Source organism: Peromyscus eremicus, chromosome 16_21 (assembly GCF_949786415.1).
Source record: "Peromyscus eremicus chromosome 16_21, PerEre_H2_v1, whole genome shotgun sequence".
In the NCBI taxonomy this organism is placed as follows: domain Eukaryota; kingdom Metazoa; phylum Chordata; class Mammalia; order Rodentia; family Cricetidae; genus Peromyscus; species Peromyscus eremicus.
Window position 1 is genome coordinate 45,745,318 of NC_081432.1, and position 72,089 is coordinate 45,817,406.

The 72,089-nt window shown below is 36.9% G+C and overlaps 1 pseudogene; it reads left to right on the forward strand.

The window, feature by feature from the left end:
- The first annotated feature begins 14,028 nt into the window (after positions 1-14,028).
- Positions 14,029-19,193, forward strand: LOC131926132 (52 kDa repressor of the inhibitor of the protein kinase-like; annotated as a pseudogene).
- The last annotated feature ends 52,896 nt before the right edge of the window (positions 19,194-72,089 follow it).

The window sequence follows — 72,089 nt, forward strand, 5'->3', positions numbered from 1 at the left end:
GAAGCTTACAGAGGAATACCAGTTTATCTCTCTTCCTGAACTGGACACTGGAAGCCTATTGTTTGGAAATAAACCTTTATTAGCTCTGTATTTGCTTAAAACATGTTTGAAGTGAACATGGGTAAAATATGTGTGACTTGCGATTTCCCGCATTCTATTTATTAGGTATTCCACCTTCTACATTTCTTTTTTAACTTTTACTGATTCTCTGTGAATTTCACATCATTCATTCTGATACTACTTATCTCCCCAACTCCTCACATTCACCATCCTCCCTTGTGACCTCCCCCACAAACCAAAAGCAAAATTAAAGGAAAAACTAAAAATCAAACCAACCAAACAAAAAAGGAAATTAAAAAAAAAAAAAAAGAATACTGTCCCCCTACTCCCTGATTCCATTTCTCCAATGAATATCTTTCTGTTTCATTTTATTTTGTAACCAAGTTTATTCAAGCTCCACTACATGCCCACATGTGCAAAAATGTCCATTGTTACCTGCTGGACTAACATTTGGCTATGAAGTGAAAAGGGTTACAGCTGCTTATTCAGAATACACATGTAGCCTAGAATTCATCATGGAATGATACAGTTATTTGAGCTCATTCCCATCTGTACTTACATAACCTTATATAAAGGCTTAGTCTTGTATTTTTTCATTGGAGGCAATCTTAGCTGCCGTGGGATCATATTAGCAACAATATTGCCACACCCAGAAGATAGTATTTCAAATCCTTTCTCCATGTCCGGTGGCTTACATATTATTCCTTATCCCTCTTTGAATATTTCTTGAGATTTATAGGGAGTGATATAAATGTGTGCTTAGGGATGTCAAGTCAAGGACTTTTACTGAATTTTTTTCAAAGCTGTTTCCAGTTTTCTATAATATTTATCATTCTAAGCAATGAATCATTTTTCTATTTTGATGATTGAGTATCTTTAACAGTTGTATTATGTTCATCCATCAGTTTATCCATACTGGCGACTGTTTCTTCACTTTGTTTTATTTTGGAGTGGTTTTTGTTGTTGTTGTTGTTTTGTTTTGTTTTTGTTTTGTTTTCTTTGTTATTGCTGTTTTTGTTCTCGTTATTCCGGTTGTGGTTTGCAATATGTTTTATTAATTTTTTTAATTTTAATTTTGTGAGTCTCACTATGTTGTCCAAGCTGGTCTCAATTCTTGGGCTCATATGATCCATTCACTTCAGATTATGAGGAACTGGAAGTACAGACAGAGATAGGCCAGCATGCCTACCCAGATGTCTTTCTTTTGTAATGATCCCATGTTTGCTGAAATCCCTTTAATTTTATTGGTATGCAATATCATTTGCATATTATAGAATTAGAAATGTACTTTTTGTCTTCATAGCATGATTATATTTGTGCTAACTATTCAGGAATTCTAAGCAGTCATCTTAAATTTTGAGATTGTGGCCTATGTCCAGAAATTATTAAATTTTTTTTGTTGTATTGTAATTGTTTGAACAGTAGAGTGCAATCCCAGCATATGTTTATTTGAAATATATATATATCTCATGTATATGTATATATGTGTGTATATATACATATATAGTGTGTGTAAATTTTGTTTTAAGAGAATAAAACAAACCTCTTTCTCACAAACCTCTTGGTGAAAGTAGATTTGGCCCAAACACCACATTTTCAGTCACTAATTTATGATCATATATTGAATGACTCTACCTGCTTCTGGGTAATAGCATCCTAGAGGGAACAGTCAGTGTCATATGCTGTGGCTGTGACCTCAAAAGTCAAAAGCCTGTCATACGATGAGCAATAATCCCTCAAATTGAGCACAGTAATGGTGCAGTTTTGATTTCTCTACAACAATGATATATCTGGTACTAAGGAGGACTCATGCCTAAACCACTGTAATTAGCAACAGTTGACACCTAATTGAATGAAATCCTGATACACCAATGTCACATTTCTCTACTGACCTGAATCTCTTCATTATGCTCTACTAATAAAACATATCCCAGAAGTGAGGATTTTTATGATTTGTTCAGTTTCAGATTTGATTTTCCTATCAACAAAGGAACAAGATAAAGGTTTGTGCCTACTGTCTTATCAACTAACAATGGAGTCTTGTACCATGAAATGCTATCAAGGATTAAAGAAAAATAGAAGCAGTTCTTTGAACACTCCAATGACATTAACTAGGCAACAACTGAGTCTCATTTAAGCATGGATATCCGTGAAATCAGGTGTTTGTGCTGCGGGTCAACTCCCAAAGGAGCAATGACAAAGGACAAAACTAGAGCCTGCCTGGCCAAAGCATAGGTCTTTCCCTAAAATCAGAGCATCTCTGAAAGTTGTCTGTGAGCTATTGTGGGCAAAGGAACGTATGTTTTCCATTTGGTCTTGGATTTCAATGTGCTGGGCCTAGCACCAAGTTCCTATATGAACTCAAGCATAGCTCTCATGTCCTTCCTTATAGGTAGAATCCAGTTTCTCAATATTTGGAGAGTAGTGGTGTGGGCAGTCATTAGCCAGCCTAGGAACACCATTCTATCAAGGCAGTACAAGGTTACTGACCTAGGGCAAAGATTTGGGGACATACATGCATACATTTTTCTTTTCCTTTTTTTAGATTTTATTTTTATTATTGAGAATTTTATATGTTTATAATGAAACATGAAATGTATACTTCCCATTTTTCTTACTTAATTCCTTGATTGCCTTTATATTCCCACTCCAAACTTTATGCATTTTTTTTATTTTGTGGACCTATGAAGAAGAATCTTTGTGTCATATTGTTATATTGAAACCTAGAATGATGGAATTTCATCTGACTTCCTAAATCCCATGCAGGTAGGTTTGTATGTGGATAGCTGAACTTTTCTTGTATATGAGGAGACAGGAATTGAAATATCTGAATCACTGTCTTGGGTCCTCATGTTTGTAAGTGAATTAGTAAACATTTAACTTGTATATCCATGCAAAGTCTTATTTAAATATTACACACACATTTTCAGGACAGAGTTAAAGCCATCTTTCCTCCTATGATGGGAACTTTAAATAATTTACTAAATTATAGCTTCCACAACACTTTATGGAGCTCCCAAAGTACCTGAGCCTGATTGACTACCTGCTCCCAAGTGAGCTTACACACTGAGGTGCACAGGTCTCTGTTCTCTCCTCCTTTTAAACAAATTTCTATTTGATGATGTGTCTTTTTTATTGCTGTGTTTTTCTCCCTGTAGCCCTTGAAATTGAGGAACGGAAAGTTTTCTGGGTAGATCTGACAATCAAATACTTCAATTCAGTAGGCTTAACACAAAAGTAATACTTAGCAATAGATTCTAACCTATGGATAAGGAGAAATAACGTTGTTTTACATGGAGTTTTAACTAGTTATTTCTTTCTCTCTTTGTCTCTTTGTCTCTTTCTCTGTCTTTCTGTGTGTTTGTGTGTACACATGTGTGTATCATATGCATATGTGTGCTCTAATGAACTTGTCTTTGATGTATGTGTGTGGAGCCCAGATGCCAACAGGTGACATTTGATGTCTTCCTCTATCACCCTCACACTTACTTTATAGAGAGTCTTTCGGTGAACCTGGAGTCCACCATTTCAGCTAGCCTGAAGAGTGAGCATTGAGAAACTATCTACCCTTGCATGCCTGCCCTATTAGTCCCCCAGTGCTAGATCTAAAGATGAGTACCAGGATATGTGACTTTGTTACTTGGATACTGAGGATCCAAACTCAGATCCTTATGTTTGTACTGAAAACAAATTATCTGTTCAAGTATCTATTCAACTCTACTTTTGCTTTATGAAAACACTTTTTGAAATAATTGTAGCTCTTTGTTCTTAGTAACTTTTGCAGCCAGTTATTGGAGTCACAGATAAATAAGATATAAATACATGGAAGTTAGTATGTTTTTATAAGAATAGGGGAACAATTATTTTTGAAAGAAAATGTATTTCCTAAAATAAAGGTGAAGAGTATCTTTATTCTCTTTTTTTATTTTTGAGATCCTAACATGATTTACATCATTTCTTCCTTCCATTTCCTCCCTCCAAGTCCTCCCATATAACCCTCCCTGCTTTCTTTCAAACTCTTGGCCTCTTTCTATATTAATAGTTATTACATACACAAATATGTATTAAAAATGAATGTATATTCCTAAATATACCCTGCTCAGTCTGTACTATGTTATTTTATGTACATTTTCAATGCTGACCATTTGGTATTGGATAACCAACTTTTGTGTTTACTCTTCTCTGAGAAAAACTATTTCTCTCACTCTCAAAATTTCTTAGTTGCCCATAATTTTTTTTTCTGAAGGGTTGAGGCCTTGTGGTCTTACCTGCATCCACTTTACAAGTCTACTATTGGTGTCCTTGTTGACCTCATTTTGGACAGTCATGTTGATGAGACTGTATGGATGGATGTAGCTTCTGATAATGCTAAGGGACACAGTCTCACAGTGATCCTCTGGCTCTTAATATATTGGTATTGTCAATGTCTTATATCATTATTTGAATGTAACACTAGATAAACTGTGATTAAAAAAACTTAAGTAATAGGAATCAAAATCTGAAGAAGAGGATTAAATGATAATTTTAGTATATTCATATATATGCATTTATTCATATATTCACAGGTATAAATAAGAATACTTTGAAATTAAGTTATAGTTACATAAAATTCTTATAGATCAGGTGGAAAATGTGTAAATGATCTTTACTCATCTAAATGTAAGCACTAAAACTCTCTCTTGATGTGATATATTTTTTTATATTTTTTTTCCCAGTGATCAAGGCATGTCAGTTTTGGTTTTGATGGTGCTCCTCAAATCTCTGTCAAAGGTAAAACTAAAACAACAGAGTTTTACATGGAGCAAATCCTGAACATTTAGAGAAGGGTAGTTTCATCACAACTAAAAGAAAATGCAATTATTTCATTTAATAAAGAGAAAATATGTGAAATTAGTTCATTTTCATAGATTAACTTTTTAAGGTATGACATGTGTTTAAACTATTCAATTTGTTTACTTAGAATTCATTTGAAAGTGTGAAATATACTCAAATGAAACTATTGTATGTAATATATATAATATATGTAACTTATATATAAGACATACAACAACACATTGCCATTCTTTGTTGCAATCATCCTAGATGCTGAAGAGTTTTAAAGTGAGCATTTTACTGAGAATAACACTGTAAAATGAAAGACATGCTTAATGTAGTAATTTTAATAGTGTACTTTGCTATATTCAGTTATGCCTCAATATGTGCTTGTGGTTAGTTATATGCATACTTCTGAAAGGGATTATAGAGTCAGAGCTGGGGTTATAGAGAGTTTTGAGCTGCTAGATATGAACGTTGAGAATCAAAACCATCCCCCACAAGAACTGTATGTGGTTTTAACCAATGAGCCACCTTTCAGCCCATTTAGTCTTATTAAAATAGCTTAATTTTACTCTTAATCAAAATGTGGCATTATATATATATAAATGATAGGTTGGTCATGTACAATCTGGTTTCTTTGCCTATGTGTCCCAGGAGTGTTCTTACTTGACCTTGGGTCAATGAAATTACTTGGACAACAAACATCTAAACTAGTAGAATATACACTAAGGTTATTTACTATAGAATGTAAAAGTGTTTAATTACTCCCAAAATGTGCAAAAACGTCTTTAACTCCCTCATCTGTTGCAAATTCCCTAAATTTTAATCTTCTTGCAACATATTTACTTGTAATTTAGTTCACACTCATTCACTAGCATATATTGAATATTGTATTGTTTTAATTTATTTCTTTTCTCTTGGCTTGAAAGCCATTTCCCTCTATCAGCACTTTATATATAACTTATGGCCATATGATGCTCATCAAAAATAAAAATAAAAATTATTCATCAAAACATTATCCTGTGCCATGTATGGCTTGAGTAAACCCCAGCCTGTGTCCCCGTTTCACACCTTGTATATTGGACTACTTTGATTAGTCCCACCTGCCCTGATTTCAACACCCATCTAGGTTTGGTTTTTATTGGACATTCTATGTACAGGTTCAGTATATTTAGACTCCTTTACCCCAGCCTGCAGCTACAATATTTAACATGTGGGTCTATCCAAAAACCTGCAATCTGTTGCAGATATAGCCTCCCGAGTCACTGGAACTTCATCTGCCTATGTCATCTTAAACCCTCAGACCTTGCTTCAGACATACAGCCTAAACAACATCCTTGTGTGAGGTAGTTTAGAATGTTGTATCAGACTCACAACCGACAAAAGAACTTCACATGCTCAGGTCTCATTGCAGAAACATAAACAAATGAAAATGAAAGGAAAACACAGTATATTTATTTCCAAATCTACCAGTCCTATACAAATATTTTCCAAAAAATAGTACTTAGGTTCAACTCAGCACACAGAGCTTAAATGAACAATCATACATTTCATCAATAATACATGGGGTTTAAAGGAGTCACGAACAAAAATTTCAATGAACATAAAGAGTATAGCAATAAAGTGGTGGCCAAGGAAACAAGATTGAATTAAATGATCCAGATTATCCAGGATAATTCTCAACTAATATAAACTCAAATTGCTTTGTTAGTGCCTATTTTTAGAGCTACTGATAAATGAAACTCTTACTGATTATCAACGAAAATTCCATTGGAAGCTGACAGAGATCATTGCAGAAAGCCACATCTGTTCAAAATACAGACAATGGCTAACCTTAGGGTCTTCCATCCAAATGGATATATATATACAACATAATCTGTTAGCATAAGCATATAAATCAACAATATGATTCCTTAATGAGACCTCAGCAATGAGAACACCAGTTTTCATTCTATCATTGATGGGAAGAATCTCATAAGACCCAACTCCTAGATGAAGAGCTACAGGCAGTTAACGATTGCTGAGAGTGGAAGAATCAATCTTCCCCGGGTTGAACCCCTTACTTGACTATCCAAAACTAAGTCGTCAGTCCCAAAACACATGCAAAACACATTCAATAAATGAACTCGTGGGTTTTAATTATATTGTGTGTACTTAAAGAAAGAGAGGCCGTGGATTGAGAAGGAACAGTGGGGACACAGGAGGAGATACAAGGTAAATACATTACACATGTGTGAAATTGAAAACAAGGTTTAAAATTTTTATAAAATTATCCAAATATTAAGAATGAAATAAGAAAGATTACACACCAGTGAAATTTGTGTTCTGTTTCTTTTGCCTCTGTTTCTTTTAATATTATATAAATATATAAATTATATAAATTATATAAATTATATAAATTATATTATATAAATATATAAATATATAAATTATATTATATAAATTATATAAATTATATAAATTATATAAATTATATAAATATATATATTATATAAATATATAAATATATAATATATATATTATAAATATATACATATATTTATAATATATATGCATATATGTATGCATGCCTGTGTGATCATTTGCAGTCGGAAATCTAATTTCAGTGTTGACATGTCTTTGTCATATGTTAACAATGTTGTTCTTTTTACATATCTGCCTATAAAGGTAAATATATATACATTATGTGTATTGATAGAACTTTAATGATTCATATTTATGACATTGCATATCTGCATGTCTTAGGAATTTTATGTAGTCATCCATCTGGAAACAGAAATTTATACAACATTATAGTTGCAAATATACTGATTGTAATAAAAATTAATGCATTACTTGAATTACTTTTAAATCTATTTGAGACACAAGGAAGTAATGTGTATCACATTTTTTTATTTTAATATATGTGATTAACTATAACTGCAAAGATGTCTTCTCTTTCCTTCCTGCTATCCAAGTTTTCATTTGCCCAGGGTTTATGGCTCTCTGTTGATTAAGGATAGATAAACTTCAAAGTGATACACATAAAAAAAGCAAGACAGACTGGAATCTGAGAAAAATATTTTGCCAAGCAGGGATTCAGAAATTCTTTTTGACCCATAGGTAGAATGTACTCCAGAGCTAAACTAAGAAATGTACTGCAAGGACTGTCATGTCCTGTGGGAATTAAGTATCAGAAAATGTTAAGCAAAGTCAGCAGCGATTCACACTATGACAGCAAGGTTGTGACTCTGAAAGCAAATTCTGTGTTAAGGTTCCACCTGTACACTTGTGCAGATAATCTGATGCATTGTATGAATTTACATTTATTTTATAAGTAGCTCTTTGAATAGTGGAATTACACGGACAACAAACCTTTTGAACTGTACTCCAAACGAGCTATAAAATTTGTTGTTCTGAAGCTGTGCAGTGGTGGCACACGCCTTTAATTCCAGCACTTGGGAGGCAGAGCCAGGTGTATCTCTGTGAATTCGAGGCCAGCCTGGGCTACAGAGTGAGTTCCAGGAAAGGCACAAAGCTACACAGAGAAACCCTGTCTTGAAAACCTAGAAAAAAAAAATCTGTCATTCTGAAGGTTACTGTGTATATGTTTGTGTGTGTACGTGTAAATTATCAAAGGGAAATGTGTAGCATCATTTCAAATATAAGCAACAGTGCCAGAAACAAAAATTAATACAGGGTATTTACTTTTTTTGTAAATTGTATTTAACTTATTCTGTTATAGTGAACCCAGGTCTCAGTTTAATTTTATTTTTATTTCTAGACTACAATCTAAGTTTCCTGAGACATGTATATATGCAAGATCATAATAATGAATTATGAAAGTGGTGTCAATAACCTTAGTTTAGATATTTACTTTTATTGATAAACATAAATTATAAATTTATATAAAAATTATTTGAATAAATGTGATTATGTTATGCAGTACCCAAAACAATGAAGATTGTCATTAATGTCTTAGTACACATATATCTATGTAAATATATTTACATATTTATTACATACATTCCCAAGTATGCATATAACCATACTTGCATAGCATATAAGTAAACATGTATATAAATATGTATATGCATGAACATATATGTACATATATGTATATAAAACAATCTGTTTTGAATATTAGACATTGTATCTATGATATCTTTCTTGCAAAAATATACTGCTGATCAGATCATTTACATAAATAGGAATAGAATTTCCATACAACCAATATATAAATTACTGTATCTTTTCAATAATTTTAGATTACTAATAATATTTAAAATGTAAATGTTATATAAATAGTTGCGATACTGATATTTTAGATAATGATAGGAAAATTAATCTGTATTTTTTGATTATCATATGTGAGTTTTTGGCCCTAACTATATAATATTATACATGATATGGTTCAAAATTTGCCAATATAGTTCTCAGATGTTGTGGAGTATTATTTTAATTAGGCATACATGTTACATTTGTTTATACTGTGGAATGATACTTTAACTATGTGAAGGTGTGTTGTACTTGTTTATGCTGCATTTGTTTAACGATGTAAGGGTATGCTACATTTGTTCATGCTGCATTTGTTTAATTATGAAAAGATGTGTTACACTTGTTTCACTTTGCCTGCCTAAGGCACCTGATTAATCTAACAAAAAGCTGAACAGTCAACAGCTAGGCAGGAAAAAGGATAGGCAGGGCTGGTGACCAGAGAGAAAAAGAGGAGGAGAAATCCAGGCTAGAAAATAAGAGAGAACGAGAGAAGGAGAAGAGAATGAGTGAGATGCTCAGGGCCAAAAGCTAGGTAGCTGTCAATCAGCCAGTCACAAGGGGCAGTGAAATTTAGGTATACAGAAAGAATGAAAAGTAGAAAGCCCCAAGGTTAAAAGTAGATTAAACAGGATAATTTAAATTACAACAGCTAGCCAGAAATGAGTCTAAGCAAGGCTGAGCATTTAAAACTAAGAATAAGTCTCCTTGTCATGATTTGGAGCTAAGAGGGAAGAAGTGTTATGCTGTGTGTGTGGGTGTGTGTGTGTGTGTGTGTGTGTGTGTGTGAATATTAAGATTAAAAACAAGTGGATGAAACATTATTTTTCAAAATTATTAGTATTTTTATCATTGCATATGGAAAGCTTTCAGTTTATTTCATTGAAAAACCAAAACACTTCTTTTAATATTCAAATATACTTATTAATGTCAACTTTGCTGACGTGATCGTTGAAAGCATTTATTCATTTTGCTATCTGTTCTGAAATGAGAAATTTAATGAAATAGAATTATTCTTACTTCCTAAGCAGACATTGGCAAAACAATTCCCAACTCAGTATCATTAACAATTACAACTCAGTAGTTCTAAAGTTAATATTAATTTCATTGACAATTTTCTACATGTAAATAATAAATCAACACCTGTTTATTCCAGATGTGTGAACCTATGTCTGAGTACACATTCTAGAATATGAAGCAGCAAGGATACCTTATGCTAAGTACTGCTTTTACATAATCATGACACACTATATAAATGTTAAATTCTGTTCTCACTGTACTATTTTTGAAGTTCATATAAAAGTAATTGAAATATGTTAGCTTATATCAATATATCAACATAACATATATGCCAGAATACATATACTTCTATATTAACATATGTGGTTTTTAGTGCTTTATATGTACTGCTTTTTACTTTTTTGAGTGTTTTCAAATGAAAATATAATTACATCATATTTCCCTCTCCCTTTCTTCCCACGAATATTTCCTAAGTTCTTTCTTTGCTTCCTTTCACTGTCATTCCTTCTCCAATTGCTACATACATAAATACACATTCTAGAATATGAAGCAGCAAGGATACCTTATGCTAAGTACTGCTTTTACATAATCATGACACACTATATAAATGTTAAATTCCAATTGCTACATACAAAAAAAACCTGTTACCACACCTTTCTCAGTCCTTTGAGAGTTCATTCATATATATATATATATATATATATATATATATATATATATATGTCAGAACTAACCAACTGGTGTTGAAAAGCTTTTTGTTGGTTATTTACTTTTACTGTTTCCTGTTTGGCTCTTTTGGGGGTCCCGCCACCCAGTTCACAAATGAATATACAAAGAGACTTATTTCTTATAACTGCCTGATCTTGGCTTGACTTATTTCTAGCTAGCTTTCTGTAACTTAAATTATACCATTTACCTTTTGCTTCTGAGCCTTTCCTTTCCTTAACTCTGTAATCTTACATTCACTCTTACTCTGTAGCTGGGTGGTTGGCCCCTTCTTTTCTGGCTCCTTGATCTCTGTTGTTTTTCAATCCCTCTTTTTCTCCTCCTGTTGATTCTCTTTATCTGCCAGCCCCTCTCATCCTTTCTCCTGCCTTGCTATTAACCATTCAGGTCTTTATTCAACCAGTCAGGTGTTTTAGACAGGCAAAGTAACACAGCTTCGCAGAGTCATGCAAATGCAACATAAAAGAACACAGCACATCTTTGCATGATTAAAACAAATGTTCCACAGCATAAACAAATGTACTCATCTAAAAATAATTATTCCACAGCAAAAGCTGACTAAGTTTCATCCATTTGAAAGACTAATTCTTCTTTTCTCAGCCTCTCTTAGTTATCTGCAGTTCTTTATTTAGTTACGGTGTCCTGTACTTAGTTATTTTCATCTTCACATTAACATATCATTGGTTTTATACTTGTTTGGGTATTGTTTAGGAAGGCATGTTGTTAAGGCAGTTTGTGCTAAACTTCTATGTCATTTGCAGCAGATTAAATCTCACAAGAGATTTCCTGATCCTCTCTTTCTTACAATCAGTTCACTCCCTTTTCAGTGATAATTCAGTCTCATGTGAAAGAGTTTTGTGGTAGACATATCCATTTGAACTGTAAACAACATAATCAGTATCCTGAACTTTGAATTATTGCTGTGTCCTGTAAATATTTCTATAACAAATATAAGCCTCTTTGATGAAGAATCAGATTTAAACTTATTTGTGGATACAATGATAAGTATTTGGAATATAGTTAAGAATCCTATTGTCTTAGTAACCTGTGGTATGAGGTTTCCTTTAACACCCATAAGTTTACTAGCCCTGGGTATTATGGTAGGTTACCATTACTAAGGATATGTATTTACTTTTAAAAAGTGTAAACTTTATCCGATGGAAGAATGAGTTTATTAAGACTGCCTTAGTCACTGTTCTGTTGCTGTGGAGAGACAGTGTGATCAAAGCAACTATCATAAAGGAAAGAATTTACTTGTGGCTTGCCCACAGTTTCAGTGGTTTAGTTCATTATCCTCATGGCATGCAGCCAGACATGGTAGCTGATAGTTCTACACCTAGATGTGAAGGCAGTAGGAAGAGACAGCCACTGGATCTGGCTTGGGCTTTTGAAACCTCAAAGCTCATCCCCCAGTGACATAACTCCTCCATCAAGGCCATACCTACCCCAACAATGCCATAACTCTTAATCCCTCTCAAGTAGTACCACTCCCTGTATTCAAATACATGACCCTAATGGCGGCGGCGGGGGGGGGGGGCATTCTTATTCAAACCACCACAAGGACTTACTTCAAGGAGAACCTTTAGGACATTTACAATGAAAAGAACCAGGTCTATTTCAATTATATTGTAAGAAGTTTACTATTGTAGATTGTTCACACTGGTAAAGAATACAGGTTTTGTCAGTGATGGATACTGAACAAAAATGAAAACTTATTCTCTCTGTATATATGTATGTGTATATATATATATATATATATATATATATATATATATATATATTTACAATATATATGTAAAGGATTAAAAAGGAAAATATTTTCAAAGAGGCTTGTTAAGCCAACGTTGGGGAATTAGTAGGGATTTAAGACTCTATTGGAGCCTAACTAGGCTTGAAAAGGTGATGCTGTTGTTAGTGTGTTGACTGTGGGTCACAGATTTGTGAGTGGACAAATATAAAGTTTTGTTTAGCTGCAGAGATAAAAACAACTGTTGAGATAAGAGGAAGGGAATGGGTCTAGACAAAGGAATAGACACATGGATGAATTTCATATTTAATAGGTGACTGGGAAGATGGGCATTTGAAAATTGAATAGTCCATGTTAACACCAGGGACCCATATGCCATGAGAGTTCTGTCCTTGTCAGTCTACACACACATATTTGCTGATCAGATGATGTATTGGTCAATCCCATCACCATTGCAATGTTAATTGTCCACATTTCGGGGGTCTAGGTGAGTGAGTTATTCCCTCTCCTTGGTCTGATGTGTAGGATAATTTCTTAGTCCTCTTTTTTTTTTGTTTGATTTTCATATTCACAGATGCTCCTACAGTAGAAATTCACCCCATATTTAAAGGATGACACTCCTTCTACTCCCAAGAGTAAGTCATTGATCAGCCTGTGCTCTGTGGGTGGCTTTGGATGTTGTCTGGTGTCTACCTATGTGCAGATTTAACCTTATATCTTAAAGTGAATTCAAAAGCTATTTGTGAAACTGGATGCATTTGGAAAAGGCAAAGTCTGGAAAAAGATTGTTTCATATAATAAGAAATAACTTATAGTAGTTCACAAAGTATTAAGAGCACAAAACTACAGAGCGGAGCCTACCCTATAAAACTCACCACCACCTCCAGACCAAGCTCCAGTATGATTTTTATCAGATGTTGCTGCGCCTGTGCCCCCTGCCCTCCCCCTAATGATCTGATTTATACTTTCTCACTTTTACAAATAACTCTTAAATAAAGTAGACTCGAATAATTTCATGTAGATTGTTTTATTTTGAAGTTCAATTGTAACATAACTCTGAATGGATAGAGAGGTGGAAGGAAAGATCATCTTTTCTTTGATTCTTGTTTCTTCAACTGCAATTTTATCCCTCAAAATGTGCTACTGAAACTTGTAAAAGTATTTTACACGTCTCTGTACCCATTTTCAGTTCCTCACAATGAATTCATTAAGTTCTCATTGGAATTTACTTTTTTTGTGTGTGTGTGTGTGTGTGTGTGTGTGTGTGTGTGTGTGTGTGTTTATAGTATTGAGCAAACTCAATTCCATCCATGCACTGGGTTCTAGAGGATGGACTTAAGAATAAGCTTGTTAATTTCTCTGACTTGCTGTTGTTGTCTTAACCTGTCTTGGAGAGACACGAACAAATGCCTACTCATCCCAGAAAGGACACTATGAAAGGCCCAAACAACTCCTCCTCCAAAGGGCAGCATGGGGTACCAGTGAGCATATTCAGCTTGTTTACCGAGAAAAGTGAAGTGTTTACAGGATGGTGGGTGTCCCCCCAAAAGCTAAATCACCATAAAGTCCCACCCATAATAGATGATGTCCACATAGAAGCTCCATCATGAAATCTCCCTTTTAGTTAACCTTCCATTATCTATATATTCTAACTTTAAGTATTAACATTAGTAGCTGAATTAGATTACAGAAAGAGATATATATTGTGTGAGTGCTGTATGACCCTACACTGGCTCAGTCTACTATGAAATGTCAGTATCTTTATAAAAAATTCAAATAATATATGTCAACCTTTTATTATAATGAATTTTGACATAAAATATTTTTACCTAGAAAGTATTCATATTATGCTTTTCAATTACAAAAATAGTTCTAAATCTTGGTTTATCTTAAACAAATGTTGATATGTAAATTGATAGTAATATTAAGAACATTTTATCAGAATAAAGGAAATAAAAGTTTCATATAATTTACTTTACTCTAATTCTTACCAAGAACCCAAATAAGCAAGATATGGCAAAGGACCATTGTTCCACGAGTAAGCAGGATGTGCTATTTATACTTATACTAAGGCTTCAAATAGTTTCATCAGCTGGCACATACAGCACTTGGAGGAAGAGGGCTAGATGCCATGCCTATGAAAGCAAAAAAAAAAAAAAATCAGATATTGTCAAAACAGAGAAAGGCTATTTTGTCAAATCAAAGAATGATGTTAAAAGAGAAACACGAGCTTGCACCACAGGGTTAATAGTTAAAAGGAGAGAATGAGCGACTGAAAACAAAAATTAAGTAGCAAAGCTATTAAGTATACTGAAACATTTGGTTTTTCAGTGTGCTCAGAACCTTGTATTCATGAGCAACCCATTAGCAATGAAATAGCAATAAATTCTGATAACAGAAGACAGTATGAGCACCTATAGCACCTATTCTATTCACTTCCATGATTGAATGTGTTCTTGTTCCATTACATGTGTGATATTTTGTTTGTGTTTCTGAAAAATAAAGTTTGTCTAGAGATCAGACACTAGCCACTAGCCACTAGTTAACAATAGAAGCTGGGCAGTGGTGGCTCACATCTTTAATCCCAGCACTTGGGAGGCTCATGCCTTTAATCCCATATACGCTTGTAGTTATCATTCAAATTCATGGTCTCTTTTTTCATTAACTAGTCTCTCTCTCACACACACACACACACACACACACACACACACACATGCAATGCTGACCATTTAGTTTTGGTTTTCCAATCGGTGTGCTATTCCCTGGGGAAGATTATTTTGGTCTCTCAGCATTTCTTAGGTGCCTGTAGTTCTTTGTGTAACGTTAGCTCCTCCCTGGATATCTGCCATACATATTAGCATGTCATTATCTTTTTTCAGTTCATCTTGGGAAATCATGTTGGTGAGTGCATGGGTGTAGATGCTGACATTCCTGGGAGAAACAATCTTAAACAAACATTCTATTCCTCTAGCTCTTACAACACCCCTCCAAAATTCCACAATAATCCCTCAACGTTAGATGTGGGATTTTCTTTACAGTTGTGTTTCATAAGTATAAATTATAAGTGTTCCTAAGAGGGTCGTGGGAACAGAAAACTCTCGGGGAAATGCCTTAAATAGGGCCAACATTCTATTCTAGCTTTATGTCATGTACATTACAAAAATAGAGCATTTCAATGTTTTAAAGATAATTTTTCCCTTAATAAGATTATTTCAACTCCAAGATAGTTTAAGATCTGTAAAAATGGGTTGAAAATGAATAGTCTTCGATCTTCCTGTATTAAGTGTAATGGAAGCTGTTTTATATTTTTATTGAAAGTATTATTTTTCAGGTTTTGAATATTTAGTTCAGAATATTTAGTTCCCAGTGCAGAAGCAGGGAACCAGCAGGAATGGAAACGTGTTATCTTTGACCCTTGAAGAGAAGGAGAACTAAGAGTACCTCAGATCATTATTTGAGTTTCTGATTCTCATGGAAAAGCAGAGCATACCCTTGGATGGGCATGAGGCAGACGAGATTCCAGAAGGCCTCTTTGCTCCAGATAACTTTCAGGCGCTCCTGGAGTGCCAAATCAGCTCTGGAGAGGAGGTCCTGCGGAAGCGCTTTGAGACCACAGCGGTGAACACGTTATTCTGCTCCAAAGTGCAGCAGAGATGGATGCTGGAGATCTGTGAGAGCTGCATTTGGGAGGAGTCGCTCAGGGAAGTGAGAGACTCGCACTTCTTTTCCATCATCATAGAGGATGTGGGGGCCATAGCAAGAGAAGAGCACTTGCCCATGCTGGTGAGGTTTGTCGATGAAGCTCATAACCTGAGAGAAGAGTTTGTGGGCTTCCTGCCCTATAGAGCTGATGCAGAAATTTTGGCTGTGAAATTTCCCACTACAATAACTCAGAAATGGGGATTGAATATGGAGTATTGTCGTGGCCAGGATTACATTGTGTCCAGTGGATTTTCTTCCAAAATGAAAGTTGTCGCTTCGAGACTTTTAGAAAAATACCCCCAGGGTGTCTACACACTCTGCTTTTCCTGTGCCTTAAATTCGTGGTTGGCAAAGTCTGTACCTGTGATAGGGGTATCTGTGGCTTTAGGAACGATTGAGGAAGTCTGTTCTTTTTTTTCCACTGGTCACCACAGCTGCTTTTAGAATTTGACAATGTGATGTCTATTCTTTTTCAGAACAGTGAAGAGCAGGGGAAAAGAGCTGAAGGAAATTTGCCATTCCCAGTGGACAGGCAGACATGACGCCTTAGTGGATCTCCTACAAGCTCTTGTTTTATGTTTGGATGGTATAACTAGCGACACAAATATTAGGTGGAATAACTGTATAGCTGGCTGAGCATTTGTACTCTGTAGTGCAATGACAGATTTTGATTTCATTGTTACCACTGCTGTTCTTAAAAATGTGTTACCTTTTACAAGGGCCTTTGGGAAGAACCTCCAGGGACAAACTTCTGATGTCTACTTTGCAGACAGAAGCTTGACTGCAGTACTGTGTTCACTTAACGAAGTGATGGAAAATATTGAAGTTTATCACAAGTTTTGGTTTGAGGAAGCCACAAATTTTAGCAACCAAACATGACATTCAAATGAAATTCTCAGAGAAATTCAGGAGGGCCCAGCAAGGTAACCCGGACTTCAGCTAACCTCAGAGAAGTACTATAAAGACACTCTCAGTGTTTCAACAGTGGAGCACGTTACTCAGGAACTTAAAGACTGTGGCTTAGAATAAGTTTTGGTTTTACTCAAAAAAGAAAAAAAAAACTCACATACACACACACACACACACACACACACACACACACAAAAAAAAGCCAAACCAAAAAAAAGAAAGGAAGGAAGAAAGAAAGAAAGAAAGAAAGAAAGAAAGAAAGAAAGAAAGAAAGAAAGAAAGAAAGCTGCTGAGGCCAGGCATCTCTCAGGGGTGTGTTGGTTTTGCAGTGCTCTTACTCTGGGAGGAAAAGTAAAAGTCATGAAAAACAACAGAATCCACTAACAAGAGTTTTATTAAGATAAGGGAGAGGGACAGATGCGCACAGGCCTGTGGAAAGACATGTGAGTGAAGGGGGCCTGGGGATCATGGCACCAGCTTATAAAGGCTGGGCTGTGCCTGCACACGTAGGCCCATGTGGCTATTCTATACACACGCATAGATCATGTGGTTATGTTGTACCCTTTATGCAACTGCATAAAGCCACAGTCCTGGGTCACACGAGATATTTGACCCGGAAATGACTAGGCAGAAGTGACTAGGTCCCGCTGACCATACGCGACCGTGCCCAACTGTGGGGGTGTGTTGTGAATTCATATCAGGGTGTCCCTGAATAGAGGCCTAGTAGAGAGACCATTGAGTGAAGCTGTGAAGTTGAAGCCTGGATTGCCTTGGAGAACCCAAGATGTTAGAGATGCCAGAGTTGTGGGATACCTGCCTAGGAGAGCTGCAAATAGGGAGTGGAACCAGCCCAAGAGGAAGAAGTGTGTTGCAGTCACAAAGCTGAATGGAGGTAGAGATCTAAAGAGCATTTTGACATCAGACATGAAGATTCAGGGTTTGGAGTTGGCCCAGCTGTGTATATGTTAGCAATAATTAATTTTTTTAACAAGGAAGTGATGTGTGAGTTCTATAATTTACACATTTTTTTTTTGATCATTTGAGTTTTTTCTCATTAAAAGAAAAATACCAACCTGGACTGGAGAGATGATTCAGCAGTTAAAAATCACGTGCTGTTCCTGCAGTGGACCTTGGTTCAAATCCCAGTACCCACATCACAACCATCTGTAACTCCATTCCAAGAAATATGATGCCCTCTTCTGGTTTTCTTGGGCACTGCACACACATTATGCACACAAATACATGCAGATAAAGACTCATACACACAAAAAAATAAAACTAAATAAATCTTTAATTTTTAAAGAAAAATTAGCAACAGTAAAGCACACAGATCTTAACTATATACAAATCTAAACATTTGAGAATTTTTGGTATATATAAACACCATTTTTTAATATCATCTCTTAAATAAAAATATAAAACATTTTTGTGACTTAAAAAAAAAAGACACATTCTCTGAACAGCACCTCAAAGCTCTAAAATGCCTATCTCTGGTATCCTCAGTGATGGGGCAGCTCAAATTCAACACCTCAGAAGAGCTCCATGCTGAAATGTACAGAAGTGATCTACCCAATCCTGACATGCTCTCAGCCGAGCTTCACTGTTGGAGAATCAAGTGGAAACACAGAGGGAAAGATATTGACCTCCCATCCACCATTTATGAAGCCCTCCATCTTTCTGACATCAAGTTTTTTTTCCCAATGTCTATGCCTTGCTGAAGGTCCTATGTATTCTCCCTGTGATGAAAGTTGAGAATGAGCGCTATGAAAATGGATGAAAGCGTTGCAAGGCATATTGGCGGAACACTTTGACAGACCAGAGGTCAAGTACTTTGGCTTTGCTTAACATAAATTTTGATATAAAACGTGACCTGGATTTAATGGTGGACACATACATCAAACTCTATACAAATAAACCAGAGCTTCCTACAAATAATTCAGAAACCATTGAAAATATCTAAAAGATTTTAAAAATGGCTTTTGTCTTATGTTAGCTGATTGGAAGAAAAGCCCTAAGGTATAGTAGGCCAATTAAAAACTGTGTACCTTGCGGATAGGCCTCCAGTTGAATGCATCAATAGCTGTTGGTAATCCACATAGTTAGATGACCCTCCTTTGAACTCTCATGCTTTCAGTATCTGTCTGTTCTTGCAGAAGTTGGCACTGGGAGTGCCAAAATGCCTCCCCTCCTTGCTAGTGGCACTCTGGAATTGCTTTAAAGTCACTTTAGATATAACTTTATCATTGTGGACACAGTTGTCAACTGTTGAGTTATCAGGTCTTTGAAAAATGAATTTTTATGAGAGATACATTTTATAATGTGTTATGATGAAGTATATCATTGACTTTTGATTTGCAGGAGTTACAGGTGTTTAAAATTTGTGGTAGCAGCACTTGAAAGGGAGAAGCATAAGGATCACAAGCTTTAGGCCAGCCTGGGCTACATAGTGAGACTCTCTCAAAAAAACAAGGGCTGGGGTATAGCTTCATGGAGGATTTGCCCAGCTTGTGCAAGCTCATGCCTCAGCACTGCAAAAGCAACAAAGCAACAAAATCCACCTGTGATGAACAGTCACGGGAATTGCAGAAGTTTATGAGCTCAGCCAGCAGGTTTCAGTGTAGTTCTGTCAGAATGGAAGGACCTCAAAGGAGCAAGTGAATGGCAGAGCCAGGCCCTGTTTCTCCCCATTTGGGTGTTGCTGTTTACATTCCCTTGTTGGGCCTACACTTTCATAAGACTGTGACAGGTAAATTCACTTCTGCTTCACTGTGAAGACAGAGACAAAGGCCATCCATACAGGCAACTACTGGCTTGTCTGTTACCTTCTGTCTTTATACATGAGTATGTCTGTCCACTGCCTCTTCTTGATTTGTAAGCAAAACCTACAAAAATAAATGTTTTGTGGGTTATCTAAATAATACAGAAAATATTGCTGTTCTTTTTGGTGAATAAAATCAATTTTGTACAGTTTATTTCAATCTAAATAAAATGTGAATTTTGTTTAAAATGTATTATTTTTCAGCTTTTGAATATTTAGTTTAAAAAATGCAGGGAGGAATAATAGTGGCCAATATGTATGTGTAGCTTTATCTTTTTACAATTGATTTTTAAATTAAAATATAATCACATTACCATCTCCTTTCTAAACCCTCCCATAACTCATATTCCTTCTCAAAATATTAACATTTTCTTGATTATTATATATACACACACATAAATGTATAAATAAAACATTCAAAACAATGGTTTGAAGAAAATACCTGCAAAAATAAAGTATCTAAAGGCGTTGATCCAATTCATTGGATTGTGATTCAGGTAAAAAGAAGTCTAAAAACAAGAAAAAAAAAAAGAAAAGATAAAGGCTTGGGGGTATTATTTGAAACAACAGGGCAATCTATTGCAAAAAATAAGTGTCAATGTAATATACTGTCATAAGACATCTGTATCACACACCCAAACACGTACCCCTGCCAAGGTTCACGTAAAATCTGAAGAGGTAGCAGAGAGATTATTAAAACAAAACAAAAAATGAAAAATAAAAACAAAACAAAACAAAACAAAACAAAAAAAAAGAGCTTGGGGAGGACCAGAACAAAACAGTATCTTCCCGACATAACGGCTGTACTGTCTGCATGAGATACACACTAGATTAAGCCAGATAACATTCTGTCATGGAAGGGAGAGGATATCATGACTCCTCATCCCCAGTCCTCGCTCAAGAGCTGTTGAGAGTTGACGGGATAGGGATAGTTGATTTTTAAGGGTTTGATTCCTAGTAACTTGACCATGCTCCAATAGATGGCCTAACACTCCTGAGTACATGGGCAGTAAAAATTGGATTCAGTGGTTTATTAAAATAAAGCCAGGACATAGTGAGATTGTCCAGTGGTAACAAGTGTGCAATGATCTTCCAGAAGACCTGGATGTAGTTGCAAGCACCAATATCTGGTGATTGACAATTAGCTATAATTGAAATTCCAAAGGAAACAATGCCTTCTTGCCACTTCATTCACTGAAGTCACATGGTGCACCTACATACACACACACACTAAGTAAACAAATAAATCAGAGAGTACTTTGTAGAAAGAGAATAAAGAAGAAAAGGGCAGGGGAGAGGCTTCAATGGCAAAGAGCACTTGTTGCTTTTGCAAAGGACTTAAGTTTTGTTCCCAACACTGGTAGATAGCAGCCATCTATAACTCTAGTTCCAGATGATTTGATAATGTCTCTGACATCCATAGGTACCAGGTCAATATATATTGTACTTATATGCATTCAGGTAAAACACTCATAAAATAAAATGAAATATGTGTAATAGTTTTGTTATTTAAAGAGGGTATGAAGTTAGAGGGGATGGAAACTTATAGACTGGATTTGGGAGGAGTTAGAGAAAGGGGGGAGGAGTGAATATGATCAAACTACTTTTTCGAAACTAACGAAGAATTAGTAAAATATTGTATTTTTAAAAGGAATGTAAGAATCAATCTTTTTAAAAGGAATGTAAGAATCAATCTGCCTGTCTGTTTCCACTTACTCTAAATATAGGAATGTGAACAAAGAATTATAGATCCTCCAGGAAGTGTTAACCAAAATTGAATATACATGCTATCTTCCTGTCTAGGGGTACACATCAGTGTGTCTACACTCAAACAATGGTGTACATTTAAGTAAGCAATGGTGACACTAATTGAGACTCTCCCTTGTGCTACAAAAGGTCCTCTCCTTTGTTTATTCATATCTTTTTTATTGTAGATGACAAACAAAATTCTTTCTGTCTGTTCTTCTGTTTGGTTTCTTGGAAAAATTTTCCTTGATATCCATTAGTGCAATAAATCCCTTGTGTTGAGATGTGTCTCTCAGTCAGACCAGCTTTATATCTGGCTCTCTTCATCAAAAACACTCAGTGTAATCTCTTCATTTCTATTCTGTCTTGATCGCATACAGAGAGAGATTCATTACTGTATCATTTGCACTGAAATCTCCTTTTTCTGCCAGCAGAGCCAGCACATTTCCAGCTAGGTAATGTTACTGTTTTATGACATTTTATTTTAGGATCCAAGATTATGAGGATGAAATGCATTGTTTTACACAAACAGAAAGGCTTCTCTGGGTTTTCACAACAGGTCTAACCCTTACCACACAGGTGAAAGGCCATCCCGTAGAGCTTTGTCCGAAGTCATCACCGGAGCCAACTTTCTCCCAGTTATCTACACAAATGTCTCTACTGCATGAGTAAGTAGCCTAGAGTTTTTCACCAAGGGCTCTCAAGCATCTCAGATCTGTTTTGGATGGCTAATCAAATGCATTTAGAACTTGAGATGTCATCAAATTTTAAATCTACTACTAACTATATCCACTCCTCTACTGTAAGAGAAAATGACCTATTCATGAGCTACCAAAGAGGCCCTCTGGCTCACACTTAGCTGCTTATTAACGGCACTTATTCTCTCATTAGCTCCATGTATGGTCTCAACATAACTAAATAGGATCAGACAACCTTGCTGTTCCACAGACACTCTTTCCTAATATCATTCAATTTTCTCAATTATCTTTCATGAATTTCCAATTTTGAAATTATTAACACTGTACATTTGAATATTTTTGAAATAATATTACCATTATCATTTTGAACAAACTGACATTTTATAGTCGAATAAATGCTTCTTCAATTTTCTGATGGTTCAAACTATGAAACTATTCAAATATAGAAAAGATAACAATTTCTTTTTACATTTTGAGAAATATAGCAAGCTGATTAAATTTTAAATTAAAACTTACACTGTAAAATTTTAATTTGTTCTATTCAGGATTTACCTTTTAATGATAAATTTTGATATTTTATTTCTTAAAAGATTATGTCTTAAATGTAATTCATTGAAGAATAGTGCGTAGAAAGTTTATGGTATTATTAGTACAGTATCTGACCATTCTAATTAACAATATTTGTTATTAAACCAAAGTGTCCCAGATTATTTATTAAAAATTTAATTGCAATTGGAGATTGTTTGACTATTTATCCAAATGCTTTTCAAATATTGCAATTCAAGAATTGGTAGGTAAGCACCATACAATTTAAACTTAAACTCTTCTTGCCTTAAATGGTCTCATGGTATCATACTGTAATCTTAGTTTTTTTTTAACTTGGACAGTGAAAATATCCCTCTCCTCTTACTAAGAAATTGAACTATCCAAAACCACAGGCTTCTTCCAGATGCATAGGATCATTTTGTTACAGATGTCCATGGTTAAATTCCGTGATCACTTTGATTTGTGTAATCCATTCACCCACTTAAACATTACTACCTTTGCTAAATATCAACACTTTTTGGAAAGTCACTGAAATAGTAGAAATTAAATCTTCTTACAACAATAAAGGCAAATATGAGGAAATGGGTATGTTAGTTCGTTTAACTGAGCCATTTACAATGAATGTCTGTTTCAAAACAGGTTTACAAGGTAAAAATAGCCAGTATTTGTCAATTAAATTTAATGCTCCAAGTCCTAGAATTACTTAAATTTGGTTATCTTGACCTTGTTACTATTCATTATTTCACATATTTCAATTCTCTAATTATCCCTAAATCCAGGTGGTTTTGCTCTTAAGGGCTAGTACAGTCTGAAAGTTTCCTCTCATGATAATTTCTAATGCATATATAAAAAGATTTCTTACTTCCAAGTTATGACAGTAAATATATAAGGGTTGTTATCAACACCCCCAACGACACTATATAAAGTTTGCTTTCATGAAAAAAAGAAGTCCATTTCCCAAATCCCCCAAGGGAAGTTTATTTCAAGGTGATCTAATTTCTCAAGCTACATTTGTTGGCAGTTTTGTTAGCAAGGTATGCTGATATGAAATTATTTCATTAAGAAGGAGAATTTCAGAAAGAATAAAAAAATAAGAATAATTAACTTGTCCTAATTCTATGAGAATATAGAATAATATCTGATTTTTCATACTTCTATTATTTGTTTACTTATCTTTTATTGTATCATTTACCATCTTTGCACTGACTTAACCACGAATTACTTAATCTTCCCTTTGGATATCAGAATTCCATAAACAGAAGGCAGAACTTCTGGCAACTTCTCAAAGAAGTGTAAAGTCAGACCAAATTTCTTCTCTCTAGGTCTGTACTAGCAGATTGACTACTTGGAAATAAAAGTTATTAATAAAATTTAATGAAATTTTTTAATGAAAATTATTTTTCAAATGAAAGTATCTAAGACATATATATGTATGTATATATATGTATATATACATACATATATATATGCTATTCTTGTCAAGATGTAACATTTCAATTTTTGTATCAGCTTATACTGGGTAGGAATATTCTGAAATTTTTTAGTTACTTTATATAATTAAATTAAAACATTTTAGATTTCTTTAGTGATTGATATCTGAGTTGTTTGACTATATGCACATGAATATATCCAGGTATCTACTCCTTTCTCTTCTGTTTTTGAAATAAAACAGCATAATCAAAGTCAACATAAAGAAGAGTGAGTTTATTTTGGCTTATGTTTCTGGTTCCATGTGGGTAGGAGTCTGTAGTTGGAAGTTTCTCTGGTTCCACCTGGCCCTGCAGTCCCATAGCCGTGTATAAAATAATCACTCAGAGGCTTATATTAATTACCAACTGTATGGCCTATGGCAGGCTTCTTGCTAGCTAACTCTTTCACCTTAAATTAACCCATTTCTATTTATCCGTGTATAGGCTCGTGTTCTGTGGCTTTACCTGCATCACATTACATGTTGCTCTTTGGACTGCAGTTCAGAATCTCCCACCACTCTCCTTTCTCCTCTCATTTTTTCTCTTGTATTTTCCTGCCTGGCTCCATCTTGCCCTGCCATAGGCCAATGCAGCTTTATTTACTAACCTATGAGAAAAGCCTATATTTACAGCATACAGAAAGACATCCCACAGCAAGAGTCCAATACAGTGCAGAAGTATGGCAACACTTGACAGTCATGACAGTGGCAGTGGAAACCTAAGAGATTACACATTTTTTAATATATATATTTTATTTTATAATTAACTTAATTTCACATATCAGCCATAGATCCCCCATCCTCCCTCCTCCCCCAGCCCTCCCCCCAAAATCCACCCCCACCCCGTTCTCACCTCCTCCTAGTCAAGGTCTCCCCTGAGTAGTCAGTCCAGCCTGGTAGACTCAGCCTAGGTAGGTCCAGTCCCCTCCTCCCTACACCAACGCTGAGCAGTGTCCCAGCATAGGCCCCAGGCTCCAAAAAGCCAGCCCATGCACCAAGGACAAGTCCTGGCTCTACCTCCTGGGGGCCTCCCAAACAGTTCTAGAAGCAGATGCAGAGATACACAGCTGAGATTACATCTTTAACAACAAGCATGAAGCAGTGAAGCAAACTGGAAGTAGGGTGAGAATATATGACCTCAAATTCCACTCCCAGTGACATACTTTCGCCAAGAATGATGCACCTCAATCCGGGCGGTGGTGGCGCACGCCTTTAATCCCAGCACTCCGGAGGCAGAGGCACGCGGATCTCTGTGAGTTCGAGGCCAGCCTGGGCTACCAAGTGAGTTCCAGGAAAGGCGCAAAGCTACACAGAGAAACCCTGTCTCGAAAAAAAAAAACAAAAAACAAAAACAAACAAACAAAAAAAAAGAATGATGCACCTCTTAAATCTCCCCAAACTGGTTTACCAACTGGCGATCAAATTCTGAAGCCAATAAGGGACATTTCCCATCTGCACCACCTTCCAATCTCTAGTCTCCATAATCGCTTGCCATAAAATATTGCAAAATGCATTTAGAATAACTTCAAAAGTCCCCATATGCTTTCAAAGTTAATTATCTTTTGCAACTCAAGTGAATTTACTTTTGTTATTGTTAATCTTGGGTTTTTTACATAAAATATTCTGATCATATTCTTTCATCTCCTCAAGTCATTCAAGATTCTCCCTACTCACCAAACTTTGTGTTATTTCTCCTTCTTAGAAAAAAAATCAAAACAAGAAAACAAACAAGAAATAAATAAAACAAAAGTAGACCAAGTAAATGATAAGTACATGCACACACAAAGACAAAAAAGAACATTGAGTTTGTTTTGTGTTGGCTAACTACTCATGAGCAGGGGGCCTGCCTGGAGTGTGATTGATATAAACAGCTTTACTCAAAATTATCAAATGATTCATGAATTTGTGTTGTAGCATGAATCTTAAAAGTTCTTATTAATAAAAATCAAACCTGAGGCCAGTTATTGGGGTGAACACTGGAAGATCAGAGAGACAGAACAAGCTACAGCGAACCTCAACTTCTCAGCTGGTCTTGTTTCCTCAGAGTGGAAGCCTCTGTGTCTTCATATCCGAATGGCTCTCAGCTGAACTGTGCTCCTAGAAGCCTGAAAGCTTAACCAGCCAAATGCTTCTAGTTTCTGGTCCTCATGCCTTATATACCTTTCTGCTTTCTACCACCACTCCCTGGGTTTAAAGGCTTGCTTTCTGGGATTAAAGGCGTGAATCACCATGCTTGGCTGTATCCTTGAACACATGGATTTCTGCTTCTGGAATGCTAGGATTAAAGGCGTGTGCTATCACTGCCTATCTTAAGTATCTAGTGGCTTTTCTGTTCTCTTACCCCAGATAAGTTTATTAAGGTACACAATAATTTGGGGAACACAGTGCCACCACATTTCCTCTCTTTTTGTCTAAAATTAAAAAAAGCTTATAACTAATACAAGAAAAATTATATCCAGTAAGTATATACAATATACACAGTCAAGATTATATTAACAATGTCTAGTCCATTAACATTTGACAGATTCAGATAAAAAACTCCATTATATATATTAACAATGTCCAGTCCAGTAACATCTGATAAACTCAGACCAAAAAAATTTCATTACTTATCTTATTTAAAACAAGTAGTTCCTTTTTAAACGTAGATTTCATAGTCTCCCTTTTTATCTTATCATATCCACATTGTGTCATTCTTGCACAAGGGTCATGATAATCTCCGTTTTGTTCCAATTTCAGTATTTATACTGCCGCAGCAAGCACTCAACATAGTTCCTATTGTAACACCAGTATAATTAAAACATATATATACACACTTCTAACACATAATGATGCAGAATACTCAGCATCAGCAACATTTCAAAAGAGAAAAATAGGGGCATAGTGACGAAATACTGGATCAAAGCAAGATTGAAACCCAGCAGGGAAACTATCAACTCCTTTAACTCCGTGTGCAGTTTGGGGGCCTTTAATTTAAAAAAGGTTAGATGACTCTATACCTCTAGTTGTGCTGCCTACCATGCACAGCTCTCTTTGAGCTGCTTCTGTTCCTGTAGGGAGCACACCTTTGCAGATATCTTATGGCTCTTGCAGCTCCAACATTTTGGAATTTCCACTGTAGCCATTTGCTCATTTTTACCACCTTATATAGTGGCTCCTCATGGTCCCCTACTTATTCTAGACCTTCATGCAGGAACTCAGTTGTTTCGTAAGTCTGGACATATCACTCTTTAAAATCCAGGAGTAATAATTCAACATCTCTGTATTTGTACATTCTTCATACCTCTAAACTCAGCACCATGTGGATGACACCCAGGTGAGGGAGCTGCACCCTCCCCCAACCACATTAGTGACAATTTTCAAAATAGTTGCTTTCTAGGAGTAGAAAACTCCAAAGGAAATTACTTATTGCAAGTTGATATCTGAACTGATTAGCGTCTTGGCCTGAAAGCACCCTTCCCTTTGTTCCATGTCAAAGCAGGCCTTTCTTTTTTTTTAATTATATTTATGTATTTATTTATTTTACATACCAACCACAGTTTTGCATCCCTCACTTCCTCTGTTTCTAGCTTCAAAAATCCTTTCTACCCCTCACATCCACTCCTCAGAAAGGGTAAGGTCTCCCACAGGAGTCAACAAAACATGGCATATCAAGTTGAGGAAGGACCAAGCTTTTCCCTGCTGCATCAAACCTGAGCAAGGCATTTCACCATAGGGAGTAGGTTCAAAAAAAAAAAAAAACCAGCTCTTGTGAGAGGGTCAGGTCACATAGGGTTGTCTCAGCTGAGTTTTATAAGGGTTTGGGAACCTAGATCCAGCTTATCATCTAGATCTTTTGGCTGGTGTGGGGTTTACTTGTGTCTATAGGTTCTGTTCTACCAACTGGTATGTAGCCAGAAGTTTCTCCAGTTCTACCCAGCACTGAGGTCCACAGTTATTTATAAAATAATCACTCAGAGGCTCATATGAATTATAAACTGTATGGCCAATGGCTTAAATTTCTTGATAACTAGCTCTATAACTTTAAATTAACACATTTCTATTAATCTATGTTTTACCACATGGCTGTGGCATTACTAGTCTGCTGGCATGTTGCTCCTTGGGCAACAGGGTGGTGTCTCTCCTGCCTCTCTTTTCTTCTTCCTGTCTCTCTCTTGAATTTCTCACCTAGCTATAACCTACTTATCACAGGCCATAGCAGCTTCTTTTTTAGCCAATCATAGCAACACATATTCACAGCATACAGAAAGACCATCCCACAATACTTCCCCTTTTCTGTCTAATCAAAAAGGAAGGTTATAACTTTAATATAGTAAAATTACATATAATAGAACAACTATCAAGCAAAAAATCCAGTTACAATGTCTAGTCCATTTGTATTTGGCAAAATTAAAGAAAATACTCTATCATCTTTCTTATTTCTGTGAGTCTAAATTTTCATATCTAATTTACCTTTCATCATAACCAAGGAAAACTGTAATTGTAACTATCTAATCTTCAATTCTATCAAAGACCCCAGAAGAATATAACATTACCTAAGTAAACAGGAAGTGCTTTGTAAGCCACTTCTAAAATTCTAGAAATGACAGAGATAACTGTCTTCCTGGACAGTCACCCAAATTTCCTCTGCAATGTTGGGGTATCCATCTTCAGCCTATAGTCCCAGAGTCTCTCAATCACTTCTCCCTGTGTCCTGCAGAATATCTGCCAGTCTCTTCTGTAAAGCAGGAACCTGAAGGACCATCTCGCCATGTTTTGGCAAAATTCAGTGGTCATATTCCTCTGGGTCCTGTATGTCCAGTTTATACAACAAACTATCAAAGAGTCCAGGCAAGAGCAGTTTCTTGCCCAAATGGCTAACTTTTGCCATAAAGAAAGTAAACTCCATATAGAGTTTCTACAATGCCTTTCATGTTCTTTGAAGTAATTGGTGATGTCAGGAGCAGATGTGTCTCACTGTTGAGAAAAGTCTAAGATCTTAAAAACATTTTATTTTATTTTATTTATTTATTTATTTATTTATTTATTTATTTATTTATTTATTTATTTATTTATTTTTTGGTTTTTTGAGACAGGGTTTCTCTGTGTAGCTTTGCGCCTTTCCTGGGACTCACTTGGTAGCCCAGGCTGGCCTCGAACTCACAGAGATCCGCCTGTCTCTACCTCCCGAGTGCTGGGATTAAAGGCGTGCACCACCACCGCCCGGCCTTAAAAACATTTTAAATGCCATATTCTGTAGGCCTTTGAAGTGTTTGAAGACTACCTGTCTACCTGAAATATACCTTTGCATATCTAGAAAACCTAATTAACAGACTATAAGTTTGACTATTAAAAATAATTATTAATTTGTATTTTTAATAATACATTACACTTTTTTGAGGGGGAGAAAATCTTTACTTCAGACTGGGAACTAGTAACCAGAATTTTTACAAAGAATTCCCAAAATTAAACACCAATAAAACAAAGCTGCCAATCAAGAATTGGGCTAATGAAATGGGAGGTTCTCAAAAGAAGCACAAATGGCCAATAATACATTTTTAAATGATCTGTATAAGCATAACACCCTAAATAAGAGTAGATATATACATACAGTATAACAAAATTTACTTTAAATTTTTATCAATAAGCTAGAACCCATAGCAATATTAAACATTTCAAATAAGTTATCGCTCTTTAAAAGTAGATACAATAGGCCGGGCGGTGGTGGCGCACGCCTTTAATCCCAGCACTCGGGAGGCAGAGCCAGGCGGATCTCTGTGAGTTCGAGGCCAGCCTGGACTACCAAGTGAGTTCCAGTAAAGGCGCAAAGCTACACAGAGAAACCCTGTCTCGAAAAACTAAAAAAAAAAAAAAAAAAAAAAAAAAAGTAGATACAATAATGTATCCTTTCATCCTATCATATCTATGTCCACTTTTCTAAAGAGATTGCATTTATAATCAACCTCCTTTAAATAAAAATAAACATTTATAAACAATATTTTGGAATTAGGGCATAGCTTCTCATACTACTTCCTGCTGGTTTGGGGTGCTGGCAATCTTATGAGTATCTTGAGAAAATTAAGATTTATAGTTAAATCTTGGCTGTAGTAATCTGTGAGGCTGTATCAGCCTCTCAGGGTGTCTTGGTTGGTCAAACCATATTAGCCTAGAAGTAATCCATAAGTTCTCATCTTCTGTGGAAATAAAAGCAGACCTCTTTTCCAAAGCAACATATCCTTAGGCACAAATTTTGAAGTCAAGATAACTTTAAAATGCACATCTTGGTTTAACTGAATAGCCTTTACAATCAAATGTCTCTCTCCAGTTAAAATTCCAAAGATACCATAATAATCTTTACTATCCAGATTCTCTGTGTAATTTTTATCTTTACATGGCTTAACTTATATCATTTTTATTGTCTCTTTAAATATTTTATTTTTTAAAACTATTTATTTCTTTATTTACTGTCTATTCCCCTTTTCTCTCTTTCAAATCTACATACATTTTTACATATATTATAAATCATTCAGCATTTTATTCCATCTGAATCTGTCTTATTGTGAACCTATTATCATTTTTTGACCATTGATTTAAACTGCAGAGTTGCTAGGACCAAAGTGGCAGCCCAGGCTGCTGACTTCACCCACCACCTCAGCTTCATTTATTTATTTTGTCTGTACCAGCAAAAGCTAAATCTACCCCACAATGGGCCGCGTGGCTTATGGCGGCTGGCGGCTGGCGGCCAGCTCCTTCTCACAGGTTGTGAGTCTCTGACCTGCGGCTTGCATGAGACTGTTAGACTAGGAAACCCAGTGTGGCTCCATTTCTGTGCATTCAGAATCTTTAAGCTTTAACTTAGGTCTATGTGGATCATTGTCCAATGGTGAGTGCCAAATGTAGCCAAAAGTTTCTCTGGTCCCACCCAGCCCTGAAGGATAAAAAGCAAATTAGGTACATTTTGGACTCACCAAAATAGGATAGATAATGGAGTATTTTTCTCTGAATTTGTCAAATGCAAACAGACTAGACATTGTAGAAGTATTTACTGCCTGTATATATTATATATAGTTATTGTACTTATTTTATATAGTTTTTTTTCTTATATTAGTTTTAATTTTTTTATTTTAAACAAAAAAAGGGAAAATATGATGATATCTTATTTGTGCTCTAGCAAACAAAGTTTGCCTGAAAATTAAAAGGAGGAGCTAACCACCAGTTAACCAATGAAGTCTGGAGGTCTGCACAGACAGACAGGAAGTGACGGCGCTGGGCAGAGAGAGAAAGTGATAAGGCAGGATAGAGAGATGAGCTCACTCTCTTTTGGTGGAGGATTTCATAGGGGTAGATAGTGGCTTGCTGCTCTGCCTCTCTGATCTTTCATCTTTTACCCCAATATCTGGTCCTGGGTATTTTGTTATAAGACCTCTTAAGGTTCGTGTTGCACTGGTGTGGGTTGTACCTGTTCCCACAGAGTCTGTTTTTCCAATTCAGTAGGTTTTGCCTATGGCTATTCTAATTGGTATGGGTGGTGCTTGTGACGACAGGGCCTGCTGATGTTGTGGGGGGTGTTTGGACAGGTGGAAGACGATGGGTTTGGTGGTTTTGGGTGGCAGAGTGGGTCTTGATGGTTACAGAGTTCAGTGGGTAGTGGCAGTGGTGTAATGAGCTGTCTAGAGGAATCCTACCTGCTGGCTGGCTACTGAGGCTGAGATGGTAGGGGGAGTGGCATGGGATGTGCCCTGGGCCTTAAGGCCTAGAGATTGGGGCAGTTTAGCTAGAAGACTAGTCACTCACTTCTTCCAACTGGTGCAAGTGATGCTTGTGCCTCTAGGGGCTGCTGATTTTGCAAGGGATGTTTGTCCGGGGGGGGGGGAAATGATGGGTTCAGTGAGTTTGGGCAGCAGAGTGGGTCATATAGGTTATAGGTTCCAATGAGTAGGAGCGGTGGAGTGGTTTGCCAGCAGGAGTCTAATTTACTGGTGGGCTGCTAGGGCTCTTCTTTCAATTTGCAGGTGGTACTTTTGCCTCTAGGAGCTGCTGATGTTGTGGGAGATGTTTAAGCACGGGGGTGTGGGGGGGTGATGGTTTCATTGGATTTGAAGAACAGAGTGGGTCTTTTAGGTTAAATAGTCCAATGGGTGGTGGCAGTGTTGGAGCTGCCTGCCCATAGGAGTCTTACCTGCTAGTGAGCTGCTGGAGCTCAATAAGTAAATTAAAAAAAAAGATATTTGTGCAATATACAAAAATATATAATGACCTGATATTAAGCAAACTAACAAACAAATAAAAAAACAGAATTCATTTGTTTTAGTAAGAGCACTATTAATGTATTAAAAACCTCCTTGAGCCTTGAAGATAGCTAGCATTACTACAAAACTTAAAAAATGTGATGTGCAGTGGCTGGAGGACTTCTGAGATTCATCATCTCTGGAGGTATTGGTGAATGCTTGCTTGCATTTGATAGTGTAGCACAAAGATTAGTAGGTGTAATCCATTTGGTGATAGATTGAGAAACAAGGGGAAGACACTGTCAGGGTTACTTCTTAAAGCATGCTTGTTGAGGAGAGTTGTCACTAAATAATTCATCCGATTCTGATGGCTACCTGTCATCATGAGAATAATCAATTTTTCCCTTAGCTTTAAAAACTTAAATTGTCAGACAAAAGTAGGAGGATGATTATTGTAAGACAGTTTTTCATCGATTTCTTGCATGGCTCCAAATCATTTGAGCACAGATTCTAAAAGCTTCTGTTACATCCTATAATTTCTATGACTGCCACAAGCATGTAAGGTAGAATATCATTCTCCATCGCAATGTACACATATTTATGCCCCCAAAAATATAGGTAATGTATATTACTAGAACAGGCAGGATAGAAAAGACACTGGACATCTGAAATACTGGAATTCCCTAAGATTGAGGTGTGCTAGAGTGTTGGCTCCAATATAACCTATTGCTTGAGTAAGCCCTGCAAAGGTTTCTGCATAGACATTTGAAAGGGAATGCAAATGATGCTCACACTGCTGCTTATTGTATAGTCAGAAAATTTTTGTGTTTTGATCCAGATGTCTCCACTAATACTGCGGATAATGTAGCACACTGAATATTATCCAAAGTAGGTCAACATCTCAATGCATTCATAATTCTAACAATAGTATGTCTGAATGTTTCAATAGACCTGTCTACCAAGGATAGTGAAAAAAGAATAGCCCTTTTCAGGGTGTTTATTTGAATTGTATGTTGACTATCTATCTTCTTTCTTTCATTGAGGAGACTTTTTATCTCAATAGTGGACAAGAATTTCAATTAATTCATTTTTACTACTAAGTTACCTGTCTCTATTCCTGCTCAATTTCCAAAGACAAATACTTGTATAATTCAGTATACATAGATAAGTGTAACTCTCACTCCTCATTCCTTCCTCATCTCTTCTCCTCTTCCTTCTTTCTTCCTTTCTGTAGATAGAAATTACTACAGAGATCCCTGGGCACCAGCCACTCCGGGGAAGACCTGCCCAACTTGGCCCCAGGTTCTGGGCACCGGGCAGGTTCCCTTGTAGCCCCACCGGGAAGGATCCCCTTCTCCAAGACCCCTGGCAGACCCTGCGGTCTCCACGCCCTGCCCCCACCCCCATCCGCCTGAGCCCCAAGCCTCTTCCTGAGTCTTAGAGGCCGACCCCCAGCTCCCATCTTGCCCCGGACTTCCCTTCTGAAGCACAGGTGAGTCCCCTAACTTGCCACCGACCCCATCCCTGGACACCAGCCACTCTGGGGAAAACCTGCCCAACTTGGCCCCAGGTTCTGGGCACCGGCAGGTTCCCTTCTAGACCCACCGGGAAGGATCCCCTTCTCCAAGACCCCTGGCAGACCCTGCAGTCTCCACGCCCTGCCCCCACCCCCATCCGCCTGAGCCCCAAGCCTCTTCCTGAGACTTAGAGGCCGGCCCCCAGCTCCCATCTTGCCCCAGACTTCCCTTCTGAAGCACAGGTGAGTCCCCTAACTTGCCACTGACCCCATCCCTGGGCACCAGCCACTCCGGGGAAGACCTGCCCAACTTGGCCCCAGGTTCTGGGCACCGGGCAGGTTCCCTTCTGGCCCCACCTGGAAGGATCCCCTTCTCCAGGACACCTGGCGGACCCTGCGGTCTCCACGCCCTGCCCCCACCCCCATCCGCCTGAGTTCCAAGCCTCTTCCTGAGTCTTAGAGGCCGGTCCCCAGCTCCCATCTTGCCCCAGACTTCCATTCTGAAGCACAGGTGAGTCCCCTAACTTGCCCCCGACCCCATCCCTGGGCACCAGCCACTCCGGGGAAGACCTGCCCAACTTGGCCCCAGGTTCTGGGCACCGGGCAGGTTCCCTTCTAGCCCCACCGGGAAGGATCCCCTTCTCCAAGACCCCTGGCAGACCCTGCAGTCTCCACGCCCTGCCCCCACCCCCATCCGCCTGAGCCCCAAGCCTCTTCCTGAGTCTTAGAGGCCGGCCCCCAGCTCCCATCTTGCCACAGACTTCCCTTCTGAAGCACAGGTGAGTCCCCTAACTTGCCACCGACCCCATCCCTGGGCACCAGCCACTCCGGGGAAGACCTGCCCAACTTGGCCCCAGGTTCTGGGCACCGGGCAGGTTCCCTTCCCGGGAGGTTCCCTTCTAGCCCCACCGGGAAGGATCCCCTTCTCCAAGACCCCTGGCAGACCCTGCAGTCTCCACGCCCTGCCCCCACCCCCATCCGCCTGAGCCCCAGGCCTCTTCCTGAGACTTAGAGGCCGGTCCCCAGCTCTCATCTTGCCCCGGACTTCCCTTCTGAAGCACAGCACAGGAGAGAGAGAGAGAGAGAGAGAGAGAGAGAGAGAGAGAGAGAGAGAGAAGAGCACCCATCCTCCCCCGGACTTCCCTTCTGAACAAGAGCTCCCATCCTGCCCCGGACTTCCAATTTGGACAAGAGAGCTCCCATCTGGACAAGAGAGAGAGACTTCCTGAATCTGTCAGCTCTGTCTGAACCAAGTGTGCGGATAAGGCCAGGAACGAACCACAAGGAGATGGGCAGACGTCAAGGCAGAAACACATACAACAAAATGAATAGCAATACACCATCACCAGGCCTTAGCCCTCCTCCAACACCTAGACCTGAACATCAAAAATTGGAAGAAGCAGAAGACAATAGCCTTATGAATGTCATCATGAAGAAGCTAGAGGCTCGTGTAGAGGAAAAGACAAAAAAATGTGAAGAACGTTGTAAACAACTAGAGGAAAGGGCAAACAAATTAGAAGAAATCAATAAAGTCCTGGAAGAGAACAATAAAATACTGAAAGAAAATCAAGAAAAATCAATGAAACAAATGAAGGAAACAGTCCAACCTGAAAAGGGAAAAAGAAAAAATGAAGAAGACACAAACAGAGGGAATGCTGGAAATAGAAAATCTGAGAAAACGATTGGGAACTTCAGATGCAAGTATAAACAACAGAATGCAAGAGATGGAAGAGAGAATCTCTAGCATTGAAGATACAATAGAAGAAATAGATTCATCAGTCAAAGAAAACACTAAAGTCAACAAAGTCATGAACCAAAATGTCCAAGAAATTTGGGACACCATGAAAAGACCAAACCTACGAATAATAGGGGTAGAAGAAGGAGAAGAATACCAACTCAAGGGCACAGAAAATATATTCAACAAGATCATAGAAGAAAACTTTCCCAACTTAAAGAAGGAAATGCCTATGAAGATACAGGAAGCCTATAGAACACCAAACAGACTAGACCCCCCAAAAAAGTCCCCTCGCCACATAATAATTTAACAATTAAATGTACAGAATAAAGAAAGAATATTAAGAGCAGCAAAGGAAAAAGGCCAAGTGACATATAAAGGCAAACCTATAAGAATAACACCCGATTTCTCAATGGAGACTTTGAAAGCCAGAAGGTCCTGGACAGATGTAATGCAGACACTAAGAGACCATGGATGTCAGCCTAGACTAATATACCCAGCAAAACTTTCAATCATCATAGATGGAGTGAACAAGACATTCCATGACAAAGCCAGATTTAAACAATATTTATCCACAAATCCAGCCCTACAGAAAGCACTAGAAGGAAAATTCCAACCTAAGGAAGTCAGATACACCCTCGAAAACACAGGCAATAGATAAAGCCACAGCAGTAAACCCCAACGAAGAAAAGTACACACACATCACCACCAAAAAATAACAGGAATGAACAATCACAGGACATTAATATCCCTCAATATCAATGGACTTAATTCACCTATAAAAAGACATAGGCTTACAGAATGGATACGAAAGCAGGACCCATCTTTCTGCTGCATACAAGAAACACATCTCAAATTCAAAGATAGACACTACCTAAAAATAAAAGGCTGGGAAAAGACTTTCCAATCAAACGGTCTTAAGAAACAAGCGGGTGTAGCCATCCTGATATCCAACAAAATAGACTTCAAACTAAAATCAATCAAAAGAGATCAAGAAGGGCATTACACACTCATCACAGGAAAGATCCACCAAGATGAAGTCTCAATTCTGAACATTTATGCCCCAAACACAAGGGCACCCACATATGTAAAAGAAACATTATTAAAGCTTAAATCACATATAAAACCCCACACATTAATAGTGGGAGACCTCAACACCCCACTTTCACCACTGGACAGATCCCCCAAATCGAAACTTAACAGAGAAATAAAGGACTTAACTGATGTCATGACTCAAATGGACTTAATCAACATCTACAGAACATTCCATCCTAACAAAAAAGAATATACCTTCTTCTCAGCACCCCATGGAACCTTCTCTAAAATCGACCACATACTTGGTCACAAAACAAATCTAAACAGATACAAAACAATTGGAATAACCTCTTGTGTTCTATCAGACCACCATCGTCTAAAGTTGCATTTCAACAACAACAAAAACTACAGAAAACCTACAATCTCATGGAAACTGAACAATACCCAACTGAATCACCAATGGGTTAAGGAAGAAATAAAGAAAGAAATTAAAGACTTCCTAGAGATCAACGAAAATGAAGACACCACATATCCAAACCTATGGGACACTATGAAAGCAGTACTAAGAGGGAAATTCATAGCACTAAACGCCCACATAAATAAGCTGGAGAAATCTCACACTAGTGACTTAAAAGCACACCTGAAAGTTCTAGAACAGGAAGAAGCAAAGTCTCCCAGGAAAAATAGATGCCAGGAAATTATCAAAGTGAGAGCTGAAATCAATAAAATAGAAACAAAGAGAACAATACAAAAAATTAATGAAACAAAGAGTTGGTTCTTTGAGAAAATCAACAAGATAGACAAGCCCTTATCCAAACTAACCAAAAGACAGAGAGAGAGCATCCAAATCAACAAAATCAGAAATGAAAAGGGGGACATAACAACAGACATTGAGGAAATCCAGAGAATCATCAGGTCATACTTCAAAAACCTCTATTCCACAAAACTGGAAAACCTAAAAGAAATGGATAATTTTCTGGATAGGTACCACATACCTAAATTAAATCAAGACAAGATAAACTATTTAAATAGTCCAATAACCCCTAACGAAATAGAAACAGTCATTAAAAGTCTCCCAACCAAAAAAAGCCCAGGACCAGATGGTTTCAGTGCAGAATTCTGCCAGATCTTCAAAGAAGAGTTAATACCAATACTCTCTAAATTGTTCCATACAATAGAAACAGAAGGAACATTACCAAACTCCTTCTATGAGGCTACAATTACCCTGATTCCCAAACCAAACAAGGATACAACAAAGAAAGAGAACTACAGACCGATCTCCCTCATGAACATTGATGCAAAAATACTCAATAAAATACTGGCAAACAGACTCCAAGAACACATCAAAACAATTATCCACCATGATCAAGTAGGATTCATTCCAGGGATGCAAGGATGGTTCAACATACGAAAGTCTGTCAATGTGATACACCATATAAACAAACTCAAAGAAAAAAAACACATGATCATCTCACTAGATGCTGAAAAGGCATTTGACAAAATCCAACACCCCTTCATGATAAAGGTCTTGGAGCGATCAGGAATACAGGGAACATACCTAAACATAATAAAGGCAATTTACAGCAAGCCAACAGCCAACATCAAATTAAATGGAGAGAAACTCAAAGCAATTTCACTAAAATCAGGAACGAGGCAAGGCTGTCCGCTCTCCCCATACTTATTCAATATAGTACTTGAAGTTCTAGCCAGAGCAATAAGACAACATAAGGAGATTAAGGGGATACAAATCGGAAAGGAAGAAGTCAAGCTTTCCCTATTTGCAGATGACATGATGGTATCCTTGAGCAACCCCAAAGATTCCACCAAGGAACTGATACAACTTATAAACACCTTCAGCAACATAGCAGGATACAAGATCAACTCAAAAAAATCAGTAGCCCTCCTATATACAATGGACAAAAAAGCGGAGAAGGAAATCAGAGATACATCACCCTTTACTATAGCCACAAATGACATAAAATACCTTGGGGTAACACTAACCAAGCAAGTGAAGGACCTATATGACAAGAACTTTAAGTCCCTGAAAAAAGAAATTGAAGAAGATGTCAGAAAATGGAAAGATCTCCCATGCTCATGGATAGGCAGAACTAACATAGTAAAAATGGCAATCTTACCAAAAGCAATCTACAGATTCAATGCAATCCCCATCAAAATACCAACACAATTCTTCTCAGACCTGGAAAGAATAATACTCAACTTCATATGGAAAAACAAAAAACCCAGGATAGCCAAAAGAATCCTGTACAATAAAACAACCTCTGGAGGCATCACGATCCCTGACTTCAAGCTGTACTATAGAGCTACAGTAATAAAAACAGCTTGGTACTGGCATAAAAACCGACATGTGGACCAATGGAATCGAATTGAAGACCCTGACATTAATCCGCACACCTATGAACAAATAATTTTTGACAAAGAAGCCAAAAGTGCACAATGGAAAAAAGAAAGCATCTTCAACAAGTGCTGGCAAAACTGGATATCAACATGTAGAAGGCTGCAAATAGATCCATATCTATCACCGTGCACAAAACTTAAGTCCAAGTGGATCAAGGACCTCAACATAAATCCAGCTACTCTGAACCTGCTAGAAGAGAAAGTTGGAAGTAGTCTTGAACGCATTGGCATAGGAGACCACTTTCTAAATAGAACACCAGTAGCACAGACACTGAGAGAAACAATCAATCAATGGGACCTCTTGAAACTGAGAAGCTTTTGTAGGGCAAAGGATACGGTCAACAAAGCAAAGTGACAGCCTACAGAATGGGAAAAGATATTCACCAATCCCACATCTGACAGAGGACTGATATCCAGAATATATAAGGAACTCAAGAAATTAGACACCAAAATGCCCAACAGTCCAATTAAGAAATGGGCTATAGAACTAAACAGAGAATTCTCAACAGAGGAAACTCAAATGGCTGAAAGACATTTAAGGAATTGCTCAACATCCCTAATCATCAGGGAAATGCAAATCAAAACAACTCTGAGATACCACCTTATGCCTGTCAGAATGGCTAAGATCAAAAACACTGAAGACACCTTATGCTGGAGAGGATGTGGAGCTAGGGGAACTCTCCTCCACTGCTGGTGGGAATGCAAGCTTGTACAACCACTTTGGAAATCAATATGGCGATTTCTTAGAAAATTGGGAATCCATCTCCCCCAAGATCCAGCTATACCACTCTTGGGCATATACCCAAGGAATGCTCAACCACACCACAAGAGCACTTGTTCAGCTATGTTCATATCAGCATTGTTTGTAATAGCCAGAACATGGAAACAACCTAGATGCCCTTCAACGGAAGAATGGATAAACAAAATGTGGTACATATACACAATGGAATACTACTCAGCAGAGAAAAACAATGACATCATGAGGTTTGCAGACAAATGGATGGATCTAGAAAAAATCATCCTGAGTGAGGTATCCCAGACTCAGAAAGACAAACATGGTATGTACTCACTCATAACAGGATACTAGATGTGGAACAAGGATGACTGGACTGCTACTCACATCACCAGGCAGGCTACCTGGAAAACAGGACCCCAAGAAAGACACAGGGATCGCCCAATGACAGAGAAATGGATTGAGATCTACATGAACAGCCTGGACATGAGTGGGGGTAGTGAAGGGCGAGGGTCGAGGGAAAGAGAGCTTGGGTGAGTGGGAGATCCCAGCTGGATCAACAACAGAGAGGGAGAACAAAGAATAGGAGACCATGGTAAATGAAGACCACATGAGAATAGGAAGAAACAAAGTGCTAGAGAGGCCCACAGAAATCCACAAAGATACCCCCACAACAGACTGCTGGCAATGGTCGAGAGACAGTCCGAACTGACCTACTCTGGTGATGGGATGGCCAAACACCCTAATTGTCGTGCTAGAAACCTCATCCAACTACTGAGGGATCTGGATGCAGAGACCCATGACTAGGCCCCAGGTGGATCTCTGGGAGTCCAATTAGCGAGAATGAGGAGGGTTTATATGAGCGAGAATTGTTGTGACCAAGGTCGGATTAAGCACAGAGACAAATAGCCGAACGAACGGAAACACATGAAATATGAACCAATGGCTGAGGGGTCACCAACTGGATCAGGCCCTCTGAGTGGGTGAGACAGTTGATTGGCCTGATCTGTTTGGGAGGCATCCAGGCAGTGGCACCGGGTCCGGTGCTCATTGCATGAGTTGGCTGTTTGAAACCTGGGGCCTATGCAGGGTCCCTTGGCTCGGCCTGGGAGGAGGGGACTGGACCTACCTGGACTGAGTCCACCAGGTTGATCTCAGTCTGTGGGGATGGCTTTGCCCTGGAGGAGATTGGAATCGGGGGCGGGCTGGGGGGGAAGGTGAGGGGGGCAGGAGGGGGGAGAACAAGGGAATCTGTGGCTGATATGTAGAACTGAATTGTATTGCAAAATAAAAATTAAAAAAAAAGAGGTAATAGTTCATCAACCAGCATGATAATCAAATTTCAATTAACTTATACCATTAACAAATGCTTTTCATTTAATCAGACATAACTTGTCAAAAGGGAACCTCCCTAAAATTATGTTTGGAGAAGGGATTTTTTTTGTCTTTCAGAAGAATGAATGCTAAGGAATCTGAAGAACACTGGACAAATGAGACATCTGAAGAAGAAGGACAAATCATCCAGAATAAATGTCCCAAAAATGAGTAAATTGGCCTATTGGTGTATCACATATCTAACAGGATAAAATTTTATAAGTCTTCCTAAAAAAAAAAATCTATATATAAATGTTCATATTTATAGTTTTTAATATTTTATATTGAAAATAACCTCTTCCTATAATTTATAAGAAAGTATTGATACACTCTTTCATAAATATCACTTGCTATCAGCTCTAATATTGAGAGAAAAAGCACTTTAATGAGGAGAATGAACATGCAATTATAAATTTATGAGTGTAGGATGTGTAACATTATTAACTTCATTAAAGATTTCTATAATTTTTAAATCTCATACTTTAATTGTTACCATATTTTTTATAAATTCATAAAATTTCATTTCTCCTTTTGTTTGCAAATTTCATGAGTAAATTTCCAAGTTATGATCCTGGTAGAAATAAACTTTGTTTTTACTTAGTTTTACATGTTTATAATATATTTGTCATTCATATGTATGTGGATATGACAGTTTAAAATATAAGAATATGATAATAAAACAAACATACCATAAATCCTAAAGGGACGTTTTGTATTTGAATGATTATCAATATGGGTAAGTATTTCTCTCATATTTTCTTCTAGTTGTGATTTATTATGTATAAATCATTACAAATATTCCTCATTAAATTATTATAAAAGTAAGTAATATTCAGATTAACTATATCAAAATTTTAATGATTTTGGTCATAATAACGTCTTTACACCTTTTCAGTGGTACTTTTAGAAATAAGCAAATTGGATACATAGGTTTATATGCTTCTTGACCTATAATTTATCAGCCTACTTCTTATATTGTTTTGGGAATTAAGTATGAGATGTGCTAAAAGAAATAGATCAGTATGTTCCTTCACTATTCTCAACCCTAGTGCTAAAAATGTTGCAATAATTCGCATGTGAAATAAATATTCAACACTAAATTTATTGTTAATGTTTAAGCAACTGTACTGCATTGAGCAGGAAGCTATATATACTTAAGGACAGAAATGGATGCAAGAGACAGCCCCATGTCCAGTGAGGTGCAAGCAAAGGGCACAGACCTAATGAATAATTCATGCAAATTATTTGAGAGAAAGTGAGATAAATGCTTGGTCAATTACATGACATTGAATTAAGAAGTGATTACTCAAGGTAAATCCAAGGAGATAGGTATTTAGAGGAAAGGGTCTTCAGGATTCATTTTTGAAGGATGAGGAACATAGAATAATTATGAAAATGAGGTCAGAGAATCCTAAGTAAAAGAAGGCTTAGTAAGTCCATATTCACAGAAGCAGGAAGAATATGAGATTATTATGTCATGAAGAAGCATGAACAAAGAAGAGTTTAAGTTTAATCCGGTGGGAAGTTCACCAAAGGTAGACAGGATGGAGCTGGGGACAAACTGCTCTTGGACTGATAAGCTAGTCAAGTGATGGTCAGCAAACAGTGCAAAAATCCTGACACACATTGGTATATTTTTCTGGTCTTAGATTAAATTCAGCTTTATAGTCATGGTGTTCACTAAACAGGAATTTAGGTTTAGAGCTTTTCTCTCTAAGAACTAGACATTACAGAAATTCAGTAATCAAGCTGTCCCCAATTCTACTTGCAATGCGACATTCTAACTTTTGAAGACACATAGCTTAAGTTTTAGAATGTGATTTGACCAGTATAATATTGATAAGTGGTAATTTCATTAATATATACAGAATTATGATTATATTAAGATACTGCAAAAGCTAAAGATTTAACATGTACACTTTATCTGAGTAACGAAGGAATAAGCACTTGTTTTATCATCCTCTGCTTCAAACTAACTTGCAGGCCTTAACACTGTAATAGAAATTAGAGATTCATTAATTTCGAGAACTAAAAACTTTAATCTTCAGAATCCCTCCTAATAGGATCATTGCAAATGTCTTTCAATAACTCTGTGTTATTGTTCAATCCCATAATCTCAGAGTTGTTTTATTTAAGATAATTTTGAGTGGCATTCCATACCTGGATACTGTATTTAAATCACCCCCTTTCCTCCAACACCTCCTGTCCTATTCCTCACTCTATCTTAAATTTATAACCTCTTCTTTAATTATTGTTAAACACACACTCATATACACACGCCATATATACAAACACAACCTAATGAGTCCACTTAGTGTTACTAATATGAACATCTGCTTATGGCTGACTATTTGTGCCTGGGATTGGATAACCAATCAAGGTATTTGTCCCTGGAAAAAAATTGATTCTTGCGCACTCAACAGTCATTGATTGTCTGTAACTCTTCGTCCAAGGACAGAGCCTTGTGAAATTTTCTCGGTCCACTTTAGAATATCAAGCAGAATTTTCATTGTGAATGTTTTCTTTATGCAACCAAGTTAGTGAAATATCATAGGTGTATTTTCCATATCATGTTGAAAGGACACTGTCTAGCAGTATGATTCCTGGTCTTCTGAAATTCACATACACCCACTCTATAATGTTTCCTGAGCCTTAGGCTTGTGCTGTAAATATATCGATCGGGGCAAGACATATCATGGTAAATTGTTTCCTTAAGTTTGACCAGACATGGATCTCTGTAGTACTTTCTTTTTTTTTTTTAATTTTTATTTTGCAATACAATTCAGTTCTACATATCAGCCACAGATTCCCTTGTTCTCCCCCCTCCTGCCCCCCTCACCTTCCCCCCCAGCCCGCCCCCGATTCCAATCTCCTCCAGGGCAAAGCCATCCCCACAGACTGAGATCAACCTGGTGGACTCAGTCCAGGTAGGTCCAGTCCCCTCCTCCCAGGCCGAGCCAAGGGACCCTGCATAGGCCCCAGGTTTCAAACAGCCAACTCATGCAATGAGCACCGGACCCGGTGCCACTGCCTGGATGCCTCCCAAACAGATCAAGCCAATCAACTGTCTCACCCACTCAGAGGGCCTGATCCAGTTGGTGACCCCTCAGCCATTGGTTCATATTTCATGTGTTTCCGTTCGTTCGGCTATTTGTCTCTGTGCTTAATCCGACCTTGGTCACAACAATTCTCGCTCATATAAACCCTCCTCATTCTCGCTAATTGGACTCCCAGAGATCCACCTGGGGCCTAGTCATGGGTCTCTGCATCCAGATCCCTCAGTAGTTGGATGAGGTTTCTAGCACGACAATTAGGGTGTTTGGCCATCCCATCACCAGAGTAGGTCAGTTCGGACTGTCTCTCGACCATTGCCAGCAGTCTGTTGTGAAAAAAATCATCCTGAGTGAGGTATCCCAGACTCAGAAAGACAAACATGGTATGTACTCACTCATAACAGGATACTAGATGTGGAACAAGGATGACTGGACTGCTACTCACATCACCAGGCAGGCTACCTGGAAAACAGGACCCCAAGAAAGACACAGGGATCGGCCAATGACAGAGAAATGGATTGAGATCTACATGAACAGCCTGGACATGAGTGGGGGTAGTGAAGGGCGAGGGTCGAGGGAAAGAGAGCTTGGGTGAGTGGGAGATCCCAGCTGGATCAACAACAGAGAGGGAGAACAAAGAATAGGAGACCATGGTAAATGAAGACCACATGAGAATAGGAAGAAACAAAGTGCTAGAGAGGCCCTCAGAAATCCACAAAAATACCCCCACAACAGACTGCTGTATATAGATTTCTTATACAATATATTTTGGTTCTGATTTTTACTCTCTGAATTCCCTGCAGATTCTCCCTGCCTTACCACTTCCCCAATCCATAGCCTTTCTTCTCTCTCTCATTAGAAAATAAACATGCATATAAATTAGTAATAATGATAATAAGATGAGGAAATGAAAATAAATCAACTTAAAGAAGACAGACTAGAAAAATAAGTGCCAAAAATAATAACTTCAAGAAACAAATATAGATTCAGACACACACACACACACACACACACACACACACACACACACACACACTCATGAACACAGAAATTTCCACAAAGACACAAAATTTGAAATCATAATATGTAAGCAAATGACTAGTTTGGTAAAAAGAAGAAAAGAATGCCCTAACAAAGCATTGTAAGACAAAAAAGTAAACAGACAAAAAAAAACCTCAAAAGCATACAAATAAAACAGACAAAATATGAACTCTAAAATACTATTGACTGTCTTGTTTGAGCCATCTGTTGGGCATATGGCCTTCCCTATGTGTGGTTTGTAAACCCAGAGGATAATTTAATTATTTTTTCCTTTGTGAATAGTTATTAATCGGAGAAAGCTTCTAGGTTAGGGATGGGGGCTCCTGTCCACTTCCCCCTACAATATTAGAGCCTCATATGGCTTAAATACTGGCCTTGTGCATGCTGTTAAAGTCCCTCAGAGTTTATATGTACATCAGTTCATATGTATGTCCTCAACACAACCTCTCTATTTCCATTAGACTAAGGAATATTGGGGAGAAGGATAGTGGGAAGATTGTAAGATGCAGAACAACAGGAAACCTTTTAATATATAGTGATATTTTGGGCATTTTGGAGATACACACCCATAAACTCTCTACAATAGGCTCAGAAAGTCTACATAATAATCAAAGCAGTGGACAAGTCAACACAGATAGTAGGGATTTTATAAGGCACCAACAATATATAAAAATAATAGGCAATTAATGGCTCCTCAAAGAATGATAATCTGTCTTCTTCAGGGATGAATCACTGATAGGTTTTTCAATATCATGTGTTGAGAGCTCAATACATGTACATTAAATGATTTCAATAAGTTGAGTATACATGTTTGTATAAATATGCCTAACAATAATAGGTATAGAAGAAGATGTCATGAACTTGAGACGTAGGAGAGTGGGACAATGGAAAAACTGGGAAAAAGGGAGGGGAGGAAATTCTGAAAACACAGTAGTCATATATGAAATTCTAAGAAAAAATAAATTCTAAAATTGGACAAAAATACTATTTGCTGTATGATTTATATTGTGCTACTAGTTTCTATATACATATTATCGTATCTGAAGCTAAAATATACACAGAATTATATTTGGTTATTGTAATAGTGCCTCCTCTAGTGTGATAAAACACTATAACCAAAAGCAAATTGGGGAAGACAGACTTCATTTTATATTCCGCTCCCAAGAACCAGTCCATCACTGAATGAAGTCAGGGCAGGAATGCAAGCTGAGAACATACAGGCAGGAACTGAAGCAGAGGCCAGAGAAGGACCCTACTTACTGCTTTCCTCCTCATGGATCAATCAGCCTGCTTTCCAATATTTCCTACAACCACCTTCCCAAGGATAGCACCACGTAGGGTGGGCTGGACCCTCCACCATTAATCACTTATCAAGAAAATTCCCCACAATTTGATTGAAATACTTTCTCAATTATGGTTCCCACTTCTCAGATGACTCTAGCTTGTGTAGAGTGGACAAAAAAAATCTAAACACAAACAAATGGATTGCTTATGTCACTGTTCTCAAGAGGCTGTTTGTTTTATAAGCAGTTATCAGGATTCTTTATATTCTGGGTGTTTAAGGGTCCATGTGCCCTGTTCATGGTGCTGAGCAGCACAGGTTTTATAAAGTTAGATGAAATAGAATGCTAGAATTGCATGATAAAGGTGGAAAAGAAGCAAGTTAAATAGGTGGAAGTTAGAGGACAGATATTCTTGTAGCACACCAAAGATTAGGGATTTCATGCTAGAAAACTCAAACAGTTGCCTACTGAATACTTTAAGGTGCTGATTGTATGATAGATATGGTCAAGTTTACATTTTCTAAATGCCTATGATGTATTACATTCAAATATGGTTTTCATATAGACAGATATTAAGAGAGAAGTTCATATATTACTGAAAAAAGTGGGAGAGGATGAAGGGTGAAAATAAAAGATAAAGAACAAAGATGGATAGAAAAAAATAAACAGATCCATGGAATGAAGTTTTTCAGTTTGTAAGAACAAGGGATATGGGGATAATTTAGTAACAAATGACTTTGAGACTAGATGACTATTGGTGCCAGAATCCCAAGATAGAAATATGAAGTACAGTTTTGTTTTTTTTTTTTTTGTTTTTTTTTTTTTTTTTGTCGAGTAGCTTTGCACCTTTGCTGGAATTCACTCTGTAGCCCAGGCTGGCCTCGAACTCACATAGATCTGCCTGACTCTGCCTCTTAAGTGCTGGGATTAAAGGTGTGCGCCACCATCACCAGGCTGAAGTGCATTTTCAGCAGAAAAATAGTCTCTATTTTGAAGAACCATCTTAAGACTTTCTGTGCATGGCTGCTAGATTGTTTGCTTTACCTTTTAATTCTCATGGAATATTGCTGCACAAAATCTTTCAACCACTGTTCTTCCTTCCTAAAAGCAGATCACTAAGTTATTGATATATTAACTATTATATATATTAACTATTAATATATTAACTATTTTCAGGCATATTTTTGATATATATATATACATATATATGTATATATATATACATATATATATATGTATATGTATATATATATGGTTGTCTTTGTGTCAGAAAAGGGCTTTTGATTCCCTGGAGCTGAACTACAGATAACTGTGAGCTACCATGAGTGGATGCTGGTGACTGACTAGGACCCCCTTTTTGCATGTCATATTTGATACAGGACACTGATATGTTTCCCAGGCTGTGTCACACATCCAGTTCACTGACTCACAAATATTGGAATCAGAATTACATGCCAACAATTATTGACAAATATTTTATCCTTTATGCATCTATTAAATCATTTTTTCTAACCCCACTTACCACCTGCCTAGCTGCTGAACACTGTGCTGCATGCAAAACCTCAGCATAGACTCAAACATCTAGTATTCAGAAATCTCATTTCCAGAAATTAATGCTGAGTTCTGAAACTCGAGATATATTTTGGAACTGGATTTTGTAATTGGAATTTCAGGTATACACAGTTAATAGTGGTATAAACTATACTATATTATGAAGTATGCTGAAGCATTGAAAGTTGTGTAGGAGTATTATATTATACACATGTGTGTGTAAATGCAAATATATGTGCAAATGCAGAGGTCCGAAGTGGAGATCAAGCATCTTACTCTATAACTCCCTGTGTCATTACCTTGAGACAGATTCTCAGGGCTTAGATTGGGGGCCAACAAGCTTAAGCAATCTCTCTGTCTCCATTTCTAACAGCATAAGGGTTATAAGTTCATGAAGCAATTCATGGCTTTCTACAATGTTTGTGAATATTTGAACTCGCATATTCATATTTGTGCAGCAAAAGCTTTTTCACCTTTTGAGTCATTGATCAGCCCTGTAATTAAAGTTTCAATAAATCTATTTTCAGGATAACTTCCCATTACCTATTCACTAATTCTGAGGTATTCCCATTCATATCATCCCTGACTGCAAGGGTCTTTACTCAATGACTCAAAAATCATTTTTTATAGGAGAAGAAATTAACTCTGCCTCTCCATTCAAAACCATCCACACATAAGAGTAAATGCTCAGAATCAAGAAATCTGACATACATAAATAACACATTACAGATAAAATTAACACCAATTGTTTATTAAGACTGTATTAGATGATACATTTAAAAGTCCAGAGCAATATTGACATTTTATTTTGAATTGATTGGGAAAATGCCATGAAACATATGAGTAAATATATTTTTCCATTTTGTAGAAAACCACAACTATTTCATAGTATGAAATTTCAAGATGAATATCAATGAATTCTAAGGAAACTTTACCATTCTTAAACATAGTAGGAGTTAATTAATTTAATACATACTTTTAGAGAAAGAAAAGTCATGTATCCTTATAGTGTTCATTGTACCTGATAAAAGGATGAGGCAGTGATACCAATTTTGGTTTTCAAATGTTTATCAATGTATCAAAAGTTAAGACCTCAAATATTCTTAAGTCAATGACTTGTCTAAAACCCCAGAACAGTCTTATTGTCAAAGTTTAATTCTATATGTTAATACAACCCTGAACAATATTACCAATACAGTAATTACTGAGAAGTACATATTAGCTATGTTTATGAATTTTAAATTCTAATTTACTCAGTTGATTTTGAAAAGAGAGCAATTGTCCACATTAATGTAGTGTTTCATTACATGTATTTCAGTCAGCTCAAGGTCCCAAGAGGAGTGTATACTACTATCATTTCCCTAAATGTACACATTGTATAACCTCCTTATAAATATTTATATATGCGACTGTCCAGTAGTCACACTCTCATGATAGTCTTGCCCTTATTCTTGTTGCTCCTCAAAGTTATTCCTTATTCATTCATTATCCAAGATAAGATAACAAGTCTTCCACATGCCCAATGTTCGTGTCCTTTTTTCTCCCTTTGCTACAACATTTTACTTTTCATTTACATCTCCACCAAAATTCAGTTTTCCCCAGTTACTGAGCTGCCATCACACAACCTCCTCTGGAATGAGTTTGAACAATGTCCTCTGGGCACTTGTTTTTATCCTTCTTTTTCCATCTATCACTTACCAAAGCCTCCAAATTTAGCTCCTAATTTGTCTTTTTTTTTTTTTTATTTTGCAATACAATTCAGTTCTACATATCAGGCACGGATTCCCTTTTTCTCCTCCCTCCGGCCTCCCTCTTCTTCCCCCCAGCCCACCCCCCATTCCCACCTCCTCCAGAGCAAAGCCTTCCCCGTGGACTAAGATCAACCTGGTAGACTCAGTCCAGGCAGGTCCAGTTCCCTCCTCCCAGGCCGAGCCAAGCGACCCTGCATAGGCCTGAGAATTTACACAGCCAATTCATGCAATGAGCACAGGACCAGGTCCCACTGCCTGGATGCCTCTCAAACAGATCAAGCCAATCAACTGTCTCACCCATTCAGAGGGCCTGATCCAGTTGGGGAACCCTCAGCCATTGGTTCATATTTCATGTGTTTCCATTCGTTTGGCTATTTGTCCCTGTGCTTTATCCAACCTTGGTCTCAACAATTCTCGCTCATATAAACCCTCCTCATTCTCACTAATTGGACTCCCAGAGATCCACCCGGAGCCTAGCCATGGATCTCTGCATCCAGATCCCTCAGTCGTTGGATGGGGTTTTTAGCACGACAATTAGGGTGTTTGGCCATCCTATCACCAGATAAGGTCAGTTCGGGCTATCTCTCGACCATTGCCAGCAGTCTGTTGTGGGGGTATCTTTGTGGATTTCTGTGGGCCTCTCTAGCACTTTGTTTCTTCCTATTCTCATGTGGTCTTCATTTACCATAGTCTCCTATTCCTTGTTCTCCCTCTCTGTTGTTGATCCAGGTGGGATCTCCCGCTCCCCCAAGCTCTCTTTCCCTCGACCCTCGCCCTTCATTACCTCTACTCATGTCCAGGCTGTTCATGTAGATCTCTTCCATTTCTCCATCATTGGGGGATCCCTGTGTCTTTCTTGGGGTCCTGTTTTCCAGGTAGCCTCCCTGGTGATGTGAGTAGCAGTCCAGTCATCCTTGTTCCACATCTAGTATCCTCCTATAAGTGAGTATATACCATGTTTGTTTTTCTGAGTCTGGGTTACCTCACTCAGGTTGATTTTTTCTAGATTCATCCATTTGCCTGCAAACCTCATGATGTCATTGTTTTTCTCTGCTGAGTAGTATTCCATTGTGTTTTGTGGTGGATAGCTATTTGTGAAGTAGGCACTGTTATAAAGCATCTCAAAAATCCTTGGGATTTTTCCATGTAAATGTACTGCTGTTTTCTGCCTTTGTTGAAGAAGATTCTCTTGGTGTAGGACATGGCACATAATGCAGACTCACAACAGGTCCAAATCTTGTGAAAAGGTGTCCAGGACACGATTGGCCCTATATAGAACAATTATAGCACCACCTCTAAGGCTTGGGTAACATCTCAAAGATCAATGTAGAATGAGCTTGGGAGGCAGAGTATGGGAAGGAGTGCTTCAGAACAGTTTCTTCTACATGTCACAAAGTTGTTACATTCCTGAACTCACTGCCAGCACAGAACATGCACAGATTGGACCATTTACATTTCTTTATGCATAGTTGAGAGTCTCATGGCATCCCCTGAGGCCTATGGGAAGATACTTGTTGCTGCAGCAAGTGTCAACATTTTTTTTCACTTGTCTAACAGTGTAGCCACTAATAAATGCTAATGTTCTGGTAAATATACACTCATTCTTGCTTTTTAGGCAAAAATAATTAAGCTCAGTGATTCAAAAATCCATCAAAGCACAAATGTTTTGGGGAAGAAGTAGAGAATACTAAGATCATCGTGCTTAGTTTCTGCATTTATAAAATTGATAAGACAATGGTATTCATTTTATATATTTATGAGGTAAAATATGTAGTGGTATAATAAAGTTGAATACATAGAAGGAAAGGAAAAATAGGGGTTACAAGAGGTTAAGATGTTTACAGAAACGATAATATGGGGAGATACTGAAAAGAGGGAACATAATTATATTTAAGTTCAAAGAGTAAGCTTCAAAAATGTGGGTTGTGCAGCATGATGACTGTAATTCTTGCCTTTTCATGATGTCCTTGAAACATACGAACAGAGTTGATGGGAACTATTTCTAATCACACACAAAAGAAATGAACTATGTGGAGTAACACATTTGTTAGTTAACCAGATTCCCCTGTCAATAATGTAGGCCTATTTATCTCAAAATACTGTGATGGATACAATGCAGTATTTGTTAACTCTTTAAATGAATTTAAAAACCATGGCATATCTGGTTGATTTTAGCATCTGGCATCTGCATTTGAAATCTTCACTTAAAATCAGCATTTCTAGAATTGCATTTTTCATTCATAGACATCACCACATGCTGTTACTTGGTCAGATTCATGAAACAATAACACATTCCATTATAAGAAATGATAAAATTGATGTAAAATTTAAGATATTAAAATTACTCAGAGGTAATAGAATATAAAGTGTGTTTGTAGTGTGTGTGTGTGTGTGTGTGTGTGTGTGTGTGTGTGTGTGTGTGTGTGAAAGAGAGAGAGAGAGAGAGAGAGAGAGAGAGAGAGAGAGAGAGAGAGAGAGGATTCAAAGGATATTTCACACTCAAGGATTACTTTTAGATATATGTACTTTGTTTAGAGCCTTATAGGACAATGCCTTTTAAAATATTTAGAATTTTCTGTATGCTTCAAGGAGCCATCCTAAAGGAGAATGAATGAATGACACCATGAGTATTCCATTGTGTGCATAGTGTGCATGAGAAGATGCTTTTCTACTGTGAGCAATTTTATGATACCAGCTTCTTAATAGATACTTACATTGTCATGAATATTTTACAACATCAGAGTCTCAATGTCACCTATATTACTGTTTCTTGGGAAATAGCATATGCCATAGCCTGCTACTTTGAGCTTCTTTTAAAATGTCTAATGAAATATTCATTCAGTTTCACATTTTAGAAAAGATCACAATAGGTAACCTTAACATAAAATACATTGAGTTTTATAAAGTTTCTGTTGTACATTGAAGATCTCAAATTAATTATGAAATAGATGTAAGTGGGCCAACGATCTAGACAGCCAATGTGACACCATTCAGGTGATCCACACTTGCTCAAGCACATCTTATTTCTATGAAATAAGAAACTTCATGGCATATAGCTGTGCTTTGTAAGCAGATTAATATAGTAAAATAAATATATGTTTAGCATTGTGTTATGTTGGAAAGGGTATCAATTTATATATTGCTTTTTAGGGTGAAACAATGTAGACTATTCATGTGTCCCTAGGTTGCTTATTACACTGCACACTCTGTAAGCAATATTCAGATGATTCAAGCTGTATCTTATCTGAAGGTGGTTTCCCTTTGGTCTAGCCTCAATGATGACAGAAAATACAATGCATGCAACCAAGGGCAGTAAGCCACTAAACAGCCAGTCCTACCCAACAGCAACAACTATGGAACAGAACAATGACCAATATGGCTGTAAAGGTGCAATAAGTAATGTAGCACTCGTATATCAATGGTAACAACAGTTATCTAACTGGACTTAAGGATCACTCAAAAGTACAAATATCATGACTTTTATTGCAAGTCTATCTGGCTTCCCGAGGCCACTGAGGTCATGGATATTGGAAAAGAATCTGCTATTATGACTTGCTAAGCCAGAATAACTCATTGTCGCATTATGAATCTTGTCCTTATAACTGCAGATAAGTGTTGGTGTCATCCATCATCAAAGAAGCCTTACTTTATAGCAAATAGAGACCATCATGAACACTGGATGCAGTGCAGAGATCAAGAGATCTTGGCTGTACAAGTTTGCACTCCCATCAGCAATGAAGGAATGTTCCCCATACTCCACATCTTTCCAGCATAGACTGTCATTACCATTTTGGATGGAAACCATTCTGACATGTGTAAAATGGTATCTCAGAGTTGTTTTGATTTGTATTTCCCTGATGGCTAAGGATGTTGAAAATTTCTTTAAGCGTATCTTGGCCATTTGAGATTCTTCTGTTTGGAATTCTGTTTTTAGGTCAGTACCCTGTTTTTTAATTTCATTATTTGTTTTTTTTTTGATGTCTAGTTCCTTGAGTTCTTTATATTTTTTAGAGATCAGCTCTTTGTAAGATGTGGAGTAGGTGAAGGTCTTTTCCCATTCTGTAGGCTGCCAATTTGTCTTATTGACCATGTCCTTTGCTTTATAGAAGCTTTTCAGTTTCAGGAGGTCCCATTTATTAATTGTCAATCTGAGTGTCTGTGCTACTGGTGTTATATTTGGGAAGTGATCTCTTGTGCCAGTGCATTCAAGGCTACTTACCACTTTCTGCTCTATCAGGTTTAGTGTAATTGGATTTATGTTGAGGTCTTTGTTCTACTTGGACTTAAGTTTTGTGCAGAGTGATAGGTATGGATCTATTTGTATTCTTCTACATGTCGACATTGAGTTATGCCAGTGCAATTTGTTAAAGATGTATTCTTGTTTCCATTATTTAATTTTGGCTTCTTTGTAAAAAATCAGGTGTTCATAGGTGTGTGGATTTATCAGTTCCACTGATGCACACATGTCTGTCTCTATGCCAATACCAAGGTGTTTTTATTACTATAGCTCCATAGTGGAGCTTGAAGTCGGGAATATCTGATATCTCTGAAATTCTTTAACGTACAGAATTGTTTTAGCTATCCTGGGTTTTTTGTTTTTTCCATATGAAATTGAGTATTGTTCTTTGGAGGTCTGTGAAGAATTGTCTTGGGATTTCGATGAGGATGGCACTGAATCTGTAGTTTGCTTTTTGTAAGATTGCCATTTTTACTATCTTAATCCTACCTATCCATGAGCATAAAAGATCTTTCCACATTCTGTTATCTTTTTCATTTTCTTTCTTCAAAGACTTAAAGTTCTTATGATACAGGTCTTTCACTTGTTTGATTAGAGTTACCCCAAGTTATTCTGTATCATTCATGGCTATTGTAAAAAGTGTTGTTTTTACTTACTTCTTTCTTAGCTCATTTTTCATTTGTATATAAGAGGGCAACTGATTTTTTTGAGTTAATCTTGTATCCTTCCACATTACTAAAGATGTTTATCAGCTATAGGAGTTCCCTGGTAGAATTTTTTGGGTCACATATATAGTATCATATCATCTGCAAATATCAAAAGTTTTCATTCTTTCCAATTTGTATCCCCTTGATCTTTCTTTGTTATCTTATTGCTCAACTAGAACTTCGAGTACTATATTGAATAGATATGGAGAGAGTGGACAGCCTTGTCTGGTTTCTGATTTTAGTGGAATCACTTTGAGTTTCTCTCCATTTAATTTGATGTTTGTAGTGATACATTGTATACCCCAACAAAGCTTGCCTCAGGATCAGAGGACAAAGCCAGCCACTATACTAAACATAGGGCTTAAGCAGTGGTAGTTTAATGCCTTTAAACCTAGCATTCAGGAGGCAAAGATACATTTGGGTCTCTGTAAGTTCAAGGCCACACTGAGAACAGAGTCAGGCATGGTGTCACATGCCATTAATCTAAGCACTAGGAAAGAAGGAAGATGGCAGGGCACAGAAAGGTATATAAGGCTTGAGTAAGCAGGAAGTATCTTTCTTTAGACTGAGGATTTTGTAGAGATAAGACTTGTGGTTGGCTTGCTCTGTTTCTCTGATCTTTCAGCTTCCACTCCAATATCTGGCTTCAGGTTTTCTATTAATAAGACCATTTGGAAACTTGTGTTACATCTGGTGCCCATTGTTTGTGGCATGAATTCACAAGAAAGATGCTTACCTGAGGCTCAGACCAGAGCTACATATATCCAGAATCTCAATCTCACCTGGACCTGGAGTCCCCACCCTACTGACTAAGTTTCTGTTGCAGCTTCTCTATAGCAAACTCTCCAGCCTCAAGCTCCAAACACCCCAGAATTTTGGCTTCTTTTCTCGCCTGGTGGGTTGTTGGCTCTCCCTGGATCCCCATTTCAGGCTGCTACCACACTAGGTGACTGCCTCGAACCCTGCTTGGGCTTCTACTGTTCTACACAGTCAGCAGAGTTGGTGAGTCAACTAAGATTTCTTAAAGAGAGAAATTAGTTAAAAGAGATTTTTCCCCACATTAAAAAATGGGAAACTGTAAGATGAATTGCTAAATGGTCTTTTAAATAAAAAACCTTGAGCCAGATAATGGGGTTAAATCTGAGAGATCAGAGAAATAGAACAAGCTACAGTCAACCTCACCTTACCAGCCCTCAGCCTCCAAAGAGATGTACTCCCTCTGTACCCATGCTTATATGCCTTTCTTTTCTGCATCTCACTTCCTCTCTCTGCCCAGCTACATCACTTCCTGTCCATCTGTACAGACTTCCAGACCTCTATGATTAGTGCTGGGATAAAGGCATGTGTCACCATGCCTGGCTCTGTTTCCCAGTTTGGCCTTGAACTCACAGAGATCCAGATGGATCTCTGCCTCCCAAATGCTAGAACAAAAGGCATTTGCTACCATTGTCTGACTTCCATGTTTAATATAGTAGCTGACTTTTTCCTCTGATCCTCACATAAGCTTTATTAGGATGCATGATATTTTGGGGGACATAATATATCACCACAGGAAATATTTTTACAACAGAGGGTATTTGGTGTCTGTTTGATAACACATTAGGTGGACTGAAAATGGAACAACTAAGTGAGAGTATAATTAATGTTGATGGGATAGATGTAATGTCAACTATAAATATTATTTATTTGATCAATTTGTTTGATCGTTAAAATATTGATTAATATGAGTGCCAAGATAAAAGTTGTTGAAATAGATGGTAGAGAAATTCAGGCCCAGACAGAGAAATTTGAAGGTGAGCCAATCTCAGCATTGCATTATACCTTTACAGAGAAATAGCCCATGACTTTCAAAGAGCCAAACTTAATGTATCCAGTAACTATACAGGAAGTGTCAAATGCTCAAGGCTGTGTATGAGCTGATTGGACTCCTGTAAAAGTGTTAGATTTAAGGAGAATCAAAGAAACTATAGTGTCATATGCTGTGCATTCTCCATTTGTGAAGCAAATGTTAAACTTGTGGTCAACTTGTAATAGAATTATCCCTGAAGACTGGAAAGATTTGGTTACAGTGGTCTTAGAGGATGGTCCCCAATTACAATGGAGGACCAGGTGGAAAGATGAGGCTAAGACCATTGAACAATAGAGTAGGGCTAGACGTATTAAACTCTCCGAAGATCAACTTCTTGGAGAAGACAATTATGCTGGTATACAAAGATAATCTTTATATGATGATCACACCCTAATTCTATGCTGCATGGCAGTCTTGATTGCTTGGGACAGAACTGAAGAATTAGGAAAGAAAATTTGGTCATTTACAAAAGTTATACAAGGCCCAAAAGAATCCTTCACTGATTTCTTGCAGAGGTTGTCTTCAACAGTACATAGAATGATGCCAAATTTAGAAGCTAGACAGATAGTGATTGAAACTTTAGATTTTGAAAATGCTATTGCACAATGCAAAAAGGATAATTTTTCCATTAAAGACAAGACCAGCACTCTTGGAGGAATGGATCTGATATACAATAAATATTGAATCTCATGACCATGATGATACTTAGATAGGAGAAGTGATTTCCATAGGTTTAAAGAAAAACAGTAATGTCAAATGTTTCAAATATGGTAAGCAAGGTCACCTAAAAAGGGACTATAAACAGGGCATTCCTAGAAATGTTTCCTCAAGGAATAATCCCAGCAGATTGCCCCTTCTTTATGGAATATTCAGAAGGTGTGGTAAAGGCAAGCATTGGAGTAATAAATGTAGAACAAAAAGGGACAGACAAAGTAATCCTTTGCCTTTGCCCATTGGGAAATGCCCTGAGGGGCCTCATGAAGGCCCCCATGACAAATTCTGTTCAGTCCTGTCCTGCCATCATAGAAGAAACCCCTTCCCAGAGCAATTAAAGAAATTAACGCCTATTTAAAAACAAAACAAAAAAAACAAACATAAAAAACATACAGCTCAGAGTAATAGAACAACTATAGAAGAGAGAACAAAAAATTCAAGAGAAACCATAAAGTGAATTTTTTAGAAATCTGTAAATGAATAAAAACTAAAATTCAAAATATGAATAAATGGCATTTACATTGAAGGTCTTATAGACATAGGTGTGGACATATGAATAATTTCACCAGAATTTTTGCATCCAAATTAGCCTCTTCAGGAGGAAAATATTAAACTTTTAGGGACTGGAACATTATCTCAAGTGAAACTATGCATGAGATGGGTAAAATGTGTAGGGCCAGAAAGACAGAGAGGAAACTTAAAGCAATGTGTGGCTAATATAGCTATGAATCTATTGGGCCATGATTTATTGCAACAATGGAATACCCAGATTAACATTCCTCCAATCTCACAAACAAAACATAAACTAACATATGTTTCAGGGAAAAAAATATAAGATATTGTAAAGAACAGTCACCGACTATCCAGGTTGTACATGAACAGGCCACAGACCCTGATCTTTCAAAGACATCAACAGCCCTACTTTTAAAATGGTTAATAGACAAGCTTGTATGGGTTCACCAATGACCTTTAACAAAAGAGAAACTACAGCCCTTAGAACAGCTGGTAAAATAACAGTTAAATGCTCAGCATACTGAATAATCAACCAGACCTTGGAATTCTCCTGTATTAGTTATTAAAATGAAATCTGGTAAATGGAGAATGGTAACAGATCTAAGAGCTATTAACAAGGCAATTCAGCCAATTGGCTCTCTACAATCTGGAATTCCTTTGCCTACTCTGTTACCTAAAGGATGGGCTCTTATAGTTATCAATTTAAAAGACTGTTTCTTTTATATACCCTTACAAGAAAAAGACAGAGAAAAAATTGCCTTTATAGTACTTACTTATAATAATTCCCAGCCAATCAAAAGATATCAATGGACAGTTCTCATACAGGGAATGTTAAATTGCCCAAGCCTGTGCCAATATTTTGTACAACAGCCATTGGAAGTAATATGTAAAAAATTTCCTGAATCTATAATTATCATTACATGGATGATGTTTTACTAGCTGATTCAAATGTGGATATTTAGAAAGAATGTTTGAAGAAGTAAAGAAAATTTTGCCTCATTGGGGATTACAAACTGCTACTGAAAAGAAACAAAGAAGAGATTCTATTAATTATTTAAGATATAAAACAGATCTACCAAAAATTAAACCCCAAAAGATGCAACTATGGAGAGATCAATTATGGACTCTTAATGACTTTCAAGGATTATTCAGAGACACTTCCAATCTATGGACCACTATTGGAATAAAAATGATGAACTGAGTAATTTGTTCAAAATCTTTGAAAGTGACAAGGACTGAAATCATCTAAGAGAATTATCAGCTGAAGCTGAGAGAGAATTTGCTTTAGTGGAAAAGAAAATACAGGATGAACACATGGATCATTTGGATCCAAAGTTTGATTGCATTTTGGTTATTTTACCATCTAAGCACTCTCCTGCAGGAATATTGAGACTTCATCAATTAGCAGGAATAGACACAGCAGAAATTGTAGTTGCTTTAATTAATGATGAAATTATGGGCAGAAAGTGAACCTTGGCAAGAGCTTGCAGTAATTTTTTGGGAGATTAACAGCAAATATCCCAAAAGTGATAGAATTCAACTTATAAAAAGAGCTGTTTCTATTCTCCCTCAGATTGCATGGGGCAACACTCATATTTGGAGCCCTCACATTTTATACAGATGCAAACAAACAAGGAAAGGCAGGTTGCAAATCAGAAAAGTTAAGTAAAGTTACAAACTACTTATACTTAATTCAGTTCAAAAATCAGAAATATATGCTATTCTGATAGTATTAATGGTTTTTGGGGAACCTCTAAACATAGTTACTCTCAGTATGCAGAAAGAGTGATCTTATATAATGAAACTGCTGCATTTATCCATGATAAGTCAGAATTAACTTCGTTATTTATTCAGTTACAAGAAATAATTAGGAATAGGAATCATCCCTTATATATCATTCACATCTGATCCCATATGGGTTTGCCAGATCCTCTAGCACAAGGAAATGATGATATTGATCAGCTATTGATAGGAAATGTGATGGAGGCTCAGAGTTTCATTAAAAATATCATGCCAATAGTAAGGTCTTAAAAATGAATTTTCCATAACCTGGCAATAAGCTAAGGAATTTTTAAGAAGATGCCCCACTTGTTCTTTTTAAAATCAAACTCCACTACAAACAGGATGTAACCCAAAGGGTACTCAGAGGAATAAAATCTGGCAGATGGACATGTTTCCTTTTGTAGAATTTGGAAAATTGAAATATGTACACCACACCATTGATACCTATTCAGGATTTCAATGAGCAACTGCTCTGAGTTCTGAAAAGGTTGATTCTGTAATCACACATTTGCTAGAAGTTATAGCCATCATGAGTATACCTGCACAAATTAAAATTGACAATGCTCCATCATATGTCTCTGGTAAAACAAAACAGTTTTTTGCTTATTACAATATAAAACCCATTGCAGGTATACCATACAATTCTACAGGCCAAGGAGTCATAGAAAGATCAAATCAAACTATAAAGGATATGCTAAATAAACAGAAAGAGGTAACAAAATCCTCCAGAAATAGATTACATAATGCTCTATTAACTTTGAATTTTCTCAATGTTAATGAGAAAGGAACAACAGCTGTGGAGAGACATTGGATAATAGAAAAAAACTACAGAATTAAATTAGACTATATTCTTTAAAGATGCACTGATCTCAGAATGGAAACCAGGATATGTATAACATTGGGGATAAGGTTTTGCTTTTGTTTCTAAAGGAGAAGAAAAGCTGTGGATATCATCACAATTGATAAAGGTTTGATTTGAAAAAGAGAGATCTCTTAATTAGAAGAGATGATAGTTCATCAACCAACATGACCATTCAATTTAAACTAACTTGTACTACTAACAGATGCTTTTCATTTAATCAGATATAATTTGCCAAAAGGGAACCTCCCCAACGTTAGGCTTGGTGGAAGGATTTTTGTTTTTATCTTTCAGTAGAATGAAGGCTAAGGAGTCTGAAGAACACTGAACAAATGAGACATCTGGAGATAAATGATGAATCATACAGAAAAAGAAGTCCCAAGAAATATAGTAAATTGGCCTATTGGTGTATCACATATCTAACAGGATAAAATTTTGTAAGTCTTCCTAAATGTTTGTTTCTGCTGTTCTCTATAGACATATAATGCAAATGTCTTTATGTAGTCCCAGTTCAATTAAAAATTAAAACTGGCTTTACAGTTGGTTCAAGGCTCTCTCCTTCTCTAAACCCAAGCATGCTTGTTAAAAGAAAATGCAAAATCTCTGCATCCTGTCAGAAAAACCAAAATTAAGGGACTATTCTATTATTCTATTCATACTAATCTCATAATACTTTGGTTTTATTTTGATTCTTTAAAACTTTCCTTAAGATATGAATTATATATATATATATATATATATAAAACTATTGTCATGATGTTAATGGTCACATAGAGTACTAACTAATTCTAGAAAAATGGCTTCATCTAGTTTCCTGTACATGTTTTCAGTTTGAGTCTCTATCAGTTTTCTGCAGGGAACTGTGACCATGCCTAACAGCAACTTTGAAGTCTCCAAAAAGATGACGGATCCCCACAATGACAGTTTCCATCAGGACAATGATCATATCACTAAGATGACAAACACTACCCAAAGTTCGGCTTTGAACAGCAAACTCCTCAGGACAATAACAAGATGGTTAGCTGAGTTGATATAGCCTCACAGGCTACTCCAGTCAGGACTTGACCATAAACCTAAATTTTTATTGTGTCCCTATACAATTTCCAGTGACCCCAACCAGCAGGAAGTAGCCCAGAATACTATACCCACATTCACAAAAATATGGATTATGGATGTTTGTCTTTGTTAGGGGTTGGTTAAAAAATGTTATTGGTCAGAGTCAATCTCTTTCTAAAAGATAAAAGAGGATATAGATAAGAGGTAGATTATTGAATCTACTCTGTAAAGAAAAAAAAAGAGGATATAAAAATGATAGGATAAAGGGTAGATTATTGAATCTACTCTGAAAAGAAAAAAATGGGAATATAGATATGATAAGATAAAAAAGGTAGATTATTCAATCTAATTATAGAAAGCAACTACAAGTTTTAAATGTTTTACATTTGATTGGACTTTTGTATATTGTATGCAAATTATAAATATTGAAACAAATTTCGGATTGATTTTTTTAGAAAATACCATACATATATTTTGAATCTTGTTCAAGGTATTGTACCTAAACAGTTTATTTAACAATGTAATACAAATTGCTAGTCCTTGAAAGTTGTTATCAACTATTTAGGATATAAGGAAATGTAAGTTAGTAGTTAGTCATTACAATCAAACTTGTAATCATATTAGGTATGTTTTCAAAGTCAAGAAGAGATATATTTTAGATAGATCATAGGTCATCTTCAAACACTTCAGAGATCTGCAGAATATGACATTTAAGATATTTTAATAACATAGTTTCTTTTTTTATGACTGTGAGACATGTCTGCTCCTGGCAGCACCAATCTACTTAAGTGAAGATGGTGGGCATTGAAGAAATCCATGTGGAGTTTACTTTCTTTTCAGCAAAAGTTAGCCACTGAGCAAGAAAGTGACCTTGCCATTACTACTGACATTATGCTGTCCCAAATGGACATGCAAGACACAAAAGAAAGGACTGCTGGACCTTGCCAAGACAAGGTAGAAAGGCCTTTTAGAAAATCCTTCTTCACAGATGTCTTTGATATGCTAGGACTATAGGCCGAAGATGAATGCCTCAACATTGCAGAGAAATCGTGAATGACTGTCCAAGCAGCCAGCTGTTTCTGTCATTTGTCACATTTTTTGGAGGTCACTTGCTTGCACTTCCTGTTTACTCAGTAATATTATTTCCTTCTCAGGTCTCTAATGGAGTTGAAGATTAGATAGTTATAGTTTTCCTTGTTACTCACTGAAGTGGTGTAAAGTGAAACACATCAAAAGATATTTTTGGTTGGTGATACAAGTTAGGATAGAATGTAAATTAGGTGCAATACTTTGGACTCACAAAAACAGGATAAATCATGGAGTATTTTCTCTGAATTTGTCAAATATTTATGGACTGAACATTGTTAATATAGTTCTTGATAGTATGTATTGTATATACTTATTATATATAATTTTTCTTATATTGGTTATGACCTTTTATTATTTTAGACAAAATGGAAAATGTGGTGATATATTGTGTAAACCAATAAAGCTTGCTTTGGGATTAGAGGACAAAGTCAGCCACTACATTAAACATAAAGTTCAATCAGTGATAGCACGTGTCTTTAATTCTAGTATTCAGGAGGCAGAGATTCACCCAGATCTCTATGAGTTCAAGGTCACACTGGTAACAGAGCCAGACATGGTGGCATACAGCTTTAATCCCAGCACTAAGAAGGAAGTAAGATGGCAGGGCACAGAAAGGTATAAGGCTTGAGTAAACAGGATGCCTCTCTCTTTAGACTGAGGATTTCATAGAGCCAAGAACTTGTGGCAGGGTTGCTCTGCTTCTCTGATCTTTCAGCTTTCACCTCAATATCTGCCTCTGGGTTTTCTATTAATAAGACGGTTTAGCATTTAGTGTTACAGATGTTGACTGTGGGCTTGCTGTATACAGCTTTTATTATGTTTAGGTATGTTCCTTGCACGCCTGATCTCTCCAAGACCTTTATTATGGTGTGTTGGATTTTATCAAAGGTATTTTTAGCATCTAAAGATATGATCATGTGGTTTTGTTCTTTCAATTTGTTTATATGGTGGATTACATTGACAGATTTTCATGTTGAACCACCCCTACATCTCTGGGATGAAGCCTACTTGGTCATGGTGGATGATTTTTTTTAATGTGTTCTTGGGTTCATTTTGCCAGTATTTTATTGAATATATTTTATTGAATATATTGTTCAAAATAATAAAGTGTATTTCAGCAGTTATTTTAAGTATCAATAATATCAATTATTATAAATTTCTTTATTATTTCAAGTCAAAAGGATTTATTCTGTATCTTACATTTTCCCTGCATACTCACTTTAGGAATTGGAACAATACATATGAATATTTAAACAAGAAATGTGTATCTCATAAACATGTATGTCTAAATACTTGTTACCTAGTTGTTGATGTTCTTTGGGGAAGATTATGAAAAAGTAGTATTGCTGCAGGAAGTACATCACTGAGCACTGGACTTGAGAGTTCATAGACTCACCCCACTTCCAGTTTACTCTGTCTCCTTCATGTTTGTTGTTAAATGATGTGATCTCTCACAGCTGTGAATATGGTTGGGCAAGTATTTGTGGAGTTGGCTGTAGCTAGAGTTTTCCTGCTTTGCCCACAGTCAGGACAAATCTCTGTCACCCACCAGTCCCACAGCCACTTACACCCAACCAAGTAAACACAGAGACATATTGCTTACAAACTGTATGGCCATGGCATGCTTCTTGCTAACTGTTCTTATAGCTTAAATTAATCCATTTCCATAAATCTATACCTTGCCACATGGCTCATGGCTTACAGGCATCTTCACATGCTGCTTGTCATGGCGGCAGCTGGCAGTGACTCCTCCCACCTTCCTGTTCTCTCAATTCTCTTCTCTGTTAGTCCCGCCTATACTTCCTGCCTGGCTACTGGCCAATCAGTGTTTTATTTATTGAACAATCAGAGCAACAGATTTGACATACAGACCATCCCACAGCAGTTGGCTGTTGAATCCTTTGAGCATATGCCAAAGAATGGTATAGCTAGGTCATATGGTAGATTTATTTTTAGTTTTTGAGAACTCTTCACACTGATTTCCTCAGTGTGTATCCCAGTTTGCAGCCACAGCAACAGTGAGAGAAGGTTTCCATTCCTCTACATCCTTTCCAGATGCTGATGCTGGCTATTCTATTGATCTTAGCCATTCCAACTCAGTTAAAATAAAGTTTCAAAGTTCTACTTAATTGTGTTTTCTAATTGCTAAGAATAGTAGGCATTTTTGAGATATGTAAAGCCCCGTTTAAAAAAAAAAAACCTGTTCCTATCTATATATATTCTGAATTTTAATTGGGACATATTTTGTACTATTTATTGAGTTCTTTATGTGTTGTGCATAGTAATCATCTGTCACACGTATAGCTGGCAAAGATTTTCTCACATTCTCTGGGCATCCTTTTCATTCACTTGATTATTCCTTGACTGCACATTGACTTTTAGTTTCATGAGGTCCCACTTGTCTGTTGTTTGCCTTAATTCCTGGAGAAATGGGCTCCTATTCAGAAGGTTCTTTCACATTCCTATATCTTACAAGGTGCTGCCTATGTTTTCTGTTAGTAATTTCAGTGTTCCCGATTTTACATTTTGGTCCTTGGTATAACTGAAGTTTACTTTTGATGCAAAGTGACAGGCAGGGGTCTAAATTAATTCTTATATATACGTATGTTCAATATTCTTGGAATTGAAAAATGTTTTTTTTCTTCAGTATATGTTTATTGGCTTTTTAGGCAAATATTGAATAGCTGTTGACATGTATAGATATGTTAGGTCTTTTATTATATGCGATTTGTCTACATGTCTGTTCTTGTAGCAGTAACATATGGTATTTATTACAATGGATCTGTAATATACTTGTGGAATCTGGAATCTTTCTAGTATTGTTCTGTTTGTTCATTGTGTTGTCCATCTGTGGAGTTTGTGGTACCATATGAAATTTAGAATAGTTCTGTCTATACTTTCTGTGAAGCCTGGCATGTAGATTTTTATTAGGATTGTACGGAATCTGTCAATAGCTTTTGGCAGAATGAATATTTTCATAATGTGAGTATAGGAAATCTTTCCATTTTCCAGTGTCTTTTTCTATGTCTTTCTTCAGAGATTTAAAGATTTTGTTATAGAGGTCTTCTTCCTCCTTAGGTTTATTACTGGCTATTTTTTAATTTGGGCTTATTGTTAGTGAGAGTACAGCTGTAATTTCTTTCTTGACCTGTTTCTTGGTAGTATAGAGAAAAGTTATTGATTTTTGTAAACTGATTCTGAATTTCCCTACTTTGCTGCCTTTTTCCCCCTTTCTAATGTTTATATTTGTTTTGTGTTTTTCTTCAGTGGTCTCAATTTGCTTTTCGACTTGTTCCATTTTGTTTTTCCCTGTATGTTCCTGGCTTTCCTCTCCAGGATGTGGACTAAATTAATCTTCATTTTCTAAGTATTCAGTCCATTGTACATTTATATAAGGACATTTTCAAACCTTTGCCTAGAATTTGACTTATTCCTGTAACTTTAAACTCAGAAGTTGTAGAAAAGGCAAGTTGGAGAAGGCATATTGCCTAGGATGTTCACATTTCTGTGTTGCAATTGGTAAATATCTTGGTTTAGATCTCAGTGTTTGTTGATATTAGATAGGAATTAGATGGTTCAGTTTCTCATATTACTCAGTTAGCAGAATATTCACTATTGAATCAGCACTTATATGAAAACATACGTGGTAATAGAGTACAATAAAATGTAATTATGATATAATAGTATATCACAAATCACTATAAAACCGAGCATAGAACACTGCTATACAATATGCTGTGACATTCCAACTCATTTAGCATAAATGTAGAAGAAGTAAGTGAAGAGATTAAAAGAGAAAGAGGGAGACAGAAAGAGAGAAAGAGAGAGAGAGAAAGAGAGAGAGAGAGAGAGAGAGAGAGAGAGAGAGAAACTAGGTGAGAAGCCAAGTTAATTAAATCCAAGAGGAGAAAAAAGTAAGAGATTAGGAAAAAATAACAGGAAAAGTAATACATGTCAATAATGAAAAAGTTCAAAAACAAAATTAGATATTTGAGAAGGGCAATATGAAACAAAAATAAAAGGATATTTAAAATTAGATGACATCAAAACATTAAGGGAACACACAGTGATGAGAAAATCCCTTGGAGGGAAAAGACGTAAAACAAAGTTTGAGGGAAGGAAGGAGAGAGAGAAACAGAGACAGAGACAGACAGACAGACAGAGACAAAGAAAGATTAAAGCATGAGAGAGATACAGAGAAGGAGAGAGACAGCTGGAGAGAAAAGGAGGGAAGGAGAGGTTGACAGAGACAGAGAAAGAGAAAGACAGGGAGAGAAAGAGAGGGAAAGAAAAAGTGAAAGTTATTGAAATATTAGAAAATGGTGGGAAGTATATATACAAAATTAGGCCAATACCTGAATGGTGGATGAAAATAAAACTTTTGGGAGCATCACTGAGGAAATGGGTAAGGAGAAGAACATGATCAAAGCATATGATATAAAAAAATAATTGAAGCTGAATGATGGTAGTGCACTCTTTTAATCCCAGCACTCGGGAGGCAGAGGCAGGTGGATCTCTGTAAATTCACGTCCAGCTTGGGCTACAGAGTGAGTTCCAGGAAAGGTGCAAAGCTACACAGAGAAACCCTGTCTTGAAACACCAAAATAAATAAATAAATAAATAAATAAATAAATAAATAAATAAATAAATAAATAAATAAATAAAACATAATACTTTAAAATAATTGTGGCAAAGTAAAAATCCCATTAAACAGATGGTATAGAGTTGAGCCAAGCAAGAGCCATCAAAAGAATACAAAGACAAAGAAGAAACAAAGATGATATGGTTTACAAGATCTTTCTGGGTCTGGGAAAACTGGAACTGCATGTGGAATATTTAGTTGACCTTCTGGATTTCTGTCTTTCTTGTGGTATAGCTGTTGCTGATTCTGTATTGGACAAGAGTCAAAAGTCTATTTGATCTGGGGTCTCTACCCATGACCTTTAGGCCATGGGGTTACAGTCTATAGGATGTGTAAATTCTCTACCTTTCACAAGGCTATACAGTTATATCCCTGGGATGGCTCATATTTAATTGTGGGTGTGTCAAAACTGTTTTAAGATTATAGAAACCATCTCTAGCCCTGGAGTTGTTATAGGCAAGTGCCTTACTTCTTATCTACAAAGTTTCCTAAGTATTCGTCACTCCTCTGTGGATAGTAGGTACAAATTTGTAACTTCAGAATTTTGGGGCTATCCAGTGAACATATACAAACTACCTGAGAATATCTGAGCCTCAGGCTCAGAGCTTTTAACCTCCCTGATAATTCTCAGTTAAGAAAGTCTATTTTGACACAGAGAGTAAGAGTGTCTTCCATGTGCAATTCTCTTCCCGAGACCATCATTTTGAGACGTGTACCTTTGGTCTTCTCAGGATATCTCCATCCCCTGTTCACCATAATCTCTTTATGGGCCTTACTTGACCCAGGGCCTATGGAAGGGCAAAATGTGTCTTCCTGACCTGTGTTTTTTTTTTTCACTCCAGACACTCAGAACAATAAATTCTCTATGAAGATAGCAACACGGCCACTTTCTTCCAACCCAAACAGAATGAGAAAGTGTGATTTCTCTTTTGCAATGACTCACCCATCCACCCAAGGAATCACTGTCCCATCAAGTCCTGCAAAGTTACTTGAAGCTGGAAAGGACTAAAGGCAGTGCTTGCCTCCTTTTCTCTGGTATATATTTTAGAAGTGACTTTGTCAACCCTGAACTGTTGGAGGACAAGAATGTGCTTCTTACATGTCATTCTCTGTCACTAATACCTTTCCTAATCATGTTTTTTTGTTTTGTGTAAGTCTATGTGTTTTGGGCTACTCTTTACTTCCATTGTCAATGCCAATGCTCTTCTTTCTGTTTAGAAAACAGTTTTCTTTTCTCCTTTACTAACTCAAAGAGGCAGACCATCAGTAGGTCATCTTAAACACTCCTAATTTATTCTCAATATAAAGTCTATACTGCTGTTTCTCTAGACTTTATCAGATTTCTTTATAAGTTTACTTTAGAAAGATATAAACTAACATATTTTGTAACGCTTTCTTATATAATCGTCTATAAATCAAACGATGGACCTCTGCCAATTATTAAAAAATGTAAAAATCTGAACTTTTCCCCCTAAGTTTCAAAGAACATTAATGTAGCATTGATTTTTTTCCCTGATGTGAAATTTGTCTTTACCTATCTTGCAGTAGTTTTAATGAGAGGTGTCACCCACAGACGTATGTATTTTAACACTTGGTCTCCAGGTGGTAGCACTGTTTGGAAGGTAAATGTTTGCTGGAAGTATGTTTCTTATCCAGCCAGCTTTTGCTTATGGTATTTAACCACAGCAACAGGAAAAAATACCTAATGTGGGTCTGGTTGGATTCAGGTAACAGACACTAACTAGCTCCTTCATGGTAAAATTAGAAGCAAATAAGATGAATTCACTTTTTAAATGCATATAGAAGGGACATAAAGGTGAAACAAATTTATTCACCTTTAATGGGACAGCAATATTAAGAAATAAGGTTGTATATTGAGTAATTTATTCATTGAATTTCAGTATACTCTCAGCAAATTAGATGCTAACGACGTGCCCTGCCAAAGCTTCTGTGAGAACTGCTAGTCACAGAAGAGAACTGGACAACACTGATGTGGATGGACAGTGGCTGACATCTGCAGATTATGCTGAATTGCCAATGAAAGACTGTGCTAAAGTAGCTGGAAAAACAGTGTCCAAAAAGACAAAGGAAGAGAGGTTCCATCCCTTGAAATGAGTTCTGGGAGAGCTTCTCTGAAGAACTGAATAAAATGCTGCAACAAATGTTAATTAGTAACAAATAGCAAGAATGAGTTCATTGAGAAAAGAATGGAGAAGATGCAGATGTGGAAATAAACATCAGCTCTCTCTGTTCAGTTGTGCTTTGATTTATTTTGGATGATTTACCTTTCCAGACTTAATGGATAAATCCATTTAAATAGGGAGATAGCAAGTATAAAGTAGAAACATTTCAAACACACACGCAAGTGCACGCACGCACACACGCACACACACGTGCTGTGAGCCTCTGCCATGAGAAGCAATATGTAAAGGTACTGGTAAGCCATGAGCCACATGGCAAAGTATAGATTTATAGAAATTGGTTAATTTAAGATGTAAGATTTAGCTAGTGAGAAGCCTGAGCCAATGGGCCATATAGTTTGTAATTAATATGAGCCCCTGTGTGTTCATTTGGGTCTGAGCTGCTGTGGGACAAGAGGACACAGGAGCTGGGTAGGCACAGGAAAACTTCAGCTACACACACACACACACACACACACACACACACACACACAAATAGATGGGATTCAGCTGAGGGTCAAGTTAAAAAGTAAGTATGGTATAAAAGTTAAAAGATCCACCTTCCTAAACTAGCAGTACAAACATAGAAAGATTTTTTTAATTTCAATAGCCTTTACCTGATAGAATTGAATGTATGAGCTGGCACTGTGTCCTTGGGTCTTGGATAGCTTTTATTAGAATAAAGGAAAGAAAAGTTAAGTAACACGTACCTTAACATCAATAAAACATAAAAAATGCTTTGAGGGAGTGTCTCTGCATTAATTTACTCCATGAAAGTATGTATTTTCAACTAATGGATCTGAGATATGCCCCAGCTGTCTTATGTGATTTCACTAATTAAAAACATTTCAGAAATCTTTTTATACCAGATTGTTCTAATAGCTATAAAAATGGAGACGACACTGGGTTTGTATACCTTCCACATTCTTCCCTTTCAGTTTCAGGACTGCATGACTCTTTAGAAGGGTTTTTAGAATTTAGTTATTCAACAATCTTATTCTTTTTATTCTCTTCAATGGGGTGATTACTATTTATGCTAAACATGAAGCTTACAGTGTTCTATATGGAAATATGTCCTTGAATTTTCATTTTGAACTTCTTTTCTTTCATTTAAATTATTATCTTGTTACCTTAATTTAGCTGAAAATAGTGATTGAAGCTGGAAACACATGCCTTATGTACATCTAAAAAAATATTGGAGGTACCTTTAAATATCTGTTTTGGAAAATAACAATTTTCCTGAAACTTATTGGATATATCTTAGAAAATACATTTGCCTTTAAAAAGAATTCACAAGTAAGATACAGACTTGTCAAACATTTTGCTTTCTTTGACAACATGATAGGCTTTGTCAGTAGCAAGAAAGAACATGTACAATTCATCTTGATTCTAGGAAAGTGGTGCCTTCTCTTCCAAATGAAACATTTCTTTCTTTTTCTGACAGCACTGAACATGTTTTAGATAATGTTATTTCTGTGTAAATACTTTGCTGGTCAAGAGCTTAAACACAACCATTAGCAAATTGTAATTTAGTATTGATTCAGGGGTTGTTTTTCTATTCTTACGCCAAGTCTCTCCTGATATAATCTACTACTTTGAGCAAGAGCCTAGAAAATGGAATGTCAAGACTTAAATGTACTAAAGTTGGAAGTTCTGACCTTAGACCTGAAGACAAGATTTACTTAGCATAATAAGTGACAAATACTACTCATTGTAATTACTTGATGTTCTCCTCTTCTGAGCTCTAGATTGGACATAAGATATGATCTTTACAAGTGGAACTAGATGAAGAATATAAGGTCAAAATCATGGCAATTTTACACCCTGGAAATAATGTAACATTTCTAAAATGAAATTGTAATATCTTAAATAGAACAGGAAAGAAAACAGAAATAAACAGGTGACAGTTACCTGTCCTTGTGATAAGACATTTAACCAATGCTGACACTTTTGAAGATGAAACATCACTGAAAGAAATTTAAAGGTGACAGTCCTCTATATCACATGGGATGCCATTCCTCCTTGATGAATGGAGCCTGTCATGTGAGTATGAGCATATTTGCAAACTGACTGGTGGATTATACAACATATTACATCATGTTAAAGTAGCACATATTGGAAGGAATCACGTGCAGACTGTGGAAGCAAGTAACTCTGGGGGCTTAGAGCTGCATTTACTGTTGGATGATAACACATTGTGCTAAAGCTGAACACCCTGCTCAGAAAAAAATTTGATTATCAAAAGAAATCAAAATGGG